At 33.6% G+C, this 72,089-nt stretch overlaps 4 protein-coding genes and 1 pseudogene across 6 annotated transcripts; 1 reads left to right on the top strand and 4 right to left on the bottom strand.

Moving 5' to 3' along the window:
* Positions 1-16,818: 16,818 nt before the first annotated feature.
* LOC100247436 (MDIS1-interacting receptor like kinase 2) lies at positions 16,819-19,963 on the bottom strand. Of its 2 annotated transcripts, XM_059741163.1 has the most exons (3): positions 19,557-19,660; positions 17,415-19,071; positions 16,819-17,306 (listed from the first exon to the last, which is right to left on the bottom strand). In XM_059741163.1, exons 2-3 carry the CDS (start codon positions 18,994-18,996, stop codon positions 16,924-16,926), a joined length of 1,965 nt encoding a protein of 654 aa, XP_059597146.1. In that variant the 5' UTR covers positions 18,997-19,071; positions 19,557-19,660; the 3' UTR covers positions 16,819-16,923. The 2 variants fall into 2 exon arrangements, with proteins under 2 accessions (XP_059597146.1, XP_010645389.1); XM_010647087.3 differs by having other exon boundaries at positions 17,415-19,963.
* A 12,929-nt stretch (positions 19,964-32,892) lies between these two features.
* On the bottom strand, positions 32,893-36,165 carry LOC100252543 (MDIS1-interacting receptor like kinase 2). 2 transcript variants are annotated; one of them, XM_059741161.1, is made up of 3 exons: positions 35,695-36,024; positions 33,553-35,209; positions 32,893-33,444 (listed from the first exon to the last, which is right to left on the bottom strand). In XM_059741161.1, the coding sequence occupies exons 2-3, from the start codon at positions 35,132-35,134 to the stop codon at positions 33,062-33,064; spliced, it is 1,965 nt and encodes a 654-aa protein (XP_059597144.1). In that variant the 5' UTR covers positions 35,135-35,209; positions 35,695-36,024; the 3' UTR covers positions 32,893-33,061. The 2 variants fall into 2 exon arrangements, with proteins under 2 accessions (XP_059597144.1, XP_010645402.3); XM_010647100.3 differs by having other exon boundaries at positions 33,553-36,165.
* On the bottom strand, positions 34,225-37,679 carry LOC132254756 (MDIS1-interacting receptor like kinase 2-like). Its single transcript, XM_059741162.1, has one exon. The coding sequence runs from the start codon at positions 37,654-37,656 to the stop codon at positions 36,250-36,252; it is 1,407 nt and encodes a 468-aa protein (XP_059597145.1). The 5' UTR covers positions 37,657-37,679; the 3' UTR covers positions 34,225-36,249.
* A 13,099-nt stretch (positions 37,680-50,778) lies between these two features.
* LOC104877869 (MDIS1-interacting receptor like kinase 2-like) lies at positions 50,779-53,546 on the bottom strand (annotated as a pseudogene).
* Positions 53,547-57,234: 3,688 nt separating this feature from the next.
* On the top strand, positions 57,235-62,783 carry LOC109121913 (retrovirus-related Pol polyprotein from transposon TNT 1-94). The gene is given in 5 exon segments (XM_019217605.2): positions 57,235-57,747; positions 58,729-59,329; positions 59,332-59,424; positions 59,572-60,086; positions 61,881-62,783. Coding segments are annotated over 5 exon segments (2,625 nt in total).
* Positions 62,784-72,089: the final 9,306 nt, after the last annotated feature.

The following is a 72,089-nucleotide window of genomic DNA, read 5'->3' as shown; positions in this document are numbered from 1 at the left end:
ACTTTTCAGGTTATTATGAATTCCATTTTTTGCTTGTATCTTCATAAATTCATATTAGTATTCTTTAATGACATATTAATTTATAGCCCCAATTGGACCATGCATCTTGAACATGTTATGAAGGCTTTTGACATATACAACAACACTAGTTTTTTTATTAAAGCCAGGAAGTGTGTTTTTGGGAAACACGAATTGGAATATCTAGGCCACATCGTGACTAACCAAGGGGTCAAGGTGGATCAAATAAATATTGAGGTAATGATCAATTGGCCACGACCTTATGATATTTCGACATTATGTGATTTTTTAGGTATTATAAGTTACTATCGGAAGTTTGTGCGAAACTATGGGCTCATAGCATGTCCTCTCACTAACTTGCTAAAAAAAGGGTAATTCAAGTGGAACGATGAAGCTGAAGATGCCTTCCTCAAGCTCAACCATGCCATGACCACCACTCCCATTTTGGCCATGCCAAACTTCGATGAGCCCTTTACAATAGAGACTAACGCCTCTAGAGAAGGAATCGGTGTTGTACTCACCCAACAAGGCTGACCAATCGCCTTCATGAGCCGGGCCTTAGGACTTGCCAAATGCTCTTTTGGTCCACCTACGCCAAAGAAATGTTAGCTATCCTACAGGCGGTGCATACTTGGAGACCATATTTACTTGGCAGAAAATTTTTCATTTAGATAGATCAACGCAGTCTCAGGTATTTCATGGAGCAACGTATTGGGACTCCGAAGCAACAAAATTGGGTCGCAAAGCTGTTGGGTTACGAATATGAGATTGTGTACCGTCCAGGGCATGAAATTCGATGGCTGATGCGTTGGTGCAGGTCTTAGGGAGTCCTATTCTCAATGCTTTGGTTATATTGCATGTTGAGTTGTGGGAGGACATTAAGTCGATAGGTAAAGATCATCCATATATGGACTGCTTATGTCAATTAGCTCACAACAATCTGGGACAACCTTACTCTTGGCGGGACGGGTTAGTCTTTTACAAGACTCGAGTAGTGGTGTCATCCAACACACCATTGATTCACCAGTTGCTTAAAGAATTCCATGATACAAGAATGGGGGGTCACTTAGGTGTTTTACGCATGTTCAAGAGGCTAGCATAAAAATTCTATTGGGCTTCCATGCATCGTACAGTCAAGGAGTATGTTCAATCTTGTGAAGTTTGCGAAAGAAACAAAACTGATAATCTCTCTCTAGTAGGACTCCTCCAACCACTTCCTATCCCTTGCCAGGTGTGGGATGATATTACTATGGATTTCATTGAAGAGTTGCCATCCTCCCATGGTCGAAATACCATTCGAGTGATCGTTGATCATCTTAGCAAATACGCACATTTTCTGCCCTTATCTCATCCATTTACAGTAAATGTGGTGGTGGAAAAATTTGTTGAGGGCATTGTGAAACTACATAGAATGCCACGATCTATTTTCGGTGATAGGACCTCATTTTCATCAGCAAGTTCTGGCAGGAACTTTTTAAAATGTCGGGTACACAACTCAAAATAAGTTCTGCCTACCATCCTCAAACAAATGGCTAGTCCGAAGTTGTCAACCGTTGTGTGGAACAATATTTGTGTTGCTTCATCTATCAACAACCACGCCAATGGAGTACGTTTCTTCTTTAGGCTGAGTTATGGTATAATACTGCCTATCACTCTTCTACAGGCATGACCCCATTCCAAGCTCTTTATGGGCGATCTCCCCCTGTTATTCCATTGTATTCGATGGGGTCTTCACCCGTTGATGAAGTTGATCACAACCTAACAACTAGAGATGCATTGTTGAAACACCTTAAGGAAAACTTGGCAACAACAAGGAATCAAATGAAGCAAATAGCATATCATGGCCGACGGGATGTTACATTTCAAGAAGGCAATCTTATTTTCCTCAACTACAGCCTTATCGCTAACCATCAACTTTTCGACGGCTCATCAGAAGCTTGAAAGCAAATACTATGGACCATATCTAATCGAGGAGAGAGTGGGAGTTGTTGCATATAAACCGAAGCTACCCGACAGTGTGCGCCTACACCCAGTTTTTCATGTATCACTGCTAAGGAAGAAGCTTGGAGATGGTTCTGTGATCAGTTCAGAATTTCCGCCACTTTCAAATGAGGGTACACTTGTGATTGAGCCTGAAGCCATACTAGACACTCGTTGGGTGAAACGCAGGGCTAAGTTTAGTGAAGAAAGTTTAGTCAAGTGGCGTATGTTAGCTATGGAAGATGCTACGTGGGAGAGTATCGAAGAGCTTCTACAGCAGTTTCCAAATTGGAACCTCAAGGACAAGCGTCCACTAGGAGAGGGGAGTAATGATAAGACTTTGAATGGGCCACAACGTTCACAATGTGCCATCAAAAGAAATCCAAAATATCATGCATGAAGACATGTACGCATTCAAGTGGTTGTGGGATCATTTCATAGTCAAGCTGCTATTCTTTTCTGGCCAAGGAATTAGGAGGGATTAACAACCATCTGTTGGAACAAGTCATAAGTAGTGGTAGAAGAATAAAAGTTGTTGCATTGATTTTCGCTTTCGCTATTGTTGTTTTTTATTATTTGAAGTTATTTCATTATGGTGTTAAGGACCTTTAGTTTTGGCGACATATGCTAAAAGTTTGTTAGATTGATTGTTATTTGTTGCTCATGGACATCAATAAATGATATGGCCTTTTTTAAACCCAATTTCTTTGTGTGGTCTGTTTTCACCCGAAGAGAATATTTGTAATCAATTATTGTAGTACACGATTTTTTGATTGGGACCTATCACCTTCACCATCATTTCTTGTGATGACCACTACCTTCTAAATGTAAGTCACTCTTATGTTTTGTTTTAGAACACATAAAGAGGCATTGTCAAGGATAAAGGGCTCTGGAATGGCACCTTCTAGGACCAGACCAATTTGAAATGAACTTAATCATTATATAACTAAAATATCTTTGTCTTTAATTTTTATATTCTTAAGATGCTATTAGGTGCAAGTTCTTTTCTTTTTGAACTTTGAATGAATGAATGGACAATGACTAAAGGTCTTCACCCTGATTTATAATGGTGAAATTTTGCAAATTCAAATGTGAAACTAATCAATCTCAATAACTTTATATCTTCAAAATTGACCAAAAAAGAACAACGAAACAAAAGAAAATAGAAAACAAAAATGATGTTGAGTATATGTGAAGTTTATACATATTGGCTCTAATTCGGAGTATGGATGTTGTTAAGTTAACATCTCTAATATAGTGCACCCAAGGCTCCATATATCAGCAACAAACCCATAGCCATTATTCTTTCGTTTCTCCTTATTAACAACCTGCAGTAGCACAAAATATTTCTAAAATCAAAACACTTATAAGAAACTGTAATATTTGGAGCATGTTGTGCCACATAATACAATGCCAAATGTCCTTGGTGAAAAACTTTAAAATCTGGTTGATTAAATACTTCTAACATGTTTGGACATGATTTAGAATAGGGATTTAAGAGTTCTACTCCCAACTAGGGCAGGATTTATAAATAAACAAACACAGTCATAAGGCTAGAGTGTTTTGAGAGTGATTTCTAAGTAAAAACCATTTCAACTCCACATATCTAGGTGGTTACAAAGCCACAATTCATTTTGGGGGCAACAAGTTAGAAATTTATTTCAGAAAGGCAATATGGAACTAAAATTTAGTCTGGTGGTGATTGTATTCTGTTTTATAAAATAGACATCACTATTACAAATTTGGAAGTTGAATGTTTCCAAATGGGGTTTTGACTTTTGATTTTTACTTGTGTTATCTAGAAAGCTCTAATGGTGCCTTGCCGTCAGAACACTTTTGTTTCTTGAAACTTGACCAATGACTCATCTTTGGGCTAGAAAACAAGTTTTTCAAAATCATCTTTGGCATAAGATTTGATATTAATTTTTCTTCCATCTACGTTTGAAAAGTAAGGTTGTAGACTTGTAGAATTGTACTTTTTCTTTTGATCAAGTACTTTGTACATGCAAACATTGAGCATGCATCTTGCTTTGTATTGTCATTCATCATTACTCAAACCTTATGGCTATGTTTGGTTCCCAGAAAATGTGAGAGAAAGAAAATTAGGAGGAAAAGTGGAAAGAAAGAAAAAGCTAAGGAATATAAAAATTTTCACTTGTTTGGTTATCCATAGAAAATTCAAGGGAAAAAAAAATTCTTTTTCTTTTGTTTGGTTAACCATGAAAATTTTTTTAGGAAAAATGGAAGGAAAACAAAATAAAATTTTTTTCTTAGATGGTTATCAATTTGTTGAATAATAAAATAAATTTTGTGCTCTTATTTTCTAAAAATCAATTTTGCAAAACTATTGCAGAAATTACCACTTTTTTGTATTGATTTTTTAAGCATTCATTTTTTTATTATTATCTTTGAAAAAGAAGAAAAAAAATCCCAACAACAGTCATAGTCAAGCTAGTCCAAAGTGGTTCAATTAAAAAGCTCATTCAAAATTTTTACACAACAGAGGACTGAGTTTCAGACTCAGATCGATCAAGGTGGTTCTCTATTACAGCTTTTGTGTTTTGACAATTTCAATTTTGTGCACCAATAAATATTGGAAACTACCAAAAATCATGGGAACTTTGATTATCAATCAATTAGATCCACCCCCATAACTTGTATCAGTTCCCTTCTTCAAAGTCATACACTCGATTGTTAAAAGCAAACTGCTATCGCCCAGTTCCTTAACTGCACTAATTGATGGTCCCATAAACATGGATATGTGAACTTCTGCCCACCATTGTTAAGATATCCCACATCCTAGAAGTGTGACTAGATCATAAAAACTGCCCAGAACAACAAAATGAGATACCCTTCATTTGTATCATTTTCTTTCCCCTTTTTCTTTTCTGAGTGGATTATGATTTATGGTTCAAGGGAGGTGCTTCATGGTTATGTTTTCATCCATGAGATACCACCAGAAAAAAGAGCATAAACACTAGCAATTTCTCCCAAGGTTAGAGTTGAATATATATATATATAATCACCCAAATACATGCCTATAAACATTTAGAATTATGATCAAGAATTGTATTTGATGGATTTTACCAACACCAAGAATAACCTTCCCACCATTTAAAAGAAAATGTGTTAGTGACCAAGTTCAACATATATAACATAATCTGTTAATGTAGCATCCTAGGGGAAAAGGAAAAAGAGTAGAACATCAGACACCATATGCTTCCAAGTCATGTTGAACATGTTGATCAAAGTAACCATATCCTGGGAATTTGATAGCAAATGAAATGATCATCAACAAAACTTAAATGTAGAAGTTGGAACCCTACTACGCAATTACAATCAAGAAAAACAAGCATAAGAAACTTAGGCATAAGTTGCTTCTAGCTAACATCAAACATGTGAGTAATAGGCACTGTTTCTAGGATTTGTGAAAAAAGTACAATGTTCCAAGTTCCAACTAATAACAAGGGAAAGAACTGCCATTAAACACTCAAAACTACAAGTTGCAAGGCAAATATATAATACAATTGATCAAAATGCATGTTCAGAAGTACATTGTCCTAAATAATGACATGTCAAAGGTCTACCATTAGAAACTCCAAACTACAAGTTGCAAGCCTAATATACACTGACAACAACTCAAAATGCTTATAAAACACATGAATGATAGCTACTAGTAAAGGAATATCGTCCCCACAACACAACATGTGAATGAAGTATCAAGAAAACCTCAGGTTACAAGTTGCAAGCCTAATGTACAACCAAATCAGCCCACAATGCAAAAGCAAGGTAGGTTTTGTTCTTCCAAAACCCATCAGCCATTCACCCTACAAAGTTTTCCTTTCATAGGTAATCAGAGAATATATTAAGCAGCACCTAACAAAAAGGAGTGCACTATATATACACTCAGCCAACCTTATAAATGATCTGCAAGCTATAATTCAATATCTCTCATGATAAAAATAGAGAGAAGGATGGATCACAAAGGAATATACATCTATTATACCCTCACTGTTGCATTAATCCACAAGATTCCATTAATCCAATCACAAGCTACACTAATCCAATGGCAAAATGGGTGAGTAAAATCTACACCACTCACCCTGGAAAGATAATTGAATAACATGCTGAAAAGATAGATGAATAAAAAAAAGTTCCCATAACAAAGGAATAAAAAGAAGTGTCCATAACAAACAAATAAAAAGAAGCCCTTATAGAAAATGAATAAAAGAAGTCTTCATAAGTCTAAAAATATAATAGATCAATTTCTAATAGTCAACTATTATCCATGAGTTTTGATATCAAAACTTCGCGTATAGCCCCAAAACAAAAGTAAAACTAAAAATAAAAATAATCTCCATCTGAAATTAGGCATAAAAAAAGTAGGTCCAAATTTAACTGACAACCAAAGCTTACGCCTATCAATTAGACAAGCAAGGAAGGCTCGAGTTGCACTCACATCACTGATAAAAGCTTGATATGCTTTCATATGAGATACATCACTCATGCCTCCAATCTTAGCAATCTCTTCAAACAATTGCTCTTCTATATAATTTTGAAGGTTGCTTCTATAAAGAGTTGCAACAACTGCATCCATGCAAACTCTAATTGACCTTAATTTTTCACTTACAATGTTAGCATATTTTGCTTTTTGCTTTTTTGTTTCTTTGTTTGACTTTGGTGCAGAAACAGATGCATCTGTAGATGAGAAAGATGTCTTAGTTGTTGCTTTATTTTCAACATAAGCAAATGTTTCATCTCTGATCCCATGTTGTGATTATCCTAATGGAATTGTATCATCCAAATTTTGTTCCTGGGCCCAACGAAGTTGTCTTTCTTTTACACTTGTTGCTCGATATTTTCCAAGAAGAATGGACAACTTATCATAATTTCTAATAGGTTTGTATCTGAGCTGAGATGCTCCTAGGTGTGCCTTTTAACATCATAAAAAACAAATATTAACAAAACTTAAGTTCAATTGTGATAATGTCTATTAGAAATTTATAACTCTACATTACATGCAAAAATTTTATTTCTAATAACTCAAAAATAATAATTAACTCACCTTAGTGTAAGTAGTCCATACTTTCGTGGTAGCTTCGATCATTTGAGTTGATTCACTGAAACCAAATCCACTACCACTTTGTAAAACTTCTTGAGCAGCATAAAAGTTTTTTTAAAAAGTTTTTATTCTATTTTTTATGTGCTCAGAGTTACAACTCAATTCAAAATTTTCCTTAATTTCTCAAGCAGCTATTACATAAGCTGTCTTGGTGAAGACTCCTCCTATCTTTTACTCTTTATGCATTTGCTCCATTAATCGATCAACCAAAAAGTTGTCCATTTCATCAATCCAAGTCAAGTTTCTTTTTTCACTCACACTTTTGTGTGCTTCAAAGCCTTCACTATGTTCCATTTGAAATAATAATACATATATATATATATATATATATATATATATATATATATATATATTTAAAATGAAAAGTCAAGAGGAGAAGATATAATAATAACTTCATTGTAACTCATTCAAAGTGTGATTTTAACGAGAGGAGTTATAGTTTTAAATACAATCATTGTACTTAATATGAAACATAAAAAACTATACAAGAAAAGAACCATAAAATAAAAGGACTCATCAATGATTTCTATTATAATCTTTCCACATGTCCATGGCTATTTTCTCCCTTAAGATTTCTCCTTCCTTGCATTTTTTAGATAAACTCAAGACCATTGATTCAAACTCCGCTTCTTCGCTAAAAAGCTCTCTATTGGCCTCTGCTATTAATCTTTCATCTAGATCAACACCCATGAGATAGTTATGGAGGATACAACATGCTATTATAATATCAAATTGTGTGTCAATAGGGTAATGTGGCTCTGTCCCACTAGCTATTATTGGAAACCTTTTCTTCAAAACACCAAATGCTCTTTCAATTGCATTTCTCAAGGACAAGTGTCAAAGGTTGAAAACCTCTCGAGCATTTTCTGGTTGATGAACACTATACTCTTTTTAATGGTAACGAGTGCTTCTATATAGGGTAAGAAATCCAGTTTTTAGCCGAAAACCTGCATCAGCCAAATAATATTTACCTAAGAAGCATAGACAAAGGATCTTTGTTATAAGTAATAGTCACTTGAGCTAATAAATTATGTTATTATCTAATCACCAATAATCACCTTGTAGAATAATCAATTTATCAAAATCTCTCATTAATGCATAATCTAGGATTCTCGAGTTTGACGCAGATCCTTCCCAACCCTGTAAAACATATGTGAACTTCAAGTCAAAGGAACATGCTACTAAAACATTTTATGTTGGATAGTACTTTTGCCCTCGATACCTTTGTACAACATCATTTGACACTTTTACACAAGAATGTGACCCATCAATCGCCCCTATGCAATCCTATAAAGAAACAAAATTATTAGTTTATTTTGAAATATAAATAATATTCTAATGATGTTTATTAGATAAGTAAGTTTACTTTAAAGTAGGGCCAAAATTTGGTATTGTCCTTGATTTCTTGAGGACACTTTAATCCATCAAGCTGCTTTAAGAAGACATCATCTAAAGATATTAAAATACCATGCATACTTCTTATACAGTCCTCCAAGCCTATTCTTCGTCAAACCTAATCTTCTTTGGAGTGGGTCAACTGCTACCCACCTACAAACACAAAATTAACACACGACCATATCAATTAAAAACCCTCATACCACTAATTTTCAAGTCACAAAATCAGCTAATATTTGAGAAAGAGATGTTAAGGAATTCAAGAAATGTCACAACAACATTACACACTTATTTGAGCATCTTCAAAATAAAAATAAATTAGAATAATATTGGAGGTATAATTGGCCTCCCACATTTGGAAGTGTCTATGGCACCCTTGCATGTCAAATTGATCTTACAAATCATCAAGAATGGCCAAGGTGTGTTTAAATCCAAAAGGAAAATTTATAAATTGGAACATCAAACAACATAAAACATTGAAGAACAAGTAAAATTAAAAGGTTCAAAAAACCTTTTTGTTTTGTAATCTAACCATTTGGAAGACTATCTACAAGAGGCTATCCTAATTTCCACCTTGTTCATGTTACCTTGTTGTGTCGTTTTTGTTCAATTTGAACCCTGTCCAATTGGCTTGTATAGATGATTTACACCTTTCCATCTAAAAGAAGATAAATTATTAGCATCCCATTAGTGAAATAGCAACCACATTTGATCAGTATTTCCAACAAACATATTCATCCATCAAGAGAGCAATTATCAATCTGTTTTGAATTAGCATATATAATTTCCTAAGACCATTTTGCAAATAAAATAACCATAAAACCCCCAACAAATTTATACTTCAACAAAGCTTTAGAAAGTTTTCCACTTAAATAATTCAGTTCGGCTTAATGACCACATGTTGAAATTAACAGAAATATGAAAAAAGTCAATAGAAAGGCCAGTAATCTCATGCCAACTTAAAGAGTAGAACCCTCATTAAAGAAGGGACCACCCATGCCACCCTAAATAAGGAAAACAATAGGTGCTATAGAAGCTTTTCTTTAAAGCAATGAAGAAGTAAATGATCAATAGACTTCCCCTTTTGCTTACATGGAAAACACTATTCACCAAGGATCACTCTCTCTTTTAGAGATTATCTAAAGTTCGCACTCTTCCCCAACAAGCTTCCCATGCAAAAAATTTGACTTTGGATAGTACCCATGGATTCCAAATAATGTTCTTTGGAAAGATGACCGCTCTCCCCATATCCAGAACCTCATATAAAGATTTGACAGAAAACAATCCCTTCTTAACATCTCTTTCCAAACTCTATCAGATTCAATAAGAAGGGAACAAATATTTTAATCCAAATTATGTGGTTTATTCTCACCCTAAGAGAATTCTATTCAGGCTTTGACTGGGACCTATCATTGGTATCAAAGCCAAGTTATAATGGCAACCAACAAAGAAAGAATTGAAAAGTTAGAGATTGGGCTAGGGGGACTTCAAGAGGGAATGAGTATAATTGAAAGTGGTGTAACTGAAAATTTGCACCATATAGAAGAAACCATCAATGAGGTGTCTGAGGTGTTGCTTACTAATAAAGCAGGATCCAGTAGTATAGTGACTGCTATGGCCAACTCAACAGTAACAAGAAAGAGAATAGAGAAGGTATGGAAGGAGGTAGACAAATGTTCTCATCCAAGATAGCCAAGCTTGAAATTCCAAGGTATTTGAGTGATGACCCAACAAAATGGTTCAATCGAGTTGACCAATTCTTCTAATAGCAAGGCACCACAAAAGCACAAAAAGTATCATTGGCTTCATTCCACCATGAAGGAGAAGCTAATCAATGGTGGCAAAGGCTACGACGAGCTTACAAAGAAGAAGAGAAAGTGGTGACATAGGCTCTTTTTGAGGAAGAGTTGTGGGCACAATTCAGACCTAACGAGTGTGAAGACTTTGATGAAGCATTATCAAGGGTAGAACAAGTTGGCTCACTATGGGACTACCCAAAGGAATTTGAAAAACTACACAACCATGTGGAAGGATGGACACAAAAAGTGTTGGTGGGGGACTTTCATGGGAGGGCTCAAACTAAAAATAGTTGACAACATACGAATGTTCAAACCAAAGTCTTTGAATGAGGCAATCAGCCTTGCTCGCATGTGCGATGAGCCAGTAAATCACTAACGAAAGATCACACGGTTGCCACCATTCAATCGAGCACTGCTAGAGTTACCATCCCCGACAAAAACAAAAGCAACATCCCCAATGAAACACCTATCTTGGGAAGAAATCCAAAAAGAGCGAGCTCAAGGCCTTTGTTTTAATTGTGATGAAAAGTTTACTGTAGGACATAGATGTGGAAGTCCACAACTTCTGTTGCTAGAAGGAGACACTTGGAATGAAGAAACAAATGGGGTTGAAATAGAGGAAACACCTCCTTGAAAATGATGCCACTTGGGAAGATACACAAGAATTGCAAGATAGGTTCATAAATCTGGACCTTGAGGACAAGGTCCTAGTGAAAGAGGGGGTATTGATAAGCCAAGACGTTCTCAATGTGTGCCTATTATAAATCCATGGCACGTGTAAGAAGGACATATTGTGCATGGGAAGATGGATGTGTTGTCAAAGACTTATTCCAAGTTGTTCTCCAATGTTCTCATATTTGCAAAGGAATGGGTCATGTTCACATAGTTGCAAAGGAGTGGAAGGAGTGGGTCATGCAATTATAGCTATTTATTTGCAACATGTTAAGTAGTTGTTTCCTTATTTGTAGTGATTGTGGTCTTAAGTTTTGGAGAAGTGGTTAAACTTTATGTATTTAAATTCTATCAGATTCAATAAGAAGGGAGCAAATATTTTAATTCAAATTTTGTGGTTTGTTCTCACCTAAGAGAATTCTATTCAGGCTTTGATTGAGACCTATGAGGTTCAACGTCCAATTCCTCCTATATTATCCCAAAATTCCACCACCTAAGCCTCCTTGGACACAACCAAAGCATACAAAGAAGGGAAGGACAAACATAAGGGCTCCTTCCCACACCATTTATCTATCCAAAACTTTACCCTTCTACCATTACCCACTTCCAAGGAGGTTCTTCTAAAGAAAAGATCCCACCCATTCCTAATAACTTTCCAAACATCAATCCCATATCCATTGCTAACTTCACATGGATGCCAACCCTCTCCTTCCTTCCCACACTTCACCTTGATAATTTGCTTCCAAAAGACATCCCCATCAAATACATATCTCCGACGCCACTTACCAAGAAGGGCTCGATTCAAGAAAGAGAGACTTCTAATTCCCAACCCCTCTTTCTTTTGTTTGTACAAACAATTGACCAACTAATCTTTCTAGGGATGACAAATAAAGACATTTAATAAATTGGAAAATTCAATAAGGTACTTCTAATCAAAGTAAGTCTCCTCCTTTTGATATATATCATCTTTTCCACAACAATAGTTTTCTATGAAACTTTTCTTCCACAACATCCCATACTGCTTCTAATCCATAGGAGGCTCCCAAAGGTAATCCTAGATAAATGCAAGGAATTTTCCTCACCTTGCAACCCAATTCAGTAGTTAGAATATCTACATCTGTGACTTTTCCCATTGAAATCAATTCGTTTTTATCCAATTTGACTCTAATCCCTGATAATGCCTTAAACCATATGAGTAGCCAACTTAGATGAGTCATTTGCTTTTGAGAATCCTCTCATAGAAGACCAAAGGGTCATCTACAAATAATAGATGGGACACAACCACCCCCTCTCCCCCTTCCCTTTCACCCTGAAACTTGATAAGTAACCCCCCTATTTGGCTCTCTCCAACAAGCAACTCAAGACCTCCATAACAAAACAAACAAAAAAAGGGATAGAGGATCCCAATGTCTCAACCCTCTAGAAACTTTAAAAGAAACCAAAAGGAGTTCCATTAACCAACACTGAAAACCTTGCTATGGAAATGCACTATTAAATCCATCTAATCCATTTATGGTCAAAACCCTTTTTTTTTCATTACTACAAGCAGAAAAGCCCAATTGACATGGCCATATGCTTTTTCTATGTCCAACTTGCAAATGACACCATTGGAGTCTACCTTCAAGGTTAAATCAATTGCTTCATTCACTACAAGGGATGCATCTAAAATTTGTCTCTCCTTTACAAAGGCATTCTGAAACTTAGAAACCACTTTTCCCACCACTTGCTTTAATCTATTTGCCAACACCTTCGCCAAAAGTTTGTAAAGACCCTATTAAACCTATTGGTCTAAAATCTTTCAAATCCTCTACACCCACCTTCTTTCGGATTAAAGACAAAAAAGTAATATTTAAACTTCTTTTGAACTTGCCATTAGCTTTTGGTTAATAATTCAAATGAGGGGAAGGGGGGGGGGGGGGGGGGGGGGGGGCGGAGGGATAACAATGAGAGGAGTTAAGTCCAATTTTGAGGAGATGTTACCTTTGTGTATCCTTAATAGACTTATACCTTTGTGTACAATTTTCCTTGTATAGTGGAGGTGTTTACTCTTACTTTGATTAGGATTTTGTATTTTGTGAGGAGGAGCTCTCATATTTCTTTTGTACTTTTTTCATAGTTAATATATCTTCTATTCCTAATATATATATATATATATATATATATATATATATATATATTAATGAAAGGAGCTATATGGCAAGGTGCATAGGTTGTATACAAGATAAAAGTCAAAATATAATTCCTTTTCATTATTGATAGTTGTTTTTTTAATTGTGTGGAACCCCAAACCAGGGATTCCTTATTTAAAAAAGGAAAACGGCTCAGAATACAAGAAGTCAAACATCAGATCAAATTCCTTTTTCTGCCCCCCAAAAGTACCGTGATATACAATGTTTTGTTACCTAAAAAATATATACATAAAAATATATAAGCCTGACCTTATTCCCCGCAATTCTTAATCTTTTGACAACACCAAATTGCTTGAAGAAACCTGTGAAAAATTACCCAATTGCAGAAATAAAGCCATCAATACACTTTAAGAATCACTGACCACTCATGTCTTTTATAATCTAAATAATCAGTAAGGGAAAACTGAACACACCTTCCATTTCATTCTCATAGAATCCATGCGGTATCCTACCAATATACAGTAAGTACTGTACCAGTATTTTTTGGTGGTTCCTTCACAGTAAGTTCACGCCCAGGACCACCTTCTAATGGCTGCAACGAATGAATTGGAGTTTGATGGTGGAGAGGGAGATGGTTCATAAAAAATAAGTAACAATATAGTAAAATAAAAGTGAAGTAACAAAATACCAAGAAATCAGCAGCCTCTTTTTTGTTCCCAGGAACTGATAATTTGTTTATCATGACTTTCTTTGCCTTGGTGCCCATCTCACTATATAAAAAAAAGGGAAGAAAAATATATTAATTTCTTTTTTGCACATATTTGATTCACCCAAAGAAAAATAGAAAGAAATAGAGATCCCAAAACCCCCACATTGGATTCTATACTAATCCAGTTAATCATTTCTCTTTGGTTTATAGTGAATGATGAGATATGATTTCAGCTCAATTTCTTTGTACCCTGTATAAAGTCTTTTCTTCCTATGGCATTACTTTTCAGAAATTCTTTTTTTCTTTTTTTTTTTCTACATTTCAATATTTTTTATTAGAAGAACGAGGAATCGTCCATACAACACAATTAACTGATCAAAAATTATGTTTGAAACCTACAAAATACTAAGTAGAACTATACATCTATTAGGAATATACAAAAAAACAACTCAATGAGAGGAATGACACTTCACGATTGCCCTCGGATAATAGGCATATCCTCTGATCTTTTCTTTTCTTTGTAAAACTATACATCCATTAGGAATATACAGAAAGGAACAAAAGAGAGAAACAAAGAAGTCCTGTGGCTGATGCAGTCTTTCATTTGATTGTATGCTATTAATGTAGTAAGTGTACAAGCCATAGCTATGGCTTTTTACAAAAGTTAAGAAGGTAGGCAGGGCTTAAGGGTTGTATATATATGTATATATATAATCTCTTTTATTTTCTTTGACAATAACATAGAATAAAAATAGATAGAGCACATTAAAAAAAGAACTCTTAAATTGCAACCATTGAACCATTGAAAAAAAAAAAGTCATGAAAAAATTAAATAAATAAAATAAAATAAAATAAAATAAACTCATAAACTTTTAAATGGGATCCACTACAGTCCAATTGAAGCAATTAGAACAATTATAATGTTTCACAATATTCTAGACCATGGTTTTTAAAATTGGATTGTTAAGGGCTCAATTCATGCAATATAATAAAATTCATAGTAACAAAAAATAGATGCATTATAGAAAACAATTTAAAATATATAAAGATAGAAGAAGAAGAAGAATTCATGGTAAAAAAAAAAAAAAAGAAGAAGCATTAAGGAAAAAAATCAAATAGAAGATAACAGTAACAAATATAGAAGCATTAAGAAAGAAAAAAAAATTAAATAGAAGATGAAGAAGAAACAAAAGAATTATATTAAGAAAAAAAGTTTAAATAAATCAAACAGATTAAAAAATTAAATAGAAGAAGAAATGTTAAATAGAAATAGAAGAAGAAGAAGAAGAAGAAGAAATGTAAGAAGAAGAAGGAAGATAGATTAAATAAATCAAATAGATTAAGAAAAAATTAAATAGAAGAAGAACATTATAAATTAAGAAAAAGAATATTAAATAGGAAGAAGAAGTAGTAGTAAGCAAACCAAGGAGAAGAAGAAGATTAAATAGATGAAAAAAAATTAAATACATTAAGAAAAATAAGAAAATTATATATATATATATATATATATTCAAAAAATATATAATGTTAATTTTTTTTTAATCTAAAAAGATAAAACACGTTTTATTTCATATGAAAAAACTCTTTACTGAAAATTACACTTATTATTCTCACTAGACAATAAGAAAATTTTTTATTTTAAAAATTTAAAATGTCACTTTACAAAATAATTATTGATTAAATTAAGCATATTATCTATAAATTAAGTCCCTAGTATGAAACCTTAAAATTGTTTTTTTTTTTTCTGATATAAATTTATGTTGTCATCTAAGTTGGTTTTTTATTTTTTTATGAATGCTAGTAAAAGTACTTGGTGTTTTTTTTAACTACTTTTAATTATTTTTATTATCTAAAGAAAATCGTTGTTTATTGTTCTATATATGTATTTGTATACAGTATTATATTATAATTAATTTAATAAAACAACTTTAACAAAAAGAAAACATGAAAATTATGATGAAAGAAAAATAAAATATAAACTTAAATATTATACAATGTTATTAGCTTTTAAACAAGAAATAATAATTTTAAATATATATAATTTTAAATAATTATATTATATACATGTAATTATTTTATTATTATAATAAACCAGAAAATTTTATTTTTATTATTTTAATAGTTTTTAAAAATATAGTTTCTTTTTCTTTGGCAAAAATATTCTTCTCTCCAACTTTTTTTGTTATAAAAACAAAATAATATTTGACATCGGTTTAAAGCTAATTGTAACATTTTTAATGTATTTTTTTAATCAAAGTACTCAATTATATTAGGTTTATTTCATATAAATATATTTTGAGTTTATTATTTATGTAATTTTTATTAATATTTGTTGGAAAAATAATGAATACTTATTTAAAAATTTTAAAGGCAATACTTACTAATTTTTTTTAAGAAATACCGACCCTAAACTAAAAAGGGTATAATTGAAGTTCATAAGAGATCAAAATTTCAATTACAAATTTGGTGACCGTTTTGAATACTTGTGAACTAATTCTAAATATTTTGGATAATTTTTCCATGGCCAAATTGAAAGAAAGGCAAATAATTAAAGAGATTGGAATGGATCTCTACTTCTCTAGAAAGGAACCCGCCATTGAAATTATTGAATGCAGCCAAAAGCATCAATTAATGTGATGGAGATTCGTCTTTGTCTTTGATACACGTGGGTGAGTAAACGTCCATATGAGAAAATAACATTATTAACGTTATATAACCTCTCACATTAAATATTACTTGAATCATTTTGATCTTAATGTGAAAAGAAAATAAGGGAGCCCCATCTCTATCTATTTTCCATTGACAAATTAACCAAAGTGCAAATTCAACAATTGGGATTTATTTTGATCTGAGAGTTTTGAGAAGCTGTTTGTTGAAATGTCTGAATGAATATAATTACATTAATGTTTTATTATTTTGTAAGTGTGAAATTGATTCCTTGACTTCTTTAGATATGGCAAATGACTTGGGTTTTAGCCCATGAATCTAGAAATATACCACAGGAAAGGCCTCTTCTTTTTTGAAAGACGCAATACAAGCTTTTACAAGAGTGCAATATACAGTGCATGCTAACAACTTTACATGAAGAAGGGAGGACCCTCAGCTATCATGACCCAGCAGCTCACCCAACGTTATCATGGAAAACGGTTTTGACAATGGTGGCCACTGTGTTGAGAGTGCTCGACCAACTTGTTGCATAGTCGGCCGAGATTGGGGATTAACACGCAAGCATGCAAATGCTAACTTCACTACAGCCACTATTTCCTCGGCCAATTGATTCACAGGAGGTGAGGGGCGCTGGTCCATCACATCATTCAATAGGCGATGGTCCACAGTTGATGGTGATGAGGATGATGAGGACGCTGACCATAACAGGGACGAGATGAGTTCTCCAGGATGCTTTCCCATAATTACTTCCAATGTTACCACTCCGAAGCTATAAACATCAGTTTTATTATCAACCTTCATCGTGTAAGCAAGTTCTGCAAAGAAGATTTAATCATGCTCTGTTCTGCTAAGCAATTATAAGAGTCTTATATATGATGTATAGAGGCAGTTTAGAGGTAAGCAAGGAACTAAGAAAATTGTACCTGGAGCAGTATAACCAAAAGTTCCTGCAAATGAAGTCCAATTAGATGAGTCCAACTTTAAAAGCCTAGCCGTGCCAAAGTCAGATACATGAGCCTCATATTCTGAATCTAACAAAACATTGTTGCTCGATATGTCTCGATGAACTATAGGAGGTGAGCAATCATGGTGCATGTAAGATAAAGCTTTAGCCACGCCTTTAACAATGTTTAGCCTCACATTCCAATCTAATTTTTCTGCTTCTTCGTCGTTGCTTAGAATGTTTCGCAAGCTCCCCTTTTCCATAAACTCATAAACCAAAAATGAGATCTCTGCAAATGAACTGAAGCCATAAAGCTTGACGATGTTGCGATGCCTTATCTGTGTTAAAGCATGAATCTCGCTTTTGAAAGCTTTCAAATCAGCCATATCTCCATCTTGTGATGAGTGAAGTTTTTTCACAGCAACAACCCGGCCTGTTGGCAACTCAGCCTTGTAAACAGTACCATATCCTCCAGTGCCGATACACTGTTTCGAACTGAAATTATCGGTCCCCTGTATGATGTGCTCATACAACAATTCTCCATCATGGCCCCATATTGCAAATAGATCTTCAACATCTGCTTCTGGAGACTTGGTTTTTCTCTTCCTCAATTTTTGGAAAAGAAAATAAATGCCAATAATAAAAGAAAATAAGAGCAATAGAGTGCTCACAATGAGGAGCACCATGATCAAAACATAAAACTTGTTGGGCCTCTTTCGACTAGCACTGCATGGCTTGAGATGAGTGACATTATTTCCACACAGACCTTTATTATTTTTGAATGCCTCAAATGGAGTGAAAGCTTTGATGTTGGGGAGAGGACCTTCCAACTGATTGTAGGATATATCAACAACTGTCAGGCTTATCAGATCATCAAAAGTGTGTGGGATGGTGCCAGAGAGCCCGTTATGGGAGAGATTCAACGTTTCCAGGTTCTTTAATTCTCCAAGCAGCGGTGGAACCTCTCCTGTCAACATATTTTGACTAAGATCGAGACTTTCAAGATTTTGCATCTTTCCAATTTCGTCAGGAATGCTATCCACAAATCTATTCTCGCTCAAGTTGAAGAACTGTAATTTCAAGAAGTTTCCCAGCTGTTTGGGAATTGGACCGCTTAAGTTGTTTGATGCCAAGTTAAGAATTTCAAGATTGGATAAGTTTCCCAATTCCAAAGGAATACTGCTTGAAAGATTGTTGTCTCCTAACAACAATTTGAACAATAATGGCAACATTCCCAACTCTTTTGGGATCTTCCCACTTAGATGATTGGCGGAGAGATCAAGTTGTTGCAGTTGAATTGCTTTCCCAAGTTGAGGCGGTATAGCACCAGAAATATTGTTGTTGGAGATGTTCAGGCTTGTGAGCATGTGGCACTGCCCCCATTTCTCAGAAAGCTCACCATAAAAATTGTTGCTGCTTAGATCAATATAATTTAGGGTCGGGTACACACCAAAACTTTCGGCTATGTCTCCCGTCAGTTGGTTTCTTTCAAGCCTAACTCTGAATAAACTAGTGCAATTTTTCAAGCTTTTTGGAATAGGACCAGTGAAATGGTTTCCCATAGCCGTAAAGTTTTCAAGAACACTACCAAGGCATATCTCTTGTGGTAGTTGGCCAATGAAGTTGTTCTCAGATAACTGTAAAGATTTCAAATGAGTGATATTATTCATTTCAAGAGGAATGGCACCACTAAGCTCGTTGTGATTAAGGAACAAAAAGGTTAAGCTAGACAAGTTTCCTATGGAAGCTGGTATTGAACCGTTAAGATTGTTGAATGACAAGTCAAGATCATAAAGCAATCTCAACAATCCAATTTCTTGAGGTATTGAACCAGAAAGCTCGTTCTCAAAAAGATATAAAGTGGTTAAGTTCCTCAAGTTACCTATGGAAGGAGGGATTGGACCAGTGAGATTGTTATGTGATAATTGAAGATCATTAAGAGATCTTAACAATCCAATTTTTTGAGGGATGGAACTAGAAAGCTCGTTCTTAAAAATATGCAAAGTGGTTAAGTTTCTCAAGTTTCCTATGGAAGGAGGGATTGGACCAATGAGATTGTTAGATGACAACTCAAGAGTGAGAAGGTTAGGGAGTGAAGAGAAATTGAGATTGTGGAGTGTACCTCTCAAACAGCAACTGTGAAGGTCTAAATCGGAGACACTTCCTGACTTGTGACAAGTCACTCCAAACCAATGATGGCAAGAATTGCGTCCAGACCAAGAAGAGAGGAAAGATTGGGTTTGATTATCAAGACTGGCCTTCCATGTTAGAAGAGTGAGTGCTTCTTGATCTTGTTCAACTTTCAAAAGAGAAGTGGTAGGGGTAGAGGCAGAAGTAAAAGTGACATGGAATAATGATATTGAGTATAGAAATAAAAGGATGAATATGAAGAAGCAAGGAGTGATGATGAGTTGGCGGAGTAAGGAGAAAGATGAAGAATATTCAAGGCCCATTATTGAATTGGTAGAAATGAAGATGAAACACTTATTTATAGACTTAAATGTGATACATCCAACATTTCCATTAGTTGATGTTGACATCTAACCACCTACTTCGTCTACGATTAATGGAACTAAAAAGGATTATATACATGAGTTCAATTCCACACTTATTTTATTTTATTTTATCAAAATGCTCTTAATTTTTTAATTAAAATTTACACCTACAATTACATATGAAATAATTAAAATATTTCTTTTTCACTTCGTGCACTTTTAAATATAACTTGTTTAAAATTAATAATTACAATTCATTTTAAGAAGTAGGGACAAAATATGCCCACGTCAACAACCTAGTTGATATAGGAAGTCCACTTCAACCAACATTACTTGTACATATGTCTTTATATAAAACACTTAATGTATTTTTTTTTTTCAAAAATTCATAAATATAAACGTAATTTTATTTACAACAAAGTTGCTATATTCCTATACTAAATTTTATAAAAATGACATTTAAAACTTTAATTTTCTTAATCTATTTTTTAAATAATATTGTAATGAAAGAAAAAGGGAAGAAGAAGTATATATATATGTGTGTGTGTGTGACTAAATCGAGAGAGAGAGAGAGAGAGAGAGAGAGAGAGAGAGAGAGAGAGAGAGAGAGAGAGAGAGAGAGAGAGAGAGAGAGAGAGAGAGAGAGAGAGAGAGAGAGAGAGAGAGAGAGAGAGAGAGAGAGGAAAATAAGAAAATTGAATAACTAAATAGATAAATGAAATTCAATCACTTTAAGAAGTTTACACCTATTCACCAAAAAATAGAAAATGGGTAAATAGTAAATACAAGAAAATTAGAAATTCAATTACTCCTGAAAATGATGATTGACCATGCCTTATAGGATTTGAAATCTTTAACAAAACTCAATATCAATTTTAAGCATCAATGAATGAAATAATAATAATAATAATCATATGGGGCTTAGGTCATAAATTTTATTTCAAAATCATTTAAGATATAAATCAATTAAAACTAAATTTTTAAGTTTATAAATTTTAAATTCCTCCCTTACTCACTATTTGGATTAATAATCAAATTGCTTAGGTCATAAATTTTATTTCAAAATCATTTAAGATATAAATCACTTAAAACTGAATTTTTAAGTTTATAAATTTTAAATTCCTCCCTTAATGTTTGGATTGAATTCTTTTAACTATTTTGCCCTATGAGAAATAAACTCTTTTTAACTCTATTAGTTCTTTCATAATTTTTATCCTTACAATATGAACTATATTATTTCTCTTAATATTTTATAGATCATTTATGGTATATTTTAAAACCAAATTAGTTGTCATTTCTTCTATTTCTTTCCTAGACAAATGCATGATTTGTGGTCGATGTTTATCATTTTTATTAAAGGTTTTTGCACTCATTTGTAAGTGAGACCCATCACCTATGAAAAATATAGACATCTTTTTTTTTTTTTTTTTCATTTGGCAGTCTTAAGGAATTAGTATTTGGACAAAAACAAGGACTAAGGACTACCAAATTTTCACTTTGTTGTACATCCAAATAAGACACACAATCATTTATGTATTGTCTATTTTAGGCCCAAGGAGCTCTCAAGGTTTTAAAATGCATCTCTAAGGTTAAGAGTAACCCAACATATATATCGTTATGAACTTTGTTCTCTATCCGATGTGGGATGTTATAAAAGTTGTTCAACAGGATTAATACATTTGTGAAGCTCAGAAGAATCACAAAAATCAAAGGAAAATCTTTTAAGCATTACAACATAAAAGATGCAGGACCCAACCACACATGCATTTTCCTTATCAAACAATTGTCTTGACAAGCCATTCTAACCCCACTTGGCTTGCCATCACTAGTGATGGACCTACATCATTCAAATTCTCAATGCTCTTTGAAGGCAATATGCGCTTGAAGTCAAAAGAGCTTCGAATTTTTGTTAGATAGTTCATCTTTGCTATTTGGGAACATATTTTCCTTTTCTCTTTTTGTTCTCTTTTTTTTATTAATAGAAAGTTTACCCTTCTAGAGTGTAAAATCCTCTTCAACTTTGCAATTAGAGTTAATACATCTCGTATTCAATTCAATCCTCGTCTTTTTTGACCTCCTAAATTCTAAACCTTGTCTGGGTTTTCCAGTTTTGTGAAAAATTACATCATGGGGACCTAACAGGATGGGATTTGATTCAATGTTAAAGAGAAAATTTTGGAAAAATCTGCAAAACCCTCAACAGTTGTGGCCATAGCTCAACACCAAGATGGGAATTTACAATCTAATAATGTTGATGAATGGTTCATAGACTGCTCTACAAAACTAGAGTTTGTCGGAATGCTTTGCCTTTGTTGAAAGATGTGAAGGTCCTCACATTCTTGAGCAGGAAGAACCTAGGTCCAAAGTAATCAGAAAAGGATAAGAACGCCTAGATCATTTCACACTGAATCACTTTACTCTAGCTACTCTGGTTAAACGGATTCATCCCAGAGAAACCCTGTGAAGATAGCAGCCTTGTTTTAGTTATAAAAAGAAGAAATATGATCATTACTTTTGTACAAACAATGATATTTATTTAGTAATGTTTACATATTCTTAGCATGTAAAAAGAAGTAGACTTAAACGTTTAAGAACATTTAGATACCGGTTTAAGCAAATATATTATTCAAAGTTATACATATAGCTCTATTAGATTTAAGTTAAATAAAGTTAAGAGTCAAAATTTATATTAAGAAACAAATGTTACCTGAGAGTAATTCCTCTTACATTGTAGCAGAACTAAAAAAAAAAAAATTAATTCCTTCAATAGAATTTATATGAAAACTTCATTTATTTTGTGCATGCATTAAAATAATGATTTGACTTGAATTTATTAACAAACTAAAACAAAAATTATTTGTATTATTTATATATCATTATTAAAAATTACATATTTGGATATGAATATAGAATTCCCTTTCTAATTACAAGTTTTTAATCAAAACTTTTGTTGTCTTTGATAGGGTGGAAATATTGTTACATTCCTAATTCATATCAACAATTGTGTGGAAAAGTCATTGCATTCCTAATTGTTGTCAATAATTGTGTGGAGAAGTTGTTGCATTACTAATTCTTATCAACAATTGCTTTAAAATTTTTGCTAAATAATCCAAGTTCTAGAAATTATTGAACTATCCATGTTTACTCAATGACAAGTCTAAAAATTTATAAAAATAATTTAGAAGTCTATAACTAACTCAAATAGTACTATAGTCCAGGACCCAAAACTTTCTTAGTACATAATGTTGAAAATCTACCAAATTTTACCAAATCTTTTCTATACAAGCCAAAATTGAATCAAGTTGAATTGGATTCTTTAGTTTCGTTTCAAATATACTAAAATTTATTAAAAATAACTAGAGGTAAAGATTCTTAATGAAACCATTCCAAAATTGAAACTATGTAAACATTATTAACTGGACCCACAATCTATTGAAATAACACATGGAAAACTTACCAATTGATCTTGTTTAAACTTCCTATTACAATTTTTTTTTTAAATAAATAAATAAATAAATCCCTAGACGGGACTGAATATGTGAGGCTCAGAAGAATCATAAAAATCAGACGAAAATCTTTTGGGCATTACCACATAAAAGATGCAGGACCACACATGCAGTTTTCTTATCAACCAGTCATCTTGACAACCCACTTTGAAGCCCACTTGGGCTTGCCATCACCATTGATGGACTTACATCATTCAAATTTTCAATGATCTTTAAACGCGATATGTGCTTCAAGTTGAAAAGGATTGTAGTTTTTGTAAGATTGTTCGCCTTTGCTATTTGGGAACTCATTTTTCTTTTTCTCTTTTTTTTCCATTTTTTTTTCATAGAACGTTTACCCTCCTTGAATTTAAAATCCTCCGTTCTCTGTTCAGATTTCAGCTTTGTAATTGGAATCAATAGATCTCATATTCAATTCAATCCAAGTGTTTTTCTGGCCTCCTAAATCCTAAACCCTATCTGGGTTTTCCATTTTTGTGAAAAATTAAATCACCAGGTCCGGGGCCCAACAGGATGGGATTATATTCAATGTTAGAGACAAAATTTTGTAAAAGTATATCTACAAAACCCCCTCAACAGTTGTGGCCATAGCTCAAGACCAAAATGGGAATTTACAATCTAATAATGCTGATGAATGCTTCATTGACTGCTCTATCATACTAGACTTTAACTGAATGCCTGTCATTTGTCGAAAGACATGAAGTTCCTCACATGTAGATATGAACATAAAATTCCCTTTTCAACTGCACACATTTGTAATCAAGACTTTTGTTGTCTTTAATAGAGTGGAAAAGTCATTGCTTTACTAGTTCTTATCAATAATTGTTTTCAAGGAATCTAGACCCAATATTCATATCATCAATGGTAGCCATCAATTATCCTAGTTGATGTGAGTGGTATAATCAAGGTAAAGTATATATGAGCTTGATGTATTAAATCTGACTGTTAAAATAGAAAGTGAGGATTGAATCCATTGTATTAAGGCTAAGTAGGGTATTTTACCTAGATTATTTTTTTTTTCTTTTTAAAAGGTAAAATTTGTATTAAAACTTCATCTATGTCAAGGCATAGCACAAATGAAGGGTGGCATGCTTTCATGTAGAAATAAAATAGAATTTCATTTTCTAAATAGGGTATTTTACCATTGTTGTAAATAATTTCTTTTACTTCTTCCTTCCTGAGAGTCAAGAACTCGAAGATATTTGCTTCCCAATATTTCCCATCCAATCATTCCCATCAATTCTTCGTGAAGGATTGGCTTGTAAGAGACGGATTTTATTTTATTTTTTAAAGTATTTAAATAGAAACATGCAATAAAATGATTATATTTTTCTTTAATTTTATTTTGGTTTCCAAAATCATTATTTCTCAAATATATTATTTTAATTATATCAAATAAGAATATATAATTATCATTTCTTAAGATAGTATTGTTAAATTACCAATCTTTAAAAATTTCATTACGGTAACAAATGTTTAAAAAAAATTATTACCATTTTTTTTAAAACTATTAGTCTTGAAATAATTTGTTTTAATTGTATAAAAAGAAGAAAGATGATAATTATTTTTGTATAGACAATGGTATTTAGTTAGTCATTTTTAGATATTCTTAACATGTAAAAAGAAGTAGACTTAACATTTAAGAACATTTAGATACCACTTTAAACAAATATATTATTCAAAATCATACATCTAGCTCTATTACATTTAAGTTAAATAATGTTAGTCAAAATTCATATTAAAAAAAAATGATACCTAAGAGTAATTCCTATGACATTATAACATGAACTAAAAAAAAAAATTCCTTAAGTAGAATTTATATGAAAACTTCATTTATTTTAAGCATGCATTAAAATAATGGTTTATCTTGAATTTATTAACAAACTAAAAAAAATAAATTATTTGTATTGTTTATCATTATTAAAAAAGATGTCTTACTTTTCAATTAAAATTACATATTTAGAAATGAATATAGAATTCCCTTTCCAATTGCAAGTTTTTAGTCAAAACTTTTGTTGTCTTTGATAGGGTGGAAAAATTGTTACATTCCTAATTCGTATCAACAATTGTGTGGAAAAGTCATTGCATTCCTAATCCTTGTCAATAATTGTGTGGAAAAGTTGTTGCATTACTAATTCTTTTCAACAATTTCTTTCAAGGAATCTATACCCAATATTCAAATTATCAATAGTAGATGTCAATGATCCTAATTGATGTGAGTCATCTAATCAAAGTGAAGTGTACATGAACTTCATCTATTAAATCTTAGTATTAACATAAAAAGTAACAATGGAATCCTTTGCATCAAGGCTTAAGGAACAGTAATTATAATGCTAGGAATCTAGATTAATTTTCTTAAGTATAAAGTAAGTCCATACCTTTTGTATAAAAGTTTCTACTTTTATATAAAAATTTCTACTTTTTTTTAAATAAAATATATTCAAATGAAACCTAAATACTTAAATAAAAAATATATCAAATAATAACATTTAATTTAAACTAGTAATTAAAAATGATAAAAAACTTATAAGCAAAAAACTATACTCAATAAAGATTTAAACTAATTAAGTTCTAATAAATAATTGCTCGTGCTTGACCCGTTTTAAAGCCTTTTCACAACTTGAAATCATCTTAAGAAACTTGTCCCAAAGTTTTCACATGCATTCATGACTTTGATAGGTAGTGTCAACTTCTGAATACCAAAAACAACCAAAATAATTGCTCGTGCTTGACCCGTTTTAAAGTCTTTGCCCAACTTGAAATCATCTTAAAAAACACTTGCCCCATAGTTTTCACATGCATTCATGAGTTTGATAGGTAGTGTCAACTTCCAAATAACAAAAACCACTAAAATAATTGCTCATGCTTGACCCATTTTAAAGTCTTTGTCCAACTTGAAATCATCTTAAAAAGTATTTGTCCTATAGTTTTCACATGCATTCATGACTTCGATAGGTAGTGTCAACTTCCGAATAACAAAAACAACCAAAATAATTACTTGTGCTTGACCCATTTAAAGTCTTTGCCTAACTACAAATCATCTTAAAAAAAACTTGTCCCAAAGTTTTTACACGCATTCATGACTTTGATAGGTAGTGTCAACTTCCGAATACCAAAAACAACCAAAATAATTGCTCGTGCTTGACCCGTTTTAAAGTCTTTGCCCAACTTGAAATCATCTTAAAAAACACTTGCCCCATAGTTTTCACATGCATTCATGAGTTTGATAGGTAGTGTCAACTTCCAAATAACAAAAACCACTAAAATAATTGCTCATGCTTGACCCATTTTAAAGTCTTTGCCCAACTTGAAATCATCTTAAAAAATACTTGTCCTATAGTCTTCACATGCATTCATGACTTCGATAGGTAGTGTGAACTTCCGAATAACAAAAACAACCAAAATAATTACTTGTGCTTGACCCATTTAAAGTGTTTGTCTAACTTGAAATCTTCTTAAAAAAAACTTGTCCCATAGTTTTCACATGCATTCATGACTTTGATAGGTAGTGTTAACTTCATACTTGACCCATTTTAAAGTCTTTGCCTATCTTGAAATTATCTTAAAAAAATTATTCCATAGTTTTTGCATGCACTCATGACTTTGATAGGTAGTTTCAACTTTTGAATAACAAAAACAACCAAAATAATTGCTCATGCTTGACCCATTTTAAAGTCTTTGCGTAACTTCAAATCACCTTAAAAAACTTGTCCCATATTTTCACATGAATTCATTGTTTTGATAGGTAATGTCAACTTCTAAACCAAAATGACTAAAATAAAACTCGTGCTTAAATCATTTTAAAGTCTTTGCCTAACTAATAGTCTATTTTGTTAGATTGTGAAACCTAAATTAATGTTGAGGGTTAAGCTCAGCTTGTTAAGAAGTTTTTTTATTTATTGAATGGTGATTTTGCCATGTTGATATTGTATTTAACCTTCTTGTAATTTAGGGTTTCATGTGAAAGTTGAGAGAAGGAGAGGCTTCCACATTGTAACCTTTCTATCTTCTTGTGATTAATAGATTCTTGAGTGTTGGTGCCCTCTATGGGCGTAGGGAATTCATTGAATTTCGAATACCACTCTTATATGTGGTTGCATTAATAATCTTCATAGTCTCACTTGCATTCATGACTTCAATAATTGGTGTAATGATGTCATGACTTATCTCCTTGAATTTTCTTTTGAGAAAACTATTATAGAGGTGACTAGAAACCTATCGAATTTCAGTCCAACCTCACCTTTAGACAAGTTAGGCAATCCCCTAAAGCACTCACTCCATAAAAAGCTCCAATTTTTTTTTAATTATTATTAATACTTTTTTTCTTGTTTTTTTTAGCTATTTTAAATAGTTATCGATAGTTTTTTATTTTAATTAAGTGATGAACAAAAAAGAAAAGAAAAGTTAAAAAGAATGCCCAAACTTTTATAATTATCTATATATATTTGGCATTGAGACATTGATTCAACTACGTTTACCCATTATTGTCATTAGGATTTATTATTTCAATTTTATTAGTCTATAAAAAAAATATATTGATTTTATTTTGAAAACTTAACAGGTTTTATTAAGTCTTTTTATCTTTCTCAACTTCGTGGTTTTTATCTCATATTATCTTTTTCACATAGTAGAAAAAGAAAAAGAATTGTAACTCAAATACACAAAGGAAATAAACTATATGTCCTACAAGTGTAATTAATATATAATAAAGAACTCTAGAGCTAGATACACATTAACTTGCTCTCTGAAGTTATTCCACCTTCTCAATTTGCACACGAGTCTTTACTTGAAAACATTAAAATTAATTGAAATAACATAAGATCTAGTGAAAAGTTGTGATTCACAAGTGTTATGATGGTCAAAATAAATTTAGAACATATTAAAATTTATAATAGGATATAAGAAGTATATGAGATTTAAAAATATGTAATCATGATTCTAGACATATCTATGGTCAATCTATTATCTATACATAAGCTTACTACTTGTGGCAATACCACATCAACATGATCTTTAAGATCTCACTATCCTAGATCACAACTCATTTTTTGGTCATCCATCTAAGGACACAATAAAGCATAATTTACCATTTCAGACTCTACTGCCTAGCTTGATATCAAAACCCACAACACCAATTTATGGTCCTCCCCCTTACTACATAAGTGGTGTGGAGTTTTAGATCAAAACTAAATGAAACACCCATTGATATACATGCTATGTATCATACTCATTATATATTAATCTCTAAAATTTTAACAATTGATTTAAAATATAACAAAGTTAGTTGGTGTTAACATTGAACCACCTCCTTATCATCTATAATTAATCAAATTGGAAAGGATTATATACATGAGCTCAATTACATTCCAAACTTGTTTTGTTTTATTTTATTTATTTTATCGAAATGCTCTTAATTTTTTAATTAAAATTTATACATGTAATTACCCATGAAATAATTAAAAAGTTTCCTTTTCACTCTCTTCTCTTTTAAATATAACCTATTGAAAACTAACAATTAAAATTCTTTTTAAGAAGTGAGGGCCAAAAATTCCTTAACAAAGGCCCACATCAACAACCTAGTTGATACAGGAAGTCCACTTGACCAACACAACCTATACATATGCCTTCATAAAAAATAAAAAACAAATAAAAAGTAAATCTTCTTTGAGTATGTAAAGCCAACATGGGATGGGAGGCAAGTAGGTAGTACATCATTAAAAGAAAAGAAAAGACCAAAGGAGGTAGTGAGATGATAAAAAAAGACTGGAGAGTACAAATATGCATTTCCAGAATGTTTGCAACCTTATATTGTTCATCATGTAAAGATGTGGGAGTAAATGGTAATTGTGGATACCGAGCTATAGCCTCTACTTTGGGCATGGGTGAGCATGATTAGCCATAGGTTAGGCAAGACTTGTTGTGGGAGTTATATACATATTGTGTAGAGTATGACATGTTATTTTAGGATAACTTGCTAGTTGATGAGCTCTTTCATTCCCTAAATTTCTTGGATAATCCTACTTTGATTGATAGATGGATCACTACGCCCCATATGGGCCATATTGTAGTTTCTAAATACAATGTTGTTGTCCACATATTGATCTAGCGGTGCCTAACATTCTAGCGTCTTCGATTGATGTTGTTGTCTATACCTATACGAAAGATTATATTAATTGGTTTTGTTAATAACAATCATTTTAAGAAGGCAATGTCATGAATACTACTATACTTTATTTCTAATTCATTAATCTTACTTAATGAAGTTATTTACTATAATATAAAATTGATTTATAGGTTTTGATGCAACCTGGAGCCCTAATGCCACCTATTACAAGGAGCTGGTATAGGAGTCGATATCAATGTGCTTAGGGTTGGGCGACTCCATATGTACCCACCATTGAGATGTTTCATGATTTAATTTCTGAGAATGTTATCACATAAGATACTATTGATTTGGATGTTGATGTATGATGTATTGTATTATAAATGTTGTATGACAATGTAATCAAGGAAGATACTATGTATTTGAATGATGATATATAATCTATTGTATTATTATTGTTCTATGATGGTTTAGATGCCAATGTCACTTTGAATATTGATGGTAGTGTGAAAGTTACATACAACCGTTAAAAAATTTATAAGCATAGGAGATTACAACAGTAAGATCATATAATATGGAAAAATTTTGCAAAAATATCATAACGTACAAAATGACTTATTAAAATATATTGTTTGCAAAATAATATTTTATAACCATATAATGTGGACATAAAATGCTTGCAAAATTTCATAATATAACAGATGGAAAATAAGGCTTTTGGGTTACCTTTTGAAATGCCTTAAAATTCTGATTTGTTTTTTTACTGACCAATTTTCTCGCTTCAAGTCATGAATGGAACTACAAATACAAGAACCATTCTTTTCTCATAGCACAAGAGCCTTGACCTTTGTTTTCACAGAGAAAAAATGAATAAAATTCGAGAAAAGAACTTATTTCTTCATAAAGAAGAATTGTATTCTTTCTTTTGTTTTTAAGGAGAGAAGAAAACATATTTTAAAAAAAATTAATTGTCACAGCTTTTGGGAAGTTTTAAAACTCCCAAAACTATTCCCCTATTTTCTCACATTTATTGGGTTGGATCAGGTTAGCCCACTTGGGCACCCATACCCAACTCTAACATCCCCCACTTACACAAGATGGGTTGAACTAGCTTGATCACTCATCCAAGTCCATTATGTTCCACTTTTGAAGGTCATTCATACAGGTAAATGGGTCGTGTGACCATGTAAGCACACCTACAATTTGGGAGCTATAATTTGGTAACCAACACAGACCAGCTCCTCATTGAGATTGTCCATGCTACATAGTTGATAATTTAGAAAAGCAAAATGGCTCATAATACAAAAAGTCAAACATCAGATCAAATTCCTTTTTCTGCCCCCCAAAAGTATCGTGATATACAATGTTATGTTACCTAAAAAATATATAAGCCTGACCTAAAAAGTACCGTGATATTACATCCCATACTGCTTCTAATCCATAAGAAGCTCCCAAAGGTAATCCTAGATAAATGTAAGGAAGTTTCCTCACCTTTGCAACCCAATTCAGTAGTTAGACTATCTACATCTGTGACCTTTCCAATTGAAATCAATTCACTTTGATCCAATTTGATTCTAAGCACTAATAATGCCTTAAACCATATGAGTATCCAACTTAGATAAGTCATTTGCTCTTGAGAATTCTCATAGAAGACCAAAGTGTCATCTGCAAATAATAGATGGGACACAACCACCCCCTCTCCCCCCTCCCTTTCACCCTAAAACTTGATAAGTAACCCCCCTCTTAGGCTCTCTCCAACAAGCAACTCAAGACCTCCATAACCAAAACAAACAAAAAAAAAAAAAGGACAAAGGATCCCAATGTCTCAGCGCTCTAGAAATTTTAAAAGAAACCAAAAGGAGTTCCATTAACCAACACTGAAAACTTTGCTATGGAAATGTACTATTACATCCATCTAATCCATTTATGGTTAAAACCCCCTTTTTTTTTTTTTCATAACTACAATCAGAAAAACCCAATTGACATGGCCATATGCTTTTTCTATGTCCAACTTGCAAATGACACCATTGGAGTTGACCTTCAAGGTTAAATCAATTGCTTCATTCACTACAAGGGATGCATCTAAAATTTGTCTCTCCTCTACAAAGGCGTTCCGAAACTTAGAAACCACTTTTCCCCACCACTTGCTTCAATTTATTTGCCAACACCTTTGCCAAAAGTTTGTAAAGACCCTATTAAACCTATTAGTCTAAAATCTTTCAAATCCTCTACACCCCCCTTCTTTAAGATTAAAGACAAAAAAGTAACATTTAAACTTCTTTCGAGCTTGCTATTAGCTTTTGGTTAATAATTCAAATGGGGGGGATAACAATGAGAGGAGTTAAGTCCAATTTTGAGGAGATGTTACCTTTGTGTATCCTTAATGGACTCATACCTTTGTGTACAATTTTCGTTGTATATATAGTGGAGGCGTTTAGTCTTACTTTGATTAGGATTTTGTATTTTGTGAGAAAGAGCTCTCATATTTCTTTTGTACCTTTTTCATAGTTAATATATCTTATGTTCCTAATAAATAAATATATACATATATATTAATGAAAGGAGCTATATGGCAAGGTGCATAGGTTGTATACAAGATAAAAGTCAAAATATAATTCCTTTTCATAATTATAATTACAAAATATAATTATGTATTTTTTAATCGAAGTACTCAATTATATTAGGTTTATTTCATATAAATATATTTTGAGTTTATTATGTATGTAATTTTTTATTAATATTTGTTGGAAAAATAATTAATACTTATTAAAAAATTTTAAAGGCAATACTTACTAAATTTTTTTTAAGAAATACCGACCCTAATCTAAAAAGGGTATAATTGAAGTTCATAAGAGATCAAAATTTCAATTACAAATTTGGTGACCGTTTTGAATACTTGTCAACTAATTATAAATATTTTGGATAATTTTTCCATGGCCAAATTGAAAGAAAGGCAAATAATTAAAGAGATTGGAATGGATCTCTACTTCTCTAGAAAGGAACCCGCCATTGAAATTATTGAATGCAGCCAAAAGCATCAATTAATGTGATGGAGATTCGTCTTTGTCTTTGATACACGTGGGTGAGTAAACGTCCATATGAGAAAATAACATTATTAACGTTATATAACCTCTCACATTAAATATTACTTGAATCAGGTAGAATAGATTTGAAATGGAGGGAACTTAATGTGAAAAGAAAATAAGGGTGCACCATCTCTATCTGTTTTCCATTAACAAATTAACCAAAGTGCAAATTCAACGATTGGGATTTATTTTGATCTGAGAGTTTTGAGAAGCTGTTTGTTGAAATGTCTGAATGAATGACTTGGGTTTCAGCTCATGAATCTAGAAATATACCACATGAAAGGCCTCTTCTTTTTTGAAAGACGCAATACAAGCTTTTACAGGAGTGCAATATATAACATATTCGAAAGAACAATACTTTGAAGGGATTGTCCAAATTAATAAAACAGAATACCAAGTCAAAATTACAACTTTACATCATGGAGAAGGGAGGACCCTCAACTAGCATGACCCAGCAGCTCACCCAATGTTATCATGGGAAACGGTTTTGACAATGGTGGCCACTGTGTTGGGAGTGCTCGACCAACTTGTTGCATAGTCGGCCGAGATTGGGGATTAATACGCAAGCATGCAAATGCTAACTTCACTACAGCCACTACTTCCTCAGCCACTTGATTCACAGGAGGTGAGGGGCGCTGGTCCATCACATCATTCAACAGGCGATGGTCCACAGTTGATGGTGATGAGAATGATGAGGACGCTGACGATAACAGGGACGAGATGAGTTCTCCAGGATGCCTTCCCATAATGACTTCCAATGTTACCACTCCGAAGCTATAAACATCAGTTTTATTATCAACCTTCATGGTGTAAGCAAGTTCTGCAAAGAAGATTTGATCATGCTCTGTTCTGCTAAGCAATTATAACAGTTCTATATATGATGTATAGAGGCAGTACAGAGGTAAGCAAGGAACTAAGAAAATTGTACCTGGAGCAGTATAACCAAAAGTTCCTGCAAATGAAGTCCAATTAGATGAGTCCGACTTTAAAAGCCTAGCCGTGCCAAAGTCAGATACATGAGCCTCATATTCTGAATCTAACAAAACATTGTTGCTCGATATGTCTCGATGAACTATAGGAGGTGAGCAATCATGGTGCATGTAAGATAAAGCTTTAGCCATGCCTTTAACAATGTTTAGCCTCACAATCCAATCTAATTTTTCTGCTTCTTCGTCGTTGCTTAGAATGTTTCGCAAGCTCCCCTTTTCCATAAACTCATAAACCAAAAATGAGATCTCTGCAAATGAACTGAAGCCATAAAGCTTGACGATGTTGCGATGCCTTATCTGTGTTAAAGCATGAATCTCGCTTTTGAAAGCTTTCAAATCAGCCATATCTCCATCTTGTGATGAGTGAAGTTTTTTCACAGCAACAACCCGGCCTGTTGGCAACTCAGCCTTGTAAACAGTACCATATCCTCCAGTGCCGATACACTGTTTCGAACTGAAATTATCGGTCCCCTGTATGATGTGCTCATACAACAATTCTCCATCATGGCCCCATATTGCAAATAGATCTTCAACATCTGCTTCTGGAGACTTGGTTTTTCTCTTCCTCAATTTTTGGAAAAGAAAATAAATGCCAATAATAAAAGAAAATAAGAGCAATAGAGTGCTCACAATGAGGAGCACCATGATCAAAACATAAAACTTGTTGGGCCTCTTTCGACTAGCACTGCATGGCTTGAGATGAGTGACATTATTTCCACACAGACCTTTATTATTTTTGAATGCCTCAAATGGAGTGAAAGCTTTGATGTTGGGGAGAGGACCTTCCAACTGATTGTAGGATATATCAACAACTGTCAGGCTTATCAGATCATCAAAAGTGTGTGGGATGGTGCCAGAGAGCCCGTTATGGGAGAGATTCAACGTTTCCAGGTTCTTTAATTCTCCAAGCAGCGGTGGAACCTCTCCTGTCAACATATTTTGACTAAGATCGAGACTTTCAAGATTTTGCATCTTTCCAATTTCGTCAGGAATGCTATCCACAAATCTATTCTCGCTCAAGTTGAAGAACTGTAATTTCAAGAAGTTTCCCAGCTGTTTGGGAATTGGACCGCTTAAGTTGTTTGATGCCAAGTTAAGAATTTCAAGATTGGATAAGTTTCCCAATTCCAAAGGAATACTGCTTGAAAGATTGTTGTCTCCTAACAACAATTTGAACAATAATGGCAACATTCCCAACTCTTTTGGGATCTTCCCACTTAGATGATTGGCGGAGAGATCAAGTTGTTGCAGTTGAATTGCTTTCCCAAGTTGAGGCGGTATAGCACCAGAAATATTGTTGTTGGAGATGTTCAGGCTTGTGAGCATGTGGCACTGCCCCCATTTCTCAGAAAGCTCACCATAAAAATTGTTGCTGCTTAGATCAATATAATTTAGGGTCGGGTACACACCAAAACTTTCGGCTATGTCTCCCGTCAGTTGGTTTCTTTCAAGCCTAACTCTGAATAAACTAGTGCAATTTTTCAAGCTTTTTGGAATAGGACCAGTGAAATGGTTTCCCATAGCCGTAAAGTTTTCAAGAACACTACCAAGGCATATCTCTTGTGGTAGTTGGCCAATGAAGTTGTTCTCAGATAACTGTAAAGATTTCAAATGAGTGATATTATTCATTTCAAGAGGAATGGCACCACTAAGCTCGTTGTGATTAAGGAACAAAAAGGTTAAGCTAGACAAGTTTCCTATGGAAGCTGGTATTGAACCGTTAAGATTGTTGAATGACAAGTCAAGATCATAAAGCAATCTCAACAATCCAATTTCTTGAGGTATTGAACCAGAAAGCTCGTTCTCAAAAAGATATAAAGTGGTTAAGTTCCTCAAGTTACCTATGGAAGGAGGGATTGGACCAGTGAGATTGTTATGTGATAATTGAAGATCATTAAGAGATCTTAACAATCCAATTTTTTGAGGGATGGAACTAGAAAGCTCGTTCTTAAAAATATGCAAAGTGGTTAAGTTTCTCAAGTTTCCTATGGAAGGAGGGATTGGACCAATGAGATTGTTAGATGACAACTCAAGAGTGAGAAGGTTAGGGAGTGAAGAGAAATTGAGATTGTGGAGTGTACCTCTCAAACAGCAACTGTGAAGGTCTAAATCGGAGACACTTCCTGACTTGTGACAAGTCACTCCAAACCAATGATGGCAAGAATTGCGTCCAGACCAAGAAGAGAGGAAAGATTGGGTTTGATTATCAAGACTGGCCTTCCATGTTAGAAGAGTGAGTGCTTCTTGATCTTGTTCAACTTTCAAAAGAGAAGTGGTAGGGGTAGAGGCAGAAGTAAAAGTGACATGGAATAATGATATTGAGTATAGAAATAAAAGGATGAATATGAAGAAGCAAGGAGTGATGATGAGTTGGCGGAGTAAGGAGAAAGATGAAGAATATTCAAGGCCCATTATTGAATTGGTAGAAATGAAGATGAAACACTTATTTATAGACTTAAATGTGATACATCCAACATTTCCATTAGTTGATGTTGACATCTAACCACCTACTTCGTCTACGATTAATGGAACTAAAAAGGATTATATACATGAGTTCAATTCCACACTTATTTTATTTTATTTTATCAAAATGCTCTTATTTTTTTAATTAAAATTTACACCTACAATTACATATTTTATTTTATCAAGTTGAAGAACTGTAATTTCAAGAAGTTTCCCAGCTGTTTGGGAATTGGACCGCTTAAGTTGTTTGATGCCAAGTTAAGAATTTCAAGATTGGATAAGTTTCCCAATTCCAAAGGAATACTGCTTGAAAGATTGTTGTCTCCTAACAACAATTTGAACAATAATGGCAATATACCCAACTCTTTTGGGATCTTCCCACTTAGATGATTGGCGGAGAGATCAAGTTGTTGCAGTTGAATTGCTTTCCCAAGTTGAGGCGGAATAGCACCAGAAATATTGTTGTTGGAGATGTTCAGGCTTGTGAGCATGTGGCACTGCCCCCATTTCTCAGAAAGCTCACCATAAAAATTGTTGCTGCTTAGATCAATATAATTTAGGGTTGGGTACACACCAAAACTTTCGGCTATGTCCCCTGTCAGTTGGTTTCTTTCAAGCCTAACTCTGAATAAGCTAGTGCAATTTTTCAAGCTTTTTGGTATGGGACCAGTGAAATGGTTTCCAGTAGCCGTAAAGTTTTCAAGAACACTACCAAGGCATATCTCTTGTGGTAGTTGGCCAATGAAGTTGTTCTCAGATAACTGTAAAGATTTCAAATGAGTGATATTATTCATTTCAAGAGGAATGGCACCACTAAGCTCGTTGTCATTAAGGAACAAAAAGGTTAAGCTGGACAAGTTTCCTATGGATGGAGGGATTGGACCAATGAGATTGTTAGTTGACAGTGCAAGATTATTAAGAGATCTTAACAATCCAATTTCTTGAGGAATAGAACCAGATAGTTTGTTTGTATGAAGGTATAAAGTGGTTAAGTTCCTCAAGTTACCTATGGAAGAAGGGATTGGGCCTCTGAAATTATTGGAAGCCAATGCTAGAAAGCTAAGAGATGTTAGAAATCCAAGTTGAGGAGATATTGCACCAGAGAAATGATTGAAACCAAAGTCAAGACTTGTAATCAGTTTGGAAAGATTACCAATGTTGATTGAAATGGTTCCATAAAGGGAGTTGTTATAAAGATTAAGAGTGAGAAGGTTGGGGAGTGAAGAGAAATTGAGATTGTGGAGTGTACCTCTCAAACCGCAACTGTCAAGGTCTAAATTGGAGACACTTCCTGACTTGTGACAAGTCACTCCAAACCAATGATGGCAAGAATTGCGTCCAAACCAAGAAGAGAGGAAAGATTGGGTTTGATTATCAAGACTGGCCTTCCATGTTAGAAGAGTGAGTGCTTCTTGATCTTGTTCAACTTTCAAAAGAGAAGTGGTAGGTGTAGAGGCAGATGTAAAAGTGACATGGAATAATGATATTGAGTACAGAAGGAAAATGAGAAATATGAAGAAGCAAGGAGTGATGATGAGTTGGGGGAGCAAGGAGTAGGATGAAGAATATTCAAGGGCCATTGTTGAATTGTTAGAAAGGCAGTTATTAAGAGGTTTACTTGGAGGGAAGAATGAACATGAAACACTTATTTATAGACTTAAATGTGATACATCCAACATTTCCATTAGTTGATGTCGACATCTAACCACCTGCTTCATCTATGATTAATGGAACTAAAAAGGATTATATACATGAGTTCAATTCCACACTTATTTTATTTTATTTTATCAAAATGCTCTTATTTTTTTAATTAAAATTTACACCTACAATTACATATGAAATAATTAAAAATATTCCTTTTTCACTCCATGCACTTTTAAATATAACTTGTTTAAAATTAATAATTAAAATTCATTTTAAGAAGTAAGGACAAAATATGCCCACATCAACAACCTAGTTGATACAAGAAATCCACTTTAACCAGCATTACCTATATATATATGTCTTTATATAAACCACTTAATGTATTTTTTTTTCAAAAATTCTTAAATATAAACTTAATTTTATTTACAAGAAAGTTGCTATATTCCTACACTAAATTTTATAAAAATGACATTTAAAACATTAATTTTCTTAATCTATTTTTTAAATAATATTGTAATGAAAGAAAAAAGGAAGTGTAGGTATATGTATGTATGTATGTATATATATGTGTGTGTAACTGAATAAAGAGAGAGAGCTATAAGAAAATTGAATAACTTAATAGATAAATGAAATTCAATCACTTTAAGAAGTTTACACCTATTCACCAAAAATAGAAAATGGGTAAATAGTAAATACAAGAAAATTAGAAATTCAATTACTCTTGAAAATGACGACTGACCATGCCTTATGGGATTTGAAATCTTTAACCAAACTCAATATCATTTTTAAGCATCCATGAATGAAAAATAATAATAATAATAATAATAATAATAATAATAATAATAATAATAATCAAGTGGCTTAGGTCATAAATTTTATTTCAAAATCATTTAAGATATAAATCAATTAAAACTAAATTTTTAAGTTTATAAATTTTAAATTCCTCCCTTACTCACTATTTGGATTAATAATCAAATTGCTTAAGTCATAAATTTTATTTCAAAATCATTTAAGATATAAATCACTTAAAACTGAATTTTTAAGTTTATAAATTTTAAATTCCTCCCTTACTCATTGTTTGGATTGAAGTCAAAAGAGATTCAAATTTTTGTTAGATAGTTCATCTTTGCTATTTTGGAACATATTTATTTATTTATTTATTAATAGAACGTTTACCCTCCTAGAGTGTAAAATCCTCTTCAGCTTTGCAATTAGAGTCAATATCTCGTATTCAATTCAATCCTCGTCTTTTCTGACCTCCTAAATTCTAAACCCTGTCTGGGTTTTCCAGTTGTGTGAAAAATTACATCATGGGGACCTAACAGGATGGGATTTGATTCAATGTTAAAGAGAAAATTTTGGAAAAATCTGCAAAACCCTCAACAGTTGTGGCCATAGCTCAACACCAAGATGGGAATTTACAATCTAATAATGCTGATGACTTCATAGACTGCTCTACAAAACTAGAGTTTGTCGGAATGCTTGTCCTTTGTTGAAAGATGCGAAGGTCCTCACATTCTTGAGCAGGAAGAACCTAGGTCGAAAGTAATCAGCAAAGGATAAGAACGCCAAGATCATTTCACACCGAAACACTTTACTCTAGCTACTCTGGTTAAACGGATTCATCCCAGAGAAACCCTGTGAAGATAGCAGCCTTGTTTTAGTTATAAAAAGAACAAATATGATCATTACTTTTGTACAAACAATGATATTTAATTAGTAATGTTTACATATTCTTAGCATGTAAAAAGAAGTAGACTTAAATGTTTAAGAACATTTAGATACCGGTTTAAACAAAGATATTATTCAAAGTTATACATATAGCTCTATTAGATTTAAGTTAAATAAAGTTATAGTCAAAATTTATATTAAGAAACAAATGTTACCTGAGAGTAATTGCTCTTACATTGTAGCAGAACTAGAAAAAATAAAAATTAATTCCTTCAGTAGAATTTATATGAAAACTTCATTTATTTTGTGCATGCATTAAAATAATGATTTGACTTGAATTTATTAACAAACAAAAACAAAAATTATTTGTATTATTTATCATTATTAAAAATTACATATTTGGATATGAATATAGAATTCCCTTTCTAATTACAAGTTTTTAGTCAAAACTTTTGTTGTCTTTGATAGGGTGGAAATATTGTTGCATTCCTAATTCGTATCAACAATTGTGTGGAAAAGTCGTTGCATTCCTAATTGTTGTCAATAATTGTGTGGAGAAATTGTTGCATTAGTAATTCTTATCAACAATTGCTTTCAAGTTTTTGCTAAATAATCCAAGTTCTAGAAATTATTGAACTATCCATGTATACCCAATGACAAGTCTAAAAATTTATAAAAATAATTTAGAAGTCTATAACTAACTCAAATAGTACAATAGTCCAGGACCCAAAACTTTCTTAGCGCATTTTTTTTCTTTCTTTTTTTATATTTTTTTTATAGAACGTTTACCCTCCTTGAATTTAAAATCCTCTGTTCTGTGTTCAGATTTCAGCTTTGTAATTGGAATCAATAGATCTCATATTCAATTCAATCCAAGTGTTTCTCTGGCCTCCTAAATCCTAAACCCTATCTGGGTTTTCCATTTTTGTGAAAAATTAAATCACTAGGTCTGGGGCCCAACAGGATGGGATTAGATTCAATGTTAGAGACAAAATTTTGTAAAAATATATCTACAAAACCCTCTCAATAGTTGTGGCCATAGCTCAAGACCAAGATGGGAATTTACAATCTAGTAATGCTGATGAATGCTTCATTGACTGCTCTACCATACTAGACTTTGACTGAATGTCTGTCATTAATTTGTCGAAAGACATGAGGAACACATGTAGATATGAACATAAAATTCCCTTTTCAACTGCACACATTTGTAATCAAGACTTTGGTTGTCTTTAATAGAGTGGAAAAGTCTTTGCTTTACTAGTTCTTATCAATAATTGTTTTCAAGGAATCTGGACCCAATATTCATATCATCAATGGCAGCCATCAATTATCCTAGTTGATGTGAGTGGTCTAATCAAGGTGAAGTATATACAAGCTTCATGTATTAAATCTTACTATTAAAATAGAAAGTGAGGATTGAATCCATTGTATTAAGGCTAAGTATATATAAGCTTCATCTAGGTATTTTACCTAGATTTTTTTTTTCTTTTTAAAAGGTAAAATTTGTATTAAAACTTCATCTATGTCAAGGCATAGCACAAATGAAGGGTGGCATGCTTTCATGTAGAAATAAAATAGAATTTCATTTTCTAAATAGGGTATTTTACCATTGTTGTCTTTGATAGGGTGGAAAAATTGTTGCATTCCTAATTCCTATCAACAATTGTGTGGAAAAGTCGTTGCATTCCTAATCCTTGTCAATAATTGTGTGGAAAAGTTGTTGCATTACTAATTCTTATCAACAATTGCTTTCAAGGAATCTATACCCAATATTCAAATTATCAATAGTAGACGTCAATGATCCTAATTGATGTGAGAAGTCTAATTAAAGTGAAGTATACATGAACTTCATTTATTAAATCTTAGTATTAGCATAAAAAGTAACAATGGAATCCATTGCATCAAGGCTTAAGGAACAATAATTATAATGCCGGGAGTCTAGATTAATTTTCTTAAGTATAAAGTAAGTCCATACCTTTTGTATAAAAGTTTCTACTTTTATAAAAAATTTCTATTTTTAGAAACAAAAAATAAAATATATTCAAATGAAACCTAAATACCTAAATAAAAAATATATAAAATAATAACATTTAATTTAAACTAGTAATTAAAAGTGATGATAAAAACTTATAAGCAAAAAACTATACTTAGTAAAGATTTAAACTAATTAAGTTCTAATAAATAATTGCTTGTGCTTGACCCGTTTTAAAGTCTTTGCACAACTTGAAATCATTTTAAGAAACTTGTCCCAAAGTTTTCACATGCATTCATGACTTTGATAGGTAGTGTCAACTTCCGAATACCAAAAACAAACAAAATATTTGCTCGTGCTTGACCCGTTTTAAAGTCTTTGCCCCTTGAAATCATCTTAAAAAACACTTTCCTCATAGTTTTCACATGCATTCATGAATTTGATAGGTAGTGCCAACTTCCAAATAACAAAAACCACTCAAATAATTGCTCATGCTTGACCCATTTTAAAGTCTTTGCCCAACTTGAAATCAACTTAAAAAATACTTGTCCTATAGTTTTCACATGCATTCATGACTTTGATAGGTAGTGTCAACATCCGAATAACAAAAACAACCAAAATAATTACTTGTGCTTGACCCATTTTAAAGTCTTTGTCTAACTTGAAATCATCTTAAAAAAACTTGTCCCATAGTTTTCACATGCATTCATGACTTTGATAGGTAGTTTTAACTTCATACTTGACCCATTTTAAAGTCTTTCCCTACCTTGAAATCATCTTAAAAAACCTATTTCATAGTTTTTACATGCACTCATGACTTTGATAGGTAGTGTCAACTTTTGAATAACAAAAACAACCAAAATAATTGCTCATGCTTGACCCATTTTAAAGTCTTTGTGTAACTTCAAATCACCTTAAAAAACTTGTCCTATATTTTCACATGAATTCATGACTTTGTTAGGTAATGTCAACTTCTAAACTAAAATGACTAAAATAACAGTCGTGCTTAAGCCATTTTAAAGTCTTTGCCCAACTTATAGTCATTTTTGTTGGATTGTGAAACCTAAATCAATCTTGTTGAGCTACACAAGGGATTTTAAGTCAAGCTCAACTTGTTAAGAAGTTTTTTTATTTATTGAACGGTGATTTTACCCTGTTGCTATTGTATTTAACCTTCTTGTAATTCAGGGTTTCGTGTGAAAGTTGAGAGAAGGAGAGACTTCCACATTGTAACCTTTCTATCTTCTTGTGATTAATAGATTCTTGAGTGTTGGTGCCCTCTATGGACATAGGGATTGCATTGATTTTCGAATACCACTCTTATATGTGGTTGCATTAATAATCTTCATAGTTTCACATGCATTCATGACTTCAATAGGTGGTGTAATGATGTCATGACTTATCTCCTTGAATTTTATTTTGAGAAAACTATTCTAGAGTTGACTAGAAACCTATTGAATTTCAGTCCAACCTCACCTTTAGACAAGTCAAGCAATCCCCTAAAGCCCTCACTCCATATAAAGCTCCAATTTTTTTTTTTATTATTACTTATTTTTTCTAGTTTTCTTTAGATATTTTAAATAATTATTGATAGTATTTTTATTTTAATTAAGTGATGAACTAAAAAGAAAAGAAAAGTGAAAAAGAATGCCCAAACTTTTATAATTATCTAGATTTTTTTTGTGGCATTGAGACATGGATTCAACTACGTTTACCCATTATAGTCTTTAGGATTTATTATTTTAATTTTATTATTCTATAAAGAAAATCTATTGATTTTATTTTGAAAACTTAACAGGTTTTATTAAGTCTTTTTATTTTTTTCAACTTCGTGGTTTCTATCTCATATTATCTTTTTCACATAGTAGAAAAAGGAAAAGAATTTTAACTCAAATACACAAAGGAAATAAACTATATGTCCTACAAGTCTAATTAATATATAATAAAGAACTCTAGAGCTAGATACATATTAACTTGCTCTTTGAAGTTGATTCTACCTTCTCAATTTGCACACGAGTCTTTACTTGAAATATTAAAATTAATTGAAATAACATAAGATCTAGTGAAAAGTTGTGATTCACAAGTGTTATGATGGTCAAAATAAATTTAGAACATATAAAAATTTATAATAGGATATAAGAAGTATATGAGGTTTAAAAATATGTAATCATGATTCTAGACATATCTATGGTCAATCTATTAGCTATACATAAGCCTACTACTTGTGCAATACCACATCGACATGATCTTTAAGATCTCACTATCCTAGATCACAACTCATTTTTTGGTCATCCATCTCAGGACACAATAAAGCATAATTTACCGCTCCAGACTCTACTGCCTAGCTTGATATCGAAACCCACAACACCAATTTATGGTCCTCTCCTTTACTACATAAGTGGTGTTGAGTTTTAGATCAAAACTAAATGAAACACCCATTGATATACATGCTATGCATCATACTCATTATATATTAATCTCTAAAATTTTAACAATTGATTTAAAATATAACAAAGTTAGTTGGTGTTAACATTGAACCACCTCCTTATCATCTATAATTAATCAAATTGGAAAGGATTATGTACATGAGTTCAATTACATTCCATACTTGGTTTGTTTTATTACAAAACAAAATTTTGTAAAAATATATCTACAAAACCCTCTCAACAGTTGTGGCCATAGCTCAAGATCAAGATGGGAATTTAAAATCTAATAATGCTGATGAATGCTTCATTGACTGCTCTACCATACTAGACTTTGACTGAATGCCTGTCATTAATTTGTCGAAAGACATGAAGTTCCTCACATGTAGATATGAACATAAAATTCCCTTTTCAACTGCACACATTTGTAATCAAGACTTTGGTTGTCTTTAATAGAGTGGAAAAGTCTTTGCTTTACTAGTTCTTATCAATAATTGTTTTCAAGGAATCTGGACCCAATATTCATATCATCAATGGTAGCCATCAATTATCCTAGTTGATGTGAGCGGTCTAATCAAGGTGAAGTCTATATGAACTTCATGTAATAAATCTTACTATTAAAGTAGAAAGTGAGGATTGAATCCATTGTATTAAGGCTAAGTAGGGTATTTTACCTAGATTAATTTTTTTTTCTTTTTAAAAGGTAAAATTTGTATTAAAACTTCATCTATGTCAAGGCATAGCACAAATGAAGGGTGGCATGCTTTCATGTAGAAATAAAATAGAATTTCATTTTCTAAATAGGGTATTTTACCATTGATGTAAATAATTTCTTTTACTTCTTCCTTCGTAAGAGTCAAGAACTCGAAGATATTTGCTTCCCAATATTTCCCATCCAATCATTTCCATCAATTCTTCATGAAGGATTGGCTTGTAAGAGACTGATTTTATTTTATTTTTTAAAGTATTTAAATAGAAACATGCAATAAAATGATTATACTTTTTCTTTAATTTTATTTAGGTTTCCAAAATCATTATTTCTCAAATATATTATTTTAATTATATCAAATAAGAATATATAATTATCATTTCTTAAGATAGTATTGTTAAATTACTAATCTTTAAAAATTTCATTACGGTAACAAATGTTAAAAAAATTATTACTATTTTTTTTAAAACTATTAGTCTTGAAATAATTTGTTTTAATTGTATAAAAAGAAGAAATATGATAATTATTTTTGTATAGACAATGATATTTAATTAGTCATTTTTAGATATTCTTAACATGTAAAAAGAAGTAGACTTAACATTTAAGAACATTTAGATACCACTTTAAACAAATATATTATTCAAAATCATACATCTAGCTCTATTACATTTAAGTTAAATAATGTTATAGTCAAAATTCATATTAAAAAAAAAATGATACCTAAGAGTAATTCCTATGACATTATAACATGAACTCAAAAAAAAAATGATTCCTTAAGTAGAATCTATATGAAAACTTCATTTATTTTAAGCATGCATTAAAATAATGGTTTATCTTGAATTTATTAACAAAATAAAAAAATAAATTATTTGTATTGTTTATCATTATTAAAAAAGATGTCTTACTTTTCAATTAAAATTACATATGTAGAAATGAATATAGAATTCCCTTTCCAATTGCAAGTTTTAGTCAAAACTTTTGTTGTCTTTGATAGGGTGGAAAAATTGTTACATTCCTAATTCGTATCAACAATTGTGTGGAAAAGTCGTTGCATTCCTAATCCTTGTCAATAATTGTGTGGAAAAGTTGTTGCATTACTAATTCTTTTCAACAATTGCTTTCAAGGAATCTATACCCAATATTCAAATTATCAATAGTAGATGTCAATGATCCTAATTGATATGAGTCATCTAATCAAAGTGAAGTGTACATGAACTTCATTTATTAAATCTTAGTATTAACATAAAAAGTAACAATGGAATCCTATGCATCAAGACTTAAGGAATAGTAATTATAATGCTCAGAATCTAGATTAATTTTCTTAAGTATAAAGTAAGTCCATACCTTTTGTATAAAAGTTTCTACTTTTATATAAAAATTTCTAATTTTTTTTAAATAAAATATATTCAAATGAAACATAAATACTTAAATAAAAAATATATCACATAATAACATTTAATTTAAACTAGTAATTAAAAATGATGAAAAAACTTATAAGCGAAAAACTATACTCAATAAAGATTTAAACTAATTAAGTTCTAATAAATAATTGCTCGTGCTTGACCCGTTTTAAAGTTTTTGCACAACTTGAAATCATCTTAAGAAACTTGTGCCAAAGTTTTCACATGCATTCATGACTTTGATAGGTAGTGTCAACTTCTGAATACCAAAAACAACCAAAAGAATTGCTCATGCTTGACCCGTTTTAAAGTCTTTGCCCAACTTAAAATCATCTTAAAAACTTGTTAGTTGGTGTTAACATTGAACCACGTCCTTCTCATCTATAATTAATCAAATTGGAAAGAATTATATACATGAGCTCAATTACATTACAAACTTGTTTTGTTTTATTTTATTTATTTTATCGAAATGCTCTTAATTTTTTAATTAAAATTTATACATGTAATTACCTATGAAATAATTAAAAAGTTTCTTTTTCACTCTCTTCTCTTTTAAATATAACCTATTGAAAACTAACAATTAAAATTCTTTTTAAGAAGTGAGGACCAAAAATTCCTTAACAAAGGCCCACATCAACAACCTAGTTGATACAGGAAGTCCACTTGACCAACACTACCTATACATATGCCTTCATAAAAAATAAAAGACAGATAAAAAGTAAATCTTCTTTGAGTAAGTGAAGCCAACATGGGATGGGGAGGCAAGTAGATAGTACATCATTAAAAGAAAAGAAAAGACCAAAGGAGGTAGTGAGATGATAAAAAAAGATTGGAGAGTACAAATATGCATTTCCAGAATGTTTGCAACCTTATATTGTTCATCATGTAAAGATGTGGGAGCAAATGGTAATTGTGGATACCGAGCTATAGCCTCTACTTTGGGCATGGGTGAGCATGATTAGCCATAGGTTAGGCAAGACTTGTTTTGGGAGTTATATACATATTATGTAGAGTATGATAGGTTATTTTAGGATAACTTGCTAGTTGATGAGCTCTTTCATTCCCTAAATTTCTTAGATAATCCTACTTTGATTGATAGATGGATCACTACGCCCCATATGGGCCATATTGTAGTTTCTAAATACAATGTTGTTGTCCACATATTGATCTAGTAGTGCCTAACATTCTAGTGTCTTCGATTGATGTTGTTGTCTATACCTATATGAAAGATTATATTAATTGGTTTTGTTAATAACAATCATTTTAAGAAGGTAATGTCATGAATACTACTATACTTTATTTCAAATTCATTAATCTTACTTAATGAAGTTATTTATTATAATATAAAATTGATTTATAGGTTTTGATGCAACCTGGAGTCCTAATGCCACCTATTACAAGCAACTGGTATAGGAGTTGATATCAATGTGCTTAGGGTTGGGCGACTCCATATTTACCTGCCATTGAGATGTTTCATGATTTAATTTTTGAGAATGTTATCACATAAGATACTATTGATTTGGATGTTGATGTATGATGTATTGTATTATAAATGTTGTATGACAATGTAATCAAGGAATATACTATGTATTTGAATGATGATATATAATCTATTGTATTATTATTGTTCTATGATGGTTTAGATGCCAATGTCACTTTGAATATTGATGGTAGTGTGAAAGTTACATACAACCGTTAAAAAATTTATAAGCATAGGAGATTACAACAGTAAGATCATATAATATGGAAAATTTTTGCAAAAATATCATAACGTACAAAATGACTTATTGAAATGTATTGTTTGCAAAATAATATTTTATAACCATATAATGTGGACATAAAATGCTTGCAAAACTTCATAATATAACTGATGGAAAATAAGGTTTTCGGGTTACCTTTTGAAATGCCTTAAAATTCTGATTTGTTTTTTTACTGACCAATTTTCTCGCTTCAAGTCATGAATGGAACTACAAATACAAGAACCATTCTTTTCTCATAGCACAAGAGCCTTGACCTTTGTTTTCACAGAGAAAAAATGAATAAAATTCGAGAAAAGAATTTATTTCTTCATGAAGAAGAATTGTATTCTTTCTTTTGTTTTTAAGGAGAGAAGAAAACATATTTTAAAAAAAATTAATTGTCACAGTTTTTGGGAAGTTTTAAAACCCCCAAAACTACTCCCCTATTTTCTCACATTTATTGGGTTGGATCAGGTTAGCCCACTTGGGCACCCATACCCAACTCTAACATCCCCTACTTGCATAAGATGGGTTGAACTAGCCTGATCACTCATCCAAGTCCATTATATTCCACTTTTGAAGGTCATTCATATAGGTAAATGGGTCGTGTGAACATGGAAGCACACTTACAATTTGGGAGCTATAATTTGGTAACCAACATAGACCAGCTCCTCATTGAGATTGTCCATGCTACATAGTTGATAATTTAGAAAAGAAAAATGGCTCATAATACAAAAAGTCAAACATTAGATCAAATTCCTTTTTCTGCCCCCCAAAAGTACCGTGATATACAATGTTATGTTACCTAAAAAATATATAAGCTTGACCTAAAAAGTACCGTGATATTACATCCCATACTGCTTCTAATCCATAGGAGGCTCCCAAAGGTAATCCTAGATAAATGTAAGGAAGTTTCCTCACCTTGCAACCCAATTCAGTAGTTAGATTATCTACATCTGTGACCTTTCCAATTGAAATCAATTCACTTTTATCCAATTTGATTCTAAGCACTAATAATGCCTTAAACCATATGAGTATCCAACTTAGATAAGTCATTTGCTCTTGAGAATTCTCACAGAAGACCAAGGTGTCATCTGCAAATAATAGATGGGACACAACCACCCCCTCTCCCCCCTCCCTTTCACCCTGAAACTTGATAAGTAACCCCCCTCTTAGGCTCTCTCCAACAAGCAACTCAAGACCTCCATAACCAAAAAAAAAGAAAAAAAAAAAAAGGACAGAGGATCCCAATGTCTCAGTGTTCTAGAAACTTTAAAAGAAACCAAAAAGAGTTCCATTAACCAACACTGAAAACCTTGCTATGGAAATGCACTATTGCATCCATCTAATCCATTTATGGTTAAAACCCTTTTTTTTTTCATAACCACAATAAGAAAAACCCAATTGACATGGCCATATGCTTTTTCTATGTCCAACTTTCAAATGACACCATTGGAGTTGACCTTCAAGGTTAAAGAAATTGCTTCATTCACTACAAGGGATGCATCTAAAATTTGTCTCTCCTCTACAAAGGCGTTCCGAAACTTAGAAACCACTTTTTCCCACCACTTGCTTTAATCTATTTGCCAACACCTTTGCCAAAAGTTTGTAAAGACCCTATTAAACCTATTAGTCTAAAATCTTTCAAATCCTCTACACCCCCCTTCTTTAGGATTAAAGACAAAAAAGTAACATTTAAACTTCTTTCGAGCTTGCCATTAGCTTTTGGTTAATAATTCAAATGGGGGGGATAACAATGAGAGGAGTTAAGTCCAATTTTGAGGAGATGTTACCTTTGTGTATCCTTAATGGACTCATACCTTTGTGTATAATTTTCCTTGTATATATAGTGTAGGTGTTTAGTCTTACTTTGATTAGGATTTTGTATTTTGTGAGAAAGAGCTCTCATATTTCTTTTGTACCTTTTTCATAGTTAATATATCTTATGTTCCTAATAAATAAATATATACATATATATATATATATATATATATATATATATATATATATATATATATATATATATATATATATTAATGAAAGGAGTTATATGGCAAGGTGCATAGGTTGTATACAAGATAAAAGTGAAAATATAATTATGTATTTTTTAATCGAAGTACTCAATTATATTAGGTTTATTTCATATAAATATATTTTGAGTTTATTATTTATGTAATTTTTTATTAATATTTGTTGGAAAAATAATTAATACTTATTAAAAAAATTTAAAGGCAATACTTACTAAATTTTTTTTAAGAAATACCGACCCTAAACTAAAAAGGGTATAATTGAAGTTCATAAGAGATCAAAATTTCAATTACAAATTTGGTGACCGTTTTGAATACTTGTCAACTAATTATAAATATTTTGGATAATTTTTCCATGGCCAAATTGAAAGAAAGGCAAATAATTAAAGAGATTGGAATGGATCTCTACTTCTCTAGAGAGGAACCCGCCATTGAAATTATTGAATGCAGCCAAAAGAATCAATTAATGTGATGGAGATTCGTCTTTGTCTTTGATACAAATTGGTGAGTAAATGTCCATATGAGAATAGATTTGAAATGGAGGGAACTTAATATGAAAAGAATTGGGATTTATTTTGATCTATGTATCATGTTCTGAGAATTTTGAGAAGCTGTTTGTTGAAGAAGTGTGAAATTGATTCCTCGACTTCTTTGGATATGAGACCATGATTTAGATTCTTGATTCTGTTGCTTTTCTTTTAAGAACTCTGTATTTTCTACTCTCCTTCTAGATCACTAGGGTAAGAAATCTTGAAGAAGGATTGTAAACCAACATTTAATTCTTATGCTCTTTATAATTGGTTAGGCAAATGACTTGGGTTTCAGCTCATGAATCTAAAAATATACCACATGAAAGGCCTCTTCTTTTTTGAAAGACGCAATACAAGCTTTTACAAGAGTGCAATATATAACATATTCGAAAGAACAATACTTTGAAGGGATTGTCCAAATTAATAAAACAGAATACCAAGTCAAAATAACAACTTTACATCAGAAGAGAGGACCCTCAGCTAGCATGACCTAGCAGCTCACCCAACATTATCATGGAAAACGGTTTTGACAATGGTGGCCACTATATTGAGAGTGCTCGACCAAGTTGTTGCATAGTTGGCCGAGATTAGGGATTAACACGCAAGCATGCAAATGCTAACTTCACTACAACAACTACTTCCTCAGCCACTTGATTCACAGGAGGTGAGGAGCGCTGGTCCATCACATCATTCAATAGGTGATGGTCCACAGTTGATGGTGATGAGGATGATGAGGACGCTGATGATAACAGGGACGAGATGAGTTCTCCAGGATGCCTTCCCATAATTACTTCCAATGTGACCACTCCGAAGCTATAAACATCAGTTTTATTATCAACCTTCATCGTGTAAGCAAGTTCTACAAAGAAGATTTGACCATGCTTTGTTCTGCTAAGCAATTATAATAGTCATATATGATGTATAGAGGCAGTTTAGAGGCAAGCAAGGAACTAATAAAATTGTACCTAGAGTAGTATAACCAAAAGTTCCTGCAAATGAAGTCCAATTAGATGAGTCCAACTTTAAAAGCCTAGTCGTGCCAAAGTCAAATACATGAGCCTCATATTCTGAATCTAACAAAACATTGTTGCTCGATATGTCTCGATGAACTATAGGAGGTGAGCAATCATGGTGCATGTAAGATAAAGCTTTAGCCATGCCTTTAACATTGTTTAGCCTCACAATCCAATCTAATTTTTCTACTTCTTCGTCGTTGCTTAGAATGTTTCGCAAGCTCCCCTTTTCCATAAACTCATAAACCAAAAATGAGATCTCTGCAAATGAACTGAAGCCATAAAGCTTAACGATGTTGCAATGCCTTATATGTGTTAAAGCATGAATCTTGCTTTTGAGAGCTTTCAAATCAGCCATATCTCCATCTTGTGATGAGTGAAGTTTTTTCACAGCAACAACCTGACCTGTTGGCAACTCAGCTTTGTAAACAGTACCATATCCTCCAGTGCCGATACACTGTTTCGAACTGAAATTGTCGGTCCCCTGTATGATGTGCTCATACAACAATTCTCCATCATGGGCCCATATTGCAAATAGATCTTCAACATCTGCTTATGGAGACTTGGTTTTTCTTTTCCTCAATTTTTGGAAAAGAAAATAAATGCCAATAATAAAAGAAAATAAGAACAATAGAGTGCTCACAGTGAGGAGCACTATGATCAAAACAGAAAACTTGTTGGCCCTCTTTCGACTAGCACTATATAGCTTGAGATGAGTGACATCATTTCCACACAGACCTTTATTATTTTTGAATGCCTCAAATGGAGCGAAAGCTTTGATGTTGGGGAGAGGACCTTCCAACTGATTGTAGGATATATTAGCAACTATCAGGCTTATGAGATCATCAAAAGTGTGTGGGATGGTGCCAAAGAGCCCGTTATGGGAGAGATTCAACGTTTCCAGGTTCTGTAATTCTCCAAGCAGTGGTGGAACCTCTCCTATCAACATATTTTGACTAAGATCGAGACTTTCAAGATGATACACCATTCCAATTTCGTCAGGAATGCTATCCACAAATCTATTCTCACTCAAGTTGAAGGACCGTAATTTCCAGAAGTTTCCCAATTGTTTGGGAATTGGACCGCTTAAGTTGTTTAATGCCAAGTTAAGAATTTCAAGATTGGATAAGTTTCCCAATTCCAAAGGAATACTGCTTGAAAGATTGTTGTTTGCTAACAACAATTTGAACAATAATGGCAACATACCCAACTCTTTTAGGACTTTCCCACTTAGATGATTGGTGGAGAGATCAAGTTGTTGCAACTGAATTGCTTTCCCAAGTTGAGGTGGTATAGCACCATAAATATTGTTGTTGGAGATCTTCAGGTTTGTGAGCATGTGGCACTGCCCCCATTTCTCAGAAAGCTCACCATAAAAATTGTTGCTGCTTAGATCAATAAAATTTAGGGTCGGGTACACACCACAACTTTCGGTTATGTCTCCTGTAAGTTGGTTTCTTTCAAGCCGAACTCTTAATAAATTAGTGCAATTTTTCAAGCTCTTTGGTATGGGACCACTGAAAGGGTTCCTAGAGGCCGTAAAGTTTTCAAGAGCACTACCCAGGCATATCTCTTGTGGTAGTTGGCCAATGAAGTTATTCTCAAATAACTGTAAAGATTTCAAATGAGTGATATTATTCATTTCAAGAGGAATGGCACCACTAAGCTCGTTGTGATTAAGGAACAAAAAAGTTAAGTTGGACAAGTTTCCTATGGAAGCTGGTATTAAACCGTTGAGATTGTTGAATGACAAGCCAAGATCATAAAGCAATCTCAAAAATCCAATTTCTTGAGGAATTGAACCAGAAAGCTCGTTCTCAAAAAGATATAAAGTGGTTAAGTTCATCAAGTTTCCTATAGAAAGAGGGATTAGACCACTGAGATTGTTAGTTGACAATAGAAGATCATTAAGATATCTTAACAATCCAATTTATTGAGGAATAGAACCAGATAGTTTGTTTGTATGAAGGTACAAAGAGGTTAGGTTTCTTAAGTTTCCTATGGATGGAGGGATTGGGCCACTGAGACTATTAGTTGCCAAGTCAAGATCATTAAGTGATGTCAACAATCCAATTTCCTAAGGGATGGAACCATAAAGCTCGTTGTCATAAAGATATAATGTGGTTAAGTTCCTCAAGTTACCTTTGAAAGGAGGGATTGGACCAGTGAGATTGTTAGCTGACAATTGAAGATCATTAAGATATCTTAACAATCTAATTTCTTGAGGAATAGAACTAGATAGTTTTTTTGTATGAAGGTACAAAGTGGTTAAGTTCCTCAAGTTGCCCATGGAAGGAGGGATTGGACCAATGAGATTGTTAGTTGACAATCGAAGATCATTAAGAGATCTTAACAGTCTAATTTCTTGAGGAATGGAACCAAAAAGCTCATTCTCAAAAAGATATAAAGTGGTTAAGTTTCTCAAGTTTCCAATGGATGGAAGGATCGGACCAGTGAGACTATTAGTTGATTACTACTCAAAAAGTGCCATTTGATAGCCTATAATTAGTCCTTTTAAACACTTTTGAGTAGTAGTTTAGGCCTTTTAACTCAATTGGCATGTTAAGGATCTTTTAAAGCAATTTTAATCACTTTGTGTAAGTTTTGGTGTTTTTGTTAGTATTTTGATCACCGAAGCAAGTCAAGACTGAGGAGAGGTATGAGGAATCTTGGGCAAAGCTTATAAGTCATTTGCTAAGAGTAAATCCGGATTGCAAGGAGAAAAAGCAAAGAGAATCTGCCATAAAGCATATTCTTGATAACAGTCGTAGCAGCCACTTTTGGAGTACTTTATGAAGTCCAAATAATGCATTCTATATACCATTTCAAAGCTCAGGAAGTCAACAATCCAATGCTTCAAATGGTGTACAATTCGGAGTTGAAACGAAGAAGTTGCAGCCATTGCAAGCCAATCACTCCGAGCTGAAGGAAGCATTTTGCAAAGTGCTGCGAAATCACCCTTTTGTTGCGAAGTGATTCCGCAGCCTTTTTGTACAGTAGGGTGTATCTCCTTCTGAAGTTGCCCGACATATACCGCGAGAAGGAAGCTTGGAACCTCAAGGTGGAAGCCAACTTCGCAGCCCTGCGAGTTTAGCTTGTTGATGCGAAAATATTTCGCAGCCCTCTTGAGTGTCTACGAAATTTCGTAGACACCATTTTTCTCTTGCGAAATGGTTCCTGAAGCCTCCCGATATTTGCTACCGACTTTGGGAGATATTTTCCATTAGATTTTTGTTGTCTAAATCCCAAAATACTCCTTGTAAGCCACCAATTACAAGATTCCTTAGCTTTTAAGTTAGTAAAAAGACTAAATATCTATGTAACAATTAGTTTTATATTATGTTCATATATATACCTCTTGAGAGCCTGTTCTCAGAGAGGAGTTCATTCTGTAAAAGTTTGGGTAAGCAAGTAAAGTTTATTTTCTTTCTACTGCCTTACCTTCTCACTTTGTATTTTTTTATTTATTACTAAGTTATGAATTCTCTGAGGAGTTTTCCCCAGAGAATGAGTAACTAAACCTCTAATTCCTTGGAGCTAAGGTTGCCGGGGAAGGTTCAAAGTGCAAGAATGCAAAGCTTTGTGGTTTTAGCTATTAATGAAGAGGAAGTGAAATCCTTTAGTGATTTCTATGTTTTTAGTTAACTTAAAACACCTTGGAGTCATCTAGGCCAACACTTGGTAAGGCAAGTGATTTCCAACCATGGAAATGCACTAGTTTACCCCTTGCGAGCCTCTGGGAGGTGACTTCAGGGTAGGATTTTCTAGAATAGCCAACACTTGATAAGCTTTTAGACTCCAAGGAGACATCCATTAGTTATCTCTTGCGAGCTTTTGACGGGTAATCCAAGGTTAAGGATCACCTTGAATGGTTAAGGCTTAGTGAGAGGCTTAAACCATTGCTAGTTGCATCAGTGAGAGAATTAAAGTGAAATCTAATTGAAGGATGAAGCTGTACAACACCAGCTAGAGAATTGACTATAAGTTGAATCTCTAACGCGAGGAAAGGAACCATCTGACCGGAGCTATGTCTTTTGCATGAGGAACCACCCCAGTGAACCTAACTCTCTAAGGAATGCTTTTCTTCCTAAGTTACTCCAAACATTTGTTATGTTAGTTAGTTTAAGTCTAAACCTTTACCAATCAAAGTTTGTATTTTACTTCTTAAACTAACCTTGAAATGAAACAAGACCAATTCACTTGGAATTGGTATCATTGAGAGCTTGTTAATCTTTCCCAATGGACGATCCTAGAGCCACTATACTATAGTAGTTTTTTCTTTGCTACCCTAGTATATGGTGTTATAGGTTATAAATTTTGTTGATTACCCCCTCAATCAAGGAGCACCAGCTGGACACGAATCAGCTGAGACACCAATTGGGCACGAATCATTAGTTGTCAACTGAAGATCATTAAGTAATGTCAACAATCCAATTTCTTGAGGAATAAAACCAGATAGTTCGTTTGTATGAAGGTACAAAGTGGTTAAGTTCCTCAAGTTACCTATGGAAGGAGAGATTGGACCAATGAGATTGTTAGTTGATAATTGAAGATCATTAAGAGATCTTAACAATCCAATTTCTTGAGGAACAGAACCAGATAGTTTGTTTGTATGAAGGTACAAAGAGGTTAGGTTTCTCAAGTTTCTTATGGATAGAGGGATTGGGCTAGTGAGACTATTAGTTGCCAAGTCAAGATCATTAAGTGATGTCAACAATCCAATTTCCTGAGAAATGGAACCAGAAAGCTCGTTGTCAGAAAGATATAATGTGGTTAAGTTCCTCAAGTTACCTATGAAAGGAGGGATTGGACCAGTGAGATTGTTAGTTGACAATTGAAGATCATTAAGATATCTTAACAATCTAATTTCTTTAGGAATAGAACCAGATAGTTTGTTTGTATGAAGGTACAAAGTTGTTAAGTTCCTTAAGTTACCTATGGAAGGAGGGATTGGACTAGTGAGATTGTTAGTTGACAATCGAAGATCATTAAGAAATCTTAACAGTCCAATTTCTTGAGGGATGGAACCAGAAAGCTCATTATCAAAAAGATATAAAGTGGTTAAGTTTCTCAAGTTTCCAATGGATGGTGGGATCGGACCAATGAGACTATTAGTTTTCAATTGAAGATCATTAAGTAATGTCAACAATCCAATTTCTTGAGGAATAGAACTAGATAATTCGTTCGTGTGAAGGTACAAAGTGGTTAAGTTCCTCAAGTTACCTATGGAAGGAGGGATTGGACTAGTGAGATTGTTAGTTGACAATCGAAGATCATTAAGAAATCTTAACAGTCCAATTTCTTGAGGGATGGAACCAAAAGCTCATTCTCAAAAAGATATAAAGTGGTTAAGTTTCTCAAGTTTCCAATGGATGGCGGGATCAGACTAGTGAGACTATTAGTTTTCAACTGAAGATCATTAAGTAATGTCAACAATCCAATTTCTTGAGGAATAGAACCAGATAATTCATTTGTATGAAGGTATAAAGTGGTTAAGTTCCTCAAGTTACCAATGGAAGGAGGGATTGGACCACTAAGATTGTTAGTTGACAATAGAAGATCATTAAGAGATCTTAACAATCCAATTTCTTGAGGAATAAAACCAGATAGTTTGTTTGTATGAAGGTACAAAGAGGTTAGGTTTCTTAAGTTTCCTATGGATAGAGGGATTGGGCCAGTGTGTTGAGGAAATTTAAACAATTTACAGGTGACTTGTCCTAGTGTTTAGTGTGTTTGTTTACTTAGTCATAGGAGTTTGTTTTTAATGTGGGATAGTGCCTATTTTTATGTTGCTTTTAGTTATGTATTAGCCTATTTTACAGGCTGTTTGTTTATCAATAAAATGAGCAAAAAGCATATCCTCTGCTGACCATTGTTAGAGGGAAAAACGTTGTGTTTGCTGTTTGTTTATACCAGTTGTATTAGAGAAGGGTTCCAGGGTGAGTAAAAGTGAAATTAATGGCTTCTGAAATTTTTTTATAGCCCGCCATTCCACACTTTGATGGTCACTATGACCATTGGAGCATGCTCATGGAGAAATTCTTAAAGTCCAAAGAATATTGGACGATTGTTGTTTCTGGAGTAGCAGAACCAACAGAAGGTGTTGTGCTGACAGATGCGCAAAAGACAAAGCTTGAAGGGCTGAAGTTAAAGGACCTTAAAGCAAAGAATTATCTTTTCCGAGATATTGATCATTCAATCTTGGAAACCATTCTTTGCAAGGACACCGCTAAGCATATTTGGGATTCCATGAAGAAGAAGTACCAAGGTACAACAAGAGCTAAGAGGCAGCAGCTTCAAGCACTTCGTTCGGAGTTCGAAATGCTTCGAATGACGTCAGGAGAATTAGTTATAGACTATTTTTCAAGAACGATAGCAATCGTTAACAAGATATGGATCCATGGTGACAAGACAGAGAATGTTCTCATTGTTGAGAAGATTCTTCGATCCTTAACACCAAACTTTAATTTTATTGTTTGTTCTATAGAAGAAGCTAATGATGTTGGTTTACTGTCAATTGATGAATTACAAAGTTCTCTGTTGGTTCATGAACAAAAAATTAACCAACAAGAAAAAGAAGAACAAGCATTAAAGGCCTTATCAGAAAATCATTCTACACTCAGTAGAGCTGATAGAGGAAGAGGAAGAGGCAGAGGTCGGGGTAGAGGAGGCAGAAATAACAATGATCGTGGGAACCAACAACAAAATCATCGTCATCAAGAGAGTCAATTTTAGGGAAGAGGCAGAGGACGTGGAAGCCACCACTTAACAACTTATAGATCAAAGTCAACAGACAAGTCCAATGTTGAATGTTACAGATGTCATAGGTATGGCCATTATAAATCAGAATGTCAAACTGATTTGAATAAACAAAATGGAGATCAAACTAACTTTACAGAAAAGGAAGAAGAGGTGTCTTTTTTGATGGTATGTCACGCGAATGAAGAAACTCAACAAAACATGTGGTATTTAGATACTGGCTGCAGCAACCACATGTGTGGAGAAAATAAGGCATTCTCTGACTTGGATGAGTCATTTCGCAGCTCTGTTAAGTTTGGTGACAACTCCAAAATTTCTGTTATAGGAAAAGGAAAGGTAACAATCCAAACCAAAGGAAATTCCACTCACACTATTGGCAATGTTTTTTTTGTGCCAGATTTAAAGACCAATTTGCTTAGTGTGGGTCAATTACAAAAAAAAGGATACGAGATTTTTATCAAAGATAGGGTATGTCAAATTCAAGATGCAAAGTTGGGCTTAATTTCTCAAGTTAACATGACGACGAATCGTATGTTCCCACTTTATCTCCACAACACCGCTCATTTGTGCTTTTTAGCAAAATTAAAAAATGAGGCATGGCTATGGCATTTTCGCTATGGGCATCTGAATTTTGGTGGATTGAAAACACTATAACAAAAGAACATGGTGACGGGGCTTCCTTAAATTACAGCTTCTTCTCAAGTTTGTGAAGAATGTGTTGTTAGCAAACAACACCATAATCAATTCCCACAAGGAAAATCTTAGAGAGTGAAAAAGGCATTGGAGCTTGTTCATTATGACATTTGTGGGCCAATAATACCAAATTCTAATGGAGGTAAAAGATATATAATTACCTTCATTAATGATTATAGTCGTAAGATATGGGTTTATTTTTTGCAAGAAAAATCTGAAGCCTTTGTAGCTTTTAAAAGCTATAAAGCACTTGTTGAGAAAGAAGTTGGCAACCCAATAAAAGTTGTTCGCACGGATCGCGGTGGAGAATATAACTCACATGAATTTGAAAATTTTTGTGAGAACCATGGAATCAAGAGACAACTTACAACAACTTATACACCCCAACAGAATGGTGTATGCAAGAGGAAGAACTGCACTATTATGAATATGGTGCGAAGCCTTTTGACAAAAAGTGGCATTCCAAAAAGTTTCTGGCCTGAAGCAGTTAATTGGAGCATTTATATATTGAATAGAAGTCCCACACTTGCTGTTCAAAATATGACACCGGAAGAAGCATGGAGCGGAAGGAAACCTGCTGTAGATTATTTCCGGATTTTTGGGTGTATTGCCTATGCCCACATTCTAGACGAGAAGAGAAGGAAGCTAGATAACAAGAGAGAAAAATGCATTTTTTTGGTGTTAATGATAAGTCAAAAGCTTATAAATTATACAATCCTAACACCATGAAAATTGTCATCAGCCATGATGTGGTATTTGATGAAAAAGGCACCTAGTCATGGAAACAAAATGGTGTTAAAGAAAATATTCTAGTAGATTTTGATGATGATGAGAAATGGCAGCAACCTATGGAGAATGAGCAAGAAGAGGAAGTCACTCAAAATGTTCCAATAGCTGATCAAAGCCCACTTATAGCTAAGTCACAAAGGCCTCAACGTGTTCGAAAAAAACCAGCATGGATGACTAATTATGAGGTAACTGGAGTTGATCAAGGTGATGACCCACTTACATATTTTGATTTGTTTTCTGATAGTGATCCTACCATTTTTGAAGCGGTTGTCAAAGAACCTAAATGGAGAAAGGCTATGGATGCTGAAATTATATCCATTGAAAGAAATGATACATGAGAGCTATGTGATCTTCCAAAAGGGCAGAAGACAATTGGTGTAAAGTGGGTTTACAAGACAAAGTTGAAGGAGAATGGTGAGGTTGACAAGCACAAGGCACGCTTGGTAGCTAAGGGCTACAAACAGGAGGTTGGTGTTGATTATAAAGAAGTCTTTGCTCCGGTTGCAAGGCATGATACAATCAGATTGGTGATTGTAATGACAACTCAAAACTCATGGCTTATCTTCCAGTTAGACATGAAATCAGCATTCCTCCATGGAGATTTGAAAGAAGAGGTATTTATCGATCAACCTCCTGGTTATGCAAAACTTGGTGATTCATTCCCAGTTGTACCTTGAGTTTGGTCCTCAGACAGGAGTAATCAACAAAATTTATAACCTATGTCACCATGCACTAGGATAGCATAAGCTAGTATAGCATAGTGGCTCTAGGATCGTTCACTGGGAAGGGTTTTCAACTTACAACTGATACCAATTCAAAGTTAAATTGGTGCTTTTTCATTTCAAGGTTAGCTTCAAAAGAAAACATAAACTTTGGTTGAAAAAGTATTGGTTTCAAGCTAACGAAAAAGAAAGTAATGGGAATTACTTATAAAGAAAAGCGTTTCTTGGAGTTTAAGGATCACTAGGGTCAGGCTCCTTATGCAAAAATAGAGTTTCGGTCACTTTGGTTCTTTTCCTCGCATTGGAGAATTAACATATAGTTCATCCTCCAACCGGTGTTGTACAAATGTATTCCCTCCATGGATTTCAGCACTAATTCCCTCTCACTGATGCATCTTGCAATGGCTCGTGCCTCTCACCTAGCATTTGCCATTCAAGGTGATCATTAACCTTGGACTTCCCTTCTCAAGCTCGCAAGAGATAACTAATGGATGTCTCCTTAGAGTCCAAAAGCTTACCAAGTGTTGGAAATTCTAGAAAATCCTACCTTCAAGTCACCTCCCAAAGGCTCGCAAGAGGTAAACTAGTGCATCTCAATGGACAGAGATCACTTGCCTTACCAAGTGTTGGCCCAGGTGAATTGAAGGCGTTTTAAGTTAACTAAAAACATAGAAACCATAAACGGGTTACACTTTCTCTTCATTAACAGCTGAAACAAAAAAACTACCAATTCTTGCATTCGGCACCTTACCCAGCTACCTTAGCTCCAAGAGACAAAAAGTCTAGCCACCCATTCTCTGAGGAAACATCCTCAGAGCTTGTTTGGCTAGTCAGAAAAATACAATCAAATTGAGTAGGTAAGGCAGAACAAAGCTCTGTATTTTACTTCCTTCAAAAACTATACAAAAAGATGATTATCTCTGAGAACAAGCTCCCGAGATATATCTGTAATCAAAATTACAAAACAATATATATGAGGTTATTCACCCTTTTGTTCTTACTTAATAACTAAGGAATCCTATAATTGGTGGATTACAATGAGAAAATGGGAATTTAGACATCAAATATCTGAAGCAAAAAAATCTAAAAATGTCGGTTGCAAATATCTGGAAGCACTCAGGAGGATTTTGCAGGCATGAAGATGGCTGCGAAATTTCTCAGCCAAAGGTTGATTTCACAGCCATCACCTTGTGATTTCGCAGCCTGCGAAATTGGCCTTCAGCTTGGTGTGATTGGCTTCCAATGGCTCTAACTTCTTCATTTCAACTCTTATTCATGCACCGTTTGAAGCGTTGGATTGCTAACTTCCTGAGCTTCGAAACAACATATAGTATACATAAAATGGACTCTAGGAAGTGCTCCAAAAGTATCAAACAATTGATGTCTTCTTGAATTCTTCATGTTAGATTTCTCTCTTTGCTTTCATCCTTGCATTCATGATTTGCTTTTGGCAAAGGACTATAAAGATCCAAAGCTTGAATTCTTCATGTAAATGAGCTTCCAATTGCCTTTCCATGGATTCCATAGAGCTCTCCTTAATCTTGGATTGCTTTGGTGATCAAATTACTATCAAAAGCACCAAAACTTACACAATTTGATTAGAAACGATTGCAAAGGTACTTAATATGCTAATTGGGTTAAAAGGTAATAACTACTACTCAAAAGTGTTTAAAAGAGTTAATTACAAGCTATCAAATAGCACTTTTTAAGTAGTAATCACTTGGCAATGAGCATAAATTGTATAAGTTAAAGAAAGCTCTATATGGATTAAAACAAGCTCCACGGGCTTGGTATAATCGTATAGAAACTTATTTTTTGAAGGAAGGATTTAAAAAATGTCCTTATGAACATACACTTTTTATAAAGATTGAAAATGGAGGAAAAATGCTCATTGTTTGCTTATATGTAGATGATTTAATCTACACAAGAAATAATACAGCCATGTTTGAAAGTTTCAAGAAATCCATGATGGCTGAATTTGAGATGTCTGATCTTGGCATGATGCATCATTTTCTTGGCATTGAAGTGATGCAGTCTTCTACTGGAATTTTTATTTCTCAAAAGAAGTATGTGGGAGAAATCTTGGATAAGTTTCAGATGAAGGATTGTAATCTTATAAATACTCCATCTGAGTTTGGTATGAAGCTAAACAAAGATAATGGAGGAAAAAAGGTTGATGACACTCTTTACAAAAAAATAGTGGGGAGTTTAATGTATTTGACGACAACAAGACCTGATATAATACATGTTGTAAGTGTGATTAGCAGATACATGGAATGTCCTATAGAGATTCATCTCTTGGCTGCAAAAAGAATTTTTCGGTACTTGCAAGGTACTAAGGAGTTTAGGCTCTTCTACAAGAATGGAGAAAAGTCAGATTTGTTTGGCTTTACAGATAGTGATTATGCAGGAGATCTAGATGATCGAAAAAACACATCTGGGTACATTTTCATGATGGGGACTGGAGTTGTTTCATGGTCATCAAAGAAGAAACCTATTGTCACATTATCATCCACTAAAGCTGAATTTGTTGTTGCAACAGCTTGTGCTTGTCAAGCTATTTGGTTAAAGAAAATCCTTAAAGAGTTGTATTTCAAAGAGAAGGTACCTACTTAGATTTATTGTGACAACAGTTCAGCCATAAAGCTTTCAAAAAATCCAATTTTACATGGTTGAAGAAAACATATAGATGTGAAGTATCATTTCTTCAGGGATCTCACGAATGATGGAGTCATTAATCTTATCTACTGCAGCAATGAAGATCAGATCGCTGATATTTTAACCAAGTCTCTCAAGCTTCCTACATTTCAGAAGTTCAGGAAGCTACTTGGTGTTTGTACTTCAAATATTTGAATTTGAGGGATAGAGCTTCAAAGTTTACCTCATATTAAACTGGATGTTATGTCTGGAACATCAGTTTAAGGGAGGGATTGTTGAGAAAATTTAAATGATTTGTAGGTGAGTTGTCCTAGTCTTTAGTGTGTTTGTTTACTTAGTCATACGAGTTTGTTTTTAACGTGGGATAATGCCTATTTTTATGTTGCTTTTAGTTATGTATTAGCCTATTTTACAGGCTGTTTGTTTATCAATAAAATGAGCAGAAAGCATATCCTCTGCTGACTATTGTTAGAGGGAAAAACGTTGTGTTTGCTGTTTGTTTATATCACAGTGAGACTATTAGTTGCCAAGTCAAGATCATTAAGTGATGTCAACAATCCAATTTCTTGAGGGATAGAACCAGAAAGCTCGTTGTCAAAAATATATAATGTGGTTAAGTTCCTCAAGTTACCTATGAAAGGAGGGATTGGACCAGTGAGATTGTTAGTTGACAATTGAAGATCATTAAGATATCTTAACAATCTAATTTCTTGAGGAATAAAATTAGATAGTTTGTTTGTATGAAGGTACAAAGTGGTTAAGTTCCTCAAGTTACCTATGGAAGGAGAAATTGGACTAGTGAGATTGTTAGTTGACAATCGAAGATCATTAAGAGATCTTAACAGTCCAATTTCTTGAGGGATGGAACCAAAAAGCTCATTCTCAAAAAGATATAAAGTGGTTAAGTTTCTCAAGTTTCCAATGGATGGAGGGATCGGACCAATGCGACTATTAATTGTCAACTGAAGATTATTAAGTAATGTCAACAATCCAATTTCCTGAGGAATAGAACCAAATAGTTCATTTGTATGAAGGTAAAAAGTGGTTAAGTTCCTCAAGTTACCTATGGAAGGAGGGATTGGACCAATGAGATTGTTAGTTGACAATTGAATATCATTAAGAGATCTTAACAATCCAATTTCTTGAGGAATAGAACCAGATAGTTTGTTTGTATGAAGGTATAAAGAGGTTAAGTTTCTTAAGTTTCTTATGGATGGAGGGATTGGGCTAGTGAGACTATTAGTTCCCAAGTCAAGATCATTAAGTGATGTCAACAATCCAATTTCCTGAGGGATGGAACCAGAAAGCTTGTTGTCAGAAAGATATAATGTGGTTAAGTTCCTCAAGTTACCTATGAAAGGAGGGTTTAGACTAGTGAGATTGTTAGCCGAAAATTGAAGATCATAAAGAGATCTTAACAATCTAATTTCTTGAGGAATGAAACCAGATGTTTGTTTATATGAAGGTACAAAGTGGTTAAATTCCTCAAGTTACCTATGGAAGGAGGGATTGGACCAGTGAGATTGTTAGTTGAAAATTGAAGATCATTAAGAGATCTTAACAATCCAATTTCTTGAGGGATGGAACCAGAAAGCTCATTCTCAAAAAGATATAAAGTGGTTAAGTTTCTCAAGTTTCCAATGGATGGAGGGATCAGACCAGTGAGACTATTAGTTTTCAACTGAAGATCATTAAGTAATGTCAACAATCAAATTTCTTGAGGAATAGAACCAGATAGTTCGTTTATATGAAGGTACAAAGTGGTTAAGTTCCTCAAGTTACCTATGGAAGAAGGGATTAAGCCTCTAAAATTATGAGAAGACAATGCTAGAAAGCTAAGAGATGTTAGAAATCCAAGTTGAGGAGATATTACACCAGGAAATGATTGAAACCAAAGTGAAGATTTGTGATTAGTTTGGAAAGATTACCAATGTTGAATGGAATGGTTTTATAAAGGGAGTTGTTATAAAGATTAAGAGTGAGAAGGTTGGGGACTGAAGAGAAATTGAGATTGTGGAGTGTACCTCTCAAACCGCAACTGTCAAGGTCTAAATTGGAGACACTTCCTGACTTGTGACAAGTCACTCCAAACCAATGATGGCAAGAATTGAGTCTAAACCAAAAAGAGAGAAAAGATTAGGTTTGATTATCAAGGCTGGCCTTCCATGTTAGAAGAGTGAGTGCTTCTTGATCTTGTTCAACTTTCAAAAGAGAAGTGGTGGGTGTAGAGGCAGATGTAAAAGTGACATGAAATAATGATATTGAGTACAGAAGAAAAATGAGAAATATGAAGAAGCAAGGGGTGATGATGAGTTGGAGGAGTAGGAAGTAGGATGAAGAATATTTAAGGGCCATTGTTGAATTGGTAGAAATGAAGTTATTAAGAGTTTTACTTGGAGGGAAGGATGAAGATGAAACACTTATTTATAGACTTAAATTTGATACATCCAACATTTCCATTAGTTGGTGTTGACATCTAACCACATGCTTCGGCTACGATTAATGGAACTGAAAAGGATTATATGCATGAGTTCAAATCCACACTTATTTTATTTTATTTTATCAAAATGCTCTAAATTTTTTAATTAAAATTTACACCTACAATTACATATGAAATAATTAAAAATATTCCTTTTTCACTCCATGCACTTTTAAATATAAGTTGTTTAAAATTAATAATTACAATTCATTTTAAGAAGTAAGGACCAAATATGCCCATGTCAACAACCTAGTCGATACAGGAAGTCCACTTTAACTATCATTACCTGTACATATGCCTTTATATAAACCAATTAATATTATTTTTTTCAAAACTTAATAAATATAAACTTCAATTTTCTTACAACAAAGTTGCTATATTCCTATACTAAATTTTATAAAAATGACATTTAAAACATTAATTTTTTATTACTACTCAGAAAGTGCTATTTTATAGCTTGTAAATAACTCTTTTAAACACTTTTGAGTAGTAGTTATTACCTTTTAACTCAATTGGCATGTTAAGGACCCTTGCAATCGTTTCTAATCAAATCGTGTTAAGTTTTGGTGTTTTTGATAGCTTTTTGATCACCAAAGCAATCTAAGATGAGGGAGAGTTTTATAAAATCCATGGCAAAGCAAATGGAAGCTCATTTACAAGAAGAATCTAAGCTTTGAAGCTTTGTAGTCCTTTGCCAAAAGCAAATCATGAATGCAAGGAGGAGAAGCAAAGAGAGAAATCTAACACGAAGAAATTCAAGAGGATAGAAACTGTTGAACACATTTCGAGCACTTTTTAGAGTCCATTTGAAGCATACTATATGTCGTTTCGAAGCTTGGGAAGTCAGAAGTCCAACGCTTTAAACAGTGTGTGAATTAGAGTTGAAATGAAGAAGTTATAGCCATTGAAAGCAAATCGCACCAAGCTAAAAGGCAATTTCGCAATTGTGAAATCAGGCTTTTTGTGCGAAATGGAGACTTTCAGCTTGCAAAATTTCGCAGCCCATGTTGCATGCCTGGGAAATCCACCTGAGTGCTTCCAGATATTTGTGACCGACTATTTTAGATTTTTTCTTCAGATATTTGTTGTTTAAATTCCCATTTTCTCCTTGTAATCCACCAATCATAGGATTCCTTAGTTAGGAAGTAAGAAGAAAGGGTGAATAACCTCATATATATATATATTTTGTAATTTTCTTTACACAAGGAATCTCGGGAGCTTGTTCTCAGAGACCAATTTTTTGTATAGTTTTGAAGGAAGTAATACAGAGAGCTTTGCTCTGCCTTACCTACTCATTTTGATTGTATTTTTCTCACTAGCCAAACAAGCTCTGAGGATGTTTCCTCAGAGAATGAGTGGCTAGGCTTTTTATCTCTTGGAGTTAAGGAAGCTAGGTAAGGTTCCAAATGCAAAAATTGGAAGTTTTGTTGTTTCAACTTTTAATGAAGAGAAAGTGTGACCCGTTAATGGTTTCTATGTTTTTAGTTAACTTAAAACGCCTTAAAATCACTTGGGCCAACACTTGGTAAGGCAAGTGGTCTCCGTCCATTGAGATACACTAGTTTATCTCTTGCGAGCCTTTGGGAGGTGGTTTAAAGGCAGGATTTTCTAGAATAGCCAACACTTGGTAAGCTTTTGGACTCTAAGGAGACATCCATTAGTTATCTCTTGTGAGCTTTTGAAGGGAAATCCAAGGTTAAGGATCACCTTGAATGGCAAATGCTAGGTGAGAGGCACGAGCCATTGCAAGATGAATCAGTGAGAGGGAATTAGTGTTTGAATCCATAAAGGGAAGCATCTGTACCACACCGGTTCGAGAAATAACTATATGTTAAATCTCCAATGCGAGGAAAAGATTCAAGTGACCGGAACTCTATTTTTGTATTAGGAGCCTGACCCTAGTGATCCAAAAACTCCAAGAAACGCTTTTCTTTGTAATTAAAATCAGTTACTATTTTTGGTTAGCTTAAAACCAATCATTTTTCAACCAAAGTTTATGTTTTCTTTTAAAGCTAACCTTGAAATGAAAAAGCACCAATTCAACTTTGAATTAATATCAGTTGTAAATTGAAAACCCTTCCCAGTGAACGATCGTAGAGCCACTATACTATGCTAGCTGAGGCTATCCTAGTACATGGTGATATAGGTTATAAATTTTGTTGATTACTACACCAATTGGGAACAAATCAAATGGCGTCATTGCCGGGGAAGGTGCCAACTTCAAAGTGATATTATTATTTCAGAGTACTTGTGATCTTCATCACAAGTTTGGTGATTTTTCTTTCATTTTATTAACTCTTTTAATTGTTTCTTCTACTTGCTCATATTTTAACATATCTTTTAATTTAGTTTTAGTTAATCTTAGTCTTTTTTTCTTTTGTTTCTTTGTTTTTGTTACAGTTGATACTAGTTGTGTATGCCAAATTGGATACGGGATAGTGGAGGAAGGCTTGTGAAACTTGAAACACCTCATAAAAAGGAATTGGAATTGAGCTTGAATATCATGGAAGCTACACCTAAAGATCAGCATAGTCACCATGGTCATTAGAACAATCCCAATGCATTCAGATCAATGAGGGACTGCATGCATCCACCTCGTATGAGTGCACCATCATGTATAGTGCCCCCTACAGAGCAGCTAGTAATTAGACCACATATTGTTCCACTTCTACCTACTTTCCATGGGATGGAAAGTGAGAATCCCTATGCACATATCAAGGAATTTGAAAATGTTTGTAATACATTCCAAGAGGAGGGGGGGGGGGGGAGGAGCTTCAATTGACTTGATGAGGCTAAAGCTATTTCCTTTTACTTTGAAGGATAAGGCCAAAATTTGGCTTAATTCTTTAAGGCCAAGGAGTATCCGAACTTGGATTGATTTGCAAGCTGAATTCCTCAAGAAATTTTTCCCTACTTATAGAACAAATGGCTTGAAAAGGAAAATTTCAAACTTCTCAACTAAAGAGAATGAGAAATTCCATGAGTGTTGGGAGAGATACATGGAAGCCATTAATGCTTGTCCTCACCATGGTTTTGATACATGGCTATTGGTGAGTTACTTTTATGACGGAATGTCTTCCTCAATGAAGCAACTCCTTAAGACTATGTGTGGAGGAGATTTCATGAGTAAGAATCCAGAGGAAGTCATGGACTTCTTGAGTTATGTGGCTGAAGTTTCAAGGGGATGGGATGAACCGAACAAAGGAGAAGTGGGGAAGACGAAGTCTCAACCAAATGCCTTTAATGATAAGGCTAGGATGTACACTTTGAATGAAGATATTGATATGAAAGCAAAGGTTGTAGCTATGACAAGAAGATTGGAGGAGCTAGAACTGAAAAAGATACATGAAGTGCAAGTTGTTGCTGAGACACCAGTGCAAGTCAAGCCATGTCCTATTTGTCAATCTTATGAGCACTTGGTGGAGGAGTGCCCTACAATTCTAGCTGCTAGGGAAATGTTTGGAGATCAAGCAAATGTCATTGGACAATTCAAGCCCAACAACAATGCTTCGTACGGAAATACTTACAACTCAAATTGGAGGAACCATCCAAATTTCTCCTGGAAGCCAAGAGCACCTCAGTATACACAGCTAGCTCAAGCATCTCAACAAGCTTCAAATCTTGAGCAAGCAATAGTGAATCTAAGCAAGGTTGTGGGAGATTTTTTTGGAGATAAGAAATCCATCAATGCTCAACTCAATCAAAGAATTGACAGTGTAGAGAATACATTGAATAAAAGGATGGATGGAATGCAAAATGATTTATCTCAGAAGATAGATAATCTCCAATACTCAATCTCAAGGCTCACCAACCTTAACACAGTGCAAGAGAAGGGGAGATTTCCTTCTCAACCGCACCAAAACCCCAAGGGTATCCATGAAGTGGAAACTCATGAAGGAGAGTCTTCTCAGGTGAGAGATGTCAAAGCCTTGATCACTCTAAGAAGTGGTAAAAAGGTTGAGCTGCCAACACCTAAGCCACATGTTAAGAAAGAAGAAGAAGAAGAGACAAAGAAAATGGAGGAAATCAAAGGAAAGAAGAAAGATAATAGTGAAGGGGAAGAGAACCATGATTCGACAGTGAATGCAAATCCGGAGAAAGTACTTACCAAGGGAGATGTGATGAAGAAACACACAACTCCACTTTTTCCTCAAGCTTTGCATGGGAACAAGGGAATCAGAAATGCATCAGAAATTCTTGAAGTATTGAGACAGATGAAGGTCAACATCCCATTGCTAGATATGATTAAACAAGTTCCGACTTATGCAAAATTCCTAAAGGACTTGTGTACTATCAAAAGGGGGTTGAATGTGAATAAGAAAGTCTTCTTGACTGAGCAAGTAAGTGCTATCATACAATGCAAGTCTCCTTTGAACTACAAAGATCCGGGTTGCCCTATCATCTCAGTCATGATTGGAGGAACTGTAGTGGAGAAAGCTTTGTTAAACTTGGGAGCAAGTGTGAATTTGGTACCATACTCTGTCTACAAGCAATTGGGACTAGGTGAATTGAAGCCAACATCAATCACCCTATCTCTAGCAGATAGATCAGTAAAAATTCCAAGGGGGATAATTGAAGATGTCATAGTTCATTTTCTACTATCCAGTAGACTTTGTTGTTCTTGACACGAACCCAATTGTCAAGGAAACTAATTATGTTCCTATCATCCTTGGAAGGTCATTCCTTGCTACATCAAATGCAATCATAAATTGTAGGAATGGGCTCATGCAACTCACATTTGGCAACATGACATTGGAGCTTAATATCTTCTATATGTCCAAAAAGTCAATCACTCCGGAAGAAGAAGAAGGTTCAGAAGAGGTGTGCATCATTGACATTCTAGTGGAGGAGCATTGTAATCAGAAAATGCAAGAGAAGTTGAATGAAAGTCTTGGGGATCTTGAAGAAGGGTTGCCTGAACCCTCAGATGTGCTTGCTGCTCTACAAGGTGGGAGAAGGAAAGGAGAAATTCTACCTTTGTTCAATAAAGAGAAGCTGCTAAGAAGGAGACCCCAAAGCTCAATCTGAAGCCCCTGCCCACGGAGTTGAAATATACATACCTAGAAGAGAATCAAAAGTGCCCTGTTGTTATATCTTCATCTCTTACTACCCCTCAGGAGGTGTGTCTACTTGAAGTTCTCAAGAGGTGTAAGAAAGCAGTAGGATGGCAAATATCTGACTTGAAAGGCATCAGTCATTTGGTCTATACACATCATATATACATGGAAGAAGAAGCTAAAACAATTCGTCAACCTCAAAGAAGATTGAATCCTCATATGTAAGAGGTGGTCCGAGCTGAGGTTCTGAAGTTACTTCAAGCAGGTATTATCTACCCCATATCAGATAGCCCATGGGTAAGTCCTACTCAAGTGGTACCAAAGAAGTCAGGAATCATGGTGGTGGAAAATGAAAAAGGAGAAGAAGTTGCTACATGCCTCACTTCAGGTTAAAGGGTGTGTATTGATTATAGAAAATTGAATGCCATGACAAGGAAGGATCATTTTCCATTGCCATTTATTGATCAAGTGTTGGAGAGTCTCAGGTCATCCTATCTATTGTTTCTTAGATGACTACTCTGGGTATTTTCAAATAGAAATTGATGTTGAAGATCAAGAGAAGACCACTTTCACATGTCCATTTGCAACATATGCCTACAGAAGAATGCCTTTTGGTTTATGCAATGCACCTGCAACATTCCAACAATGTATGTTAAGTATCTTCAGTGATATGGTGGAGCGAATTATGGAGGTTTTCATGGATGACATCACCATATATGGAAGTACATTTGAAGAATGCTTAGTCAACTTGGAAGTGGTTCTGAATAGATGCATTGAAAAGGACTTGGTGCTTAACTAGGAGAAATGCCATTTTATGGTACAGCAAGGAATTGTCATTGGCCATATCATCTCCGAGAAAGACATTGAAGTTGATAAAGCAAAGGTGGAACTTATTTTCAAATTGTCATCCCCAACAACTGTAAAAGGAGTAAGGTAATTCCTTGGCCATACAAGGTTCTATAGGAGGTTTATAAAAGATTTTTCTAAGCTTTCAAAGCCTCTTTGTGAATTATTGGCTAAGGATGCTAAGTTTGAATGGGATGAGATATGTCAAAGGAGTTTTGAGCAACTGAAGCAATTCTTAACAACCGCTCCAATAGTGAGGGCTCCTAACTAGCAACTACCTTTTGAAGTGATGTGTGATGCCAGTGACTTTGCTATAGGAGCTATTCTTGGCCAAAGAGAAGATGGAAAGCCCTATGTGATCTACTACGCAAGCAAGACATTGAACGAAGCTCAAAGGAACTACACAACCACAGAGAAAGAATTGTTAGCTGTAGTGTTTGCCTTAGACAAGTTTCGTGCTTATCTAGTAGGGTCTTTCATCATTGTTTTCACTGACCATTCAACCTTGAAGTATTTATTGACAAAGCAAGATGCAAAAGCAAGGTTGATTAGATGGATTCTCTTATTACAAGAGTTCAATCTCCAAATCAGAGATAAGAAAAGAGTGGAGAATGTGGTAGCTGACCACCTTTCAAGGTTGGCTATAGCGCATAATTCCTATGTTTTACCTATTAATGATGACTTTCCAGAGGAATCACTTATGTTGCTAGAAAATACTCCTTGGTATGCTCATATTGCTAACTATCTATCCAAGTGAGTGGAAAACACAAGATAGGAAGCACTTTTTTGCAAAGATTCATGCCTACTATTGGGAAGAACCTTTCCTTTTCAAGTATTGTGCAGATCAAATAATAAGGAAGTGTGTCCCTGAAGAAGAGCAAC

Source organism: Vitis vinifera, chromosome 12 (genome assembly GCF_030704535.1).
Source record: "Vitis vinifera cultivar Pinot Noir 40024 chromosome 12, ASM3070453v1".
Taxonomy (NCBI): domain Eukaryota; kingdom Viridiplantae; phylum Streptophyta; class Magnoliopsida; order Vitales; family Vitaceae; genus Vitis; species Vitis vinifera.
The sequence above is the reverse complement of the archived record's forward strand: the minus strand, read 5'-3'. Positions and strand labels throughout refer to the sequence as shown.

Excerpts from the sequence above, each read along its gene's own strand:
- LOC100252543 (XM_010647100.3), bottom strand. The coding sequence starts at position 36,112 with ATGTCAACATCAACTAATGGAAATGTTGGATGTATCACATTTAAGTCT. Across the intron at positions 33,445-33,552 it reads TTTTGGTTATACTGCTCCAG|AACTTGCTTACACCATGAAG; the intron begins GTACAATTTTCT and ends TCTTCTTTGCAG.
- LOC100247436 (XM_010647087.3), bottom strand. The coding sequence starts at position 19,887 with ATGGGCCTTGAATATTCTTCATCTTTCTCCTTACTCCGCCAACTCATC. Across the intron at positions 17,307-17,414 it reads TTTTGGTTATACTGCTCCAG|AACTTGCTTACACGATGAAG; the intron begins GTACAATTTTCT and ends TCTTCTTTGCAG.
- LOC132254756 (XM_059741162.1), bottom strand. The coding sequence starts at position 37,656 with ATGGCCCTTGAATATTCTTCATCCTACTCCTTGCTCCCCCAACTCATC.